Here is a 72,089-nt window from a genome sequence, read left to right as displayed (position 1 = left end):
AAATCAGATCACTTCTGACAAGGAACCCTGTAACCAAGGACAAGAGGCCTGCTGATCTGAGGACTTGCCTACCCCTTCTGCCAGTGTGCTGTTTGCTGGGGGGAATCCTGCAGTGCTTCTTTATTTTTGCCAAGGAACCAGGAGAGAGGAACTGTGTGTGTACTCTCACGCTTGCTAAGAAAATCTCCAAGGACTGGAAGAGTGCCAGTCTCCTGCTGAAGTCACAGGGCTAAAGGACTTCATCTGCTTAAAGTGCTATTTGCTGGAACCGGTGAATCCAGCACCTCTGAAAGAGCCAGCAACCTTGACGCCGACGGACGTCGCCGAATCCAGCTCGACATAGTGGGTAATGGCCCCAGTGTCCCGCTTCCTCGACGACCGGCCGCCGGGCCCGACCGACGCCAGAAGCAACGCCAGTGAGTGGGAGTACGGCTCCAGCTCCAAGGGACCTCGTGTCTGCACCGCTGCTGATCGCATCGCCCTCGTGCCCTCTCGACGACGTGAGCGCTGCTCACTCTGTGCAACTGCATCATCAACAACGACGCCTGCTGAGGCCTGATCGACACCGAAGATTCGATGCCGGATTGCTCGACGCCGCTGATCATCGTGTGCTTCACTTTCCAAAGGTACTGTGTTGTTGGGGGGTTCGTGTGACTCCAGGCTCGACGTAGCGCTCCTCGCGGTCGACGCCGAACCTTCGGATTAACTTTGCCTCGACGTCGTGTAACCCCCATGTGGGTTACCCTGTTGCTAAGAACTATATTGCCAAGAAGAAGATTTGCTTGATTCTAAAGACTTTTGTGCTAAAGAAGAACCTACCTTTGAACTATCCGATTTCACTTCCCAGAGTATTTATTAAGATTGTGTATCTTTTTGTCGTTATTTGGTCTTGTGCTAAGCCTTATATAAAAATACTTATTTTTATAATACTACGGTGTCGTGTCCCTTTGTAGTGTATTCACTTTGTTACTGTATGTGGTCATAAATGCTTAACACACAGCCTCTGAGATAAGCCTGTTCTGCTCTGCCAAGCTACCAAGGGGGTGAGCAGGGGTTATCGAAGGGTGTGATCCCCTTGCCCTGACTAGAAAAGGTGTGTCCCTATTTGTCAGAAGTGTATACCTCTGCCAACTAGAGACAGCCGGTTCTAACATTGGATGCAGCGGTGAGGATTTGGACCTTGCATTTATGACCCATGTGCAGTGATTAGTGTGCGCTACATAGTGAAAGCAGACCATAGCGCAATCACAATCTAATTGGGAAGGATCCTATTTTTGGTTCTCCGCTTTTCTGAAACTTGATTTTTTGAACACTGCCAGTTTTGACCATGAGTGACACCGGAGTCACTACCCCTGTTGTTGTTGTGGAGGAATTTGATAAAGAGAAGATGAAGGGATACGGGAAAAAGCAGCTGCAGCACTTTTGCAAGCAGTTTAAGGTTCCTACCGCAGGTATCTCAAGAAAGGATGTATTTTTCAAAGCACTGGAGGCCTGGTTGGAGTCCAGAGATCCCACTGATCCGGTGGTGGTACCGCCAGTGGAAGGGGATGAGGAGGCGGCAGCGAATGGGCCCGAGTCCTCTCCCGGAAGCAGTGTTTCCTCCAAAGGTCTTTCCCCTGAAGAACGAGAAGAAAGGGTGAAGGAGCGTGCATACAACATGGAAATGGCAAGGCTAAAGATAAATGGGCAGTTGGAGTTAGAAAATGCAAGAGGTAGAAGAGAAGCTGATTTGGAGATCAAAAAGTTAGAGTTTGAAAGAGAGAAGTTAGCTTTGGAGCGTGAAACCAAGTTGAGGGAGTTGGACATCCAAGCTAAGAAGTTAGAATTGAATCCCTCTGGTGGCAGCATTCCATCTGGGCCTGCAGAAAGTAAGTTTTACTTCCCCAAAGATGTGATAAAGGATTATCATAGGAACGAAGATATTGGTCAGTGGTTTAAAGCATATGAGTTGGCATTGTTGGCCCACCAGGTCCCTGAGAAGAATTGGGGAGCGGGGTTGTGGGGTCGCTTTGTGAATGAGGGGAGAGATACCCTGTTAGACCTGCCTGTTGCAGATAGGATGTCGTATACTCATATGAAGGATGCTTTAATGTTGCGGTATGGCCTAACCCCCGAGAAGTACAGACAAGCTTTTAGAGAATGTAAGAAGTTGCCTGGTACGACGTGGGTTGAATAGGTGTCTTATTTTTGCAGAGCCATGGATGGTTGGGTAAAGGGCAGCAAAGTGGAAAGTTATGAAGCTCTTTATGATTTGTTTGCTTGGGAGCATTTGTCTAATAACTGTTTTCCAGAGCTGCGCCAGCACCTTATTGATAGCAAGATATCTAACCCTAGAAAACTTGCTGAGGAGTCGGACCGCTGGGTCAGTACCAGGGTCCACAAGGGTCCAGTGGGAGACTCAGCCAAAGGTGGGCAGGGTCCCCAGCAGAAGAGTGGGGGGGACAAGGGTAAACAGAAGGAGTCTCAGAAAGGGCCCAAAGTAATCCCCAAGGAAACCAAGGGAAAGGTTCCCTGCCTCCCCCTGAGAAGAAGCCAGGGGCCCGATGGGTAAACCTGTTCATAGGGGCCCCCTAACCTGCTACACTTGTGGGCAGGTGGGACACCAGTATTACGATCCCCAGTGTCCCATGAAGAAATCGAGTGCACTGCCGAGTGCACCCCCCGTCAGTTGGCGAGTGTAGCCCTGGGAGGGGAGGAGATGGTTGTCCAAGGTGGGAGGGGTCCCGCAGAGATGTCCCTGGTCTCGCTAGGAGACATGCAAATGGTCCCTCCACCCCCTCTGCCTAGTAACACTAGTAAATATAGGCAGTGGGTGACCATTAATGGCCATAGAGTGGAAGCTCTCAGAGACACCGGAGCGAGTGTGACAGCTGTCAAGTGTCACTTAGTGTCCAGAGAGCAGGTGGTTCCCCACGCATTCTACCCTGTGATAGCTGCTGACAACTCCCAGAAAGAGTGTGAGGTAGCTCAGGTTTCCTTTGAATGGGGGGGAGTTTCAGGTACTCTTCAGGTCGCTGTGAGGCCCGCCATGCCTGTCGATTGTCTCCTGGGCAATGATTTAGAAGACTCCCCTTGGGCTAAGGTGGAGAGAGAGGTGCACTTGAAAATGTTGGGTGTGCCAGAGTGGGTGTGTGCAACCACTCGATCGATGACAGCGAGTAAGGGTGTTGATGGGGTCCCGGAGCCTGAAAATACGGCCCAGGACCGAGCTGTGAAGAGAAGAGGCAGGAGGCGCGGGAAACCGGCCCCCGTAGTTCCCGTGGTCCAGGAGGAGGTAGACCCCGAGGGGGATGCCCTGGAGCCCACAGGGGAACAAATTGCCGAACTGGGAGACCTGCCCGAGCTGACCCATTGGCAGCAGGATGGTGGTCCCTCCAGGGAGGAATTCTGTGCCGAACAGAAGGTGTGCCCTTCTCTTGTGGGCATGAGGCAGCAGGCCTCAGCCCAATCCACAGGTGATCAGTCAGGGTCACATTTTGTGTACTGGGAGAACGACCTCCTGTATAGCGAGCCTAAGGCTGCTGAGTTTGGGTCAGCCCGTGTGCTGGTGGTACCCCAGCGCTTTAGAGCCTTCTTACTGGGTTTGGCTCATGACATTCCGTTAGCTGGACATCTGGGGCAGGACAAGACCTATGACAGGCTTGTCACCCATTTTTATTGGCCTCAGATGCGAAGGGATGTAGACATCCATTGCAAGACTTGTCACACTTGCCAGGCAAGTGGGAAAAGCGGAAGGAAGCAGAAGGCTCCCCTCCAACCTTTTCCAGTGGTCAGTACCCCCTTTGACTGGGTGGGTATTGACATTGTTGGGCCCCTGGACCCCAAGACAGCCTTGGGCAACAGGTTCATCCTGGTCTTGGTGGACCATGCCACACGGTACCCGGAAGCCATCCCTCTCTGAACAGTGACGGCCCCCGTGGTGGGACGGGCACTGATGGGTGTTTTCTCCCGGATGGGGTTCCCCAGAGAGGTGGTGTCAGACCGAGGCACCAACTTCATTTCAAACTATATGAAGTCTCTGTGGAAGGAGTGTGGGGTAACCTACAAGTTCACCACTCCTTACCACCCTCAAGGAAATGGGCTGGTTGAGAGATTCAACCGGACCCTTAAAGGCATGATCATGGGTCTTGAAGAACCAATGAGGCGGAAATGGGACGTCCTCTTGCCATGCCTGTTGTTTGCTTACCGAGAGGTGCCGCAAAAGTCTCTAGGGTTCAGCCCCTTTGAGCTTTTGTACGGTCACCCGGTAAGAGGGCCTTTGAGTCTGGTCAAGGAAGGCTGGGAGCAATCTCCCATGAAACCTCCCCAGGATGTATACAGCTACATGCTGGCCTTTCGGAACCAGACTCGGCGCTTCAGAGAACTTGCTCAGGCAAATCTGGAGGCCAGCCAGGAGGAGATGAAGCGATGGTACGACCGGAATGCCACTCTGGTAGAGCTTCAGCCTGGTCAGGAAGTGTGGGTCATGTCCCCTGTGGAACCTTGTGCGCTCAAGGACAGGTGGACTGGACCATTTAAGGTTGTGGAGAAGAAGAGCGATGTCACCTACTTGGTGGACTTGAAATCTCCCAGGAACCCCTTGCGGGTCCTGCATGTCAACCGTTTGAAGCCCCACTTAGAGAGGTCCGAAGTGGGCATGCTCCTAGCTACAGATGCTGGAATGGAGGAGGAGAGTGAGCCTCTTCCTGACCTCCTGTGTGCTAAAGAGCAAGATGGGTCAGTGGATGGTGTGGTCCTCTCTGACACACTGACCCTTGAGCAGAAACAGGATTGTCGCCACCTGTTGGGACAATTCCCGGATCTGTTTTCCTTGGTTCCGGGTGTCACTCATTGGTGTGTCCATGACGTTGACACCGGATACAGCCCTCCTGTGAAGCACAAGGCTTACAGGGTGACTGACAAGGTTAGAGCATACATTAAGGAGGAGGTCTCCAAAATGTTTGCGTTAGGGGTGATTGAGTCCTCTAGCAGTCCTTGGGCCAGCCCAGTGGTCTTGGTCCCGAAGACTGCAGCGCCTGGTGCTTCACCAGAACTCCGGTTCTGCGTGGATTACCGAGGACTCAATTCGGTCACGAAGACTGACGCGCACCCCATTCCCAGAGCTGATGAGCTCATCGATCGGTTGGGGGCTGCCCGGTACCTCAGTACGTTTGATCTAACGTCTGGGTACTGGCAGATCGCCTTGACTGATGGGGCAAAGGAGAGGTCCGCATTCTCCACACCAGATGGGCTATACCAGTTCCGGGTGATGCCCTTTGGGATGAAGAATGCCCCTGCCACCTTCCAGAGGTTGGTCAACCAGGTCTTGGCTGGACTGGAGGATTTCAGTGCCACCTACCTGGACGACATCGCAGTGTTCAGCGCCAGCTGGGAGGAACACTTGCGCCACCTTCAGGAAGTGTTGTTGGCCCTGCGCGGAGCAGGCCTCACAATCAAAGCCAGTAAGTGCCAGATTGGGCAGGGCTCGGTGGTGTACTTGGGGCACCAAGTAGGGAGCGGCAAGGTTGCCCCCCTGCAACCCAAGATTGATACCATCCTGGCTTGGGCGCCGCCCAAAACCCAAACGCAGGTGAGAGCCTTCTTAGGACTCACGGGTTTCTACAGGAGGTTTGTCAAGGATTACGGTAACATTGTGCACCCCTTGACTTCGCTGACTTCCAGGAAGCAGCCACGAAACGTGATCTGGACTGATGCCTGTCAAACGGCCTTTGACACCCTGAAAACTGCAATGTGCACAGCACCTATACTCCAGGCACCGGACTTTTCGAAAGAATTCATTGTCCAGACGGACGCTTCAGAGCATGGCGTGGGGGCTGTTCTAGCTCAGGTGAATGAAGAGGGCCGAGACTTGCCTGTAGCCTTCATCAGTAGGAGGTTACTTCCCAGGGAAACGAGGTGGAGTGCGATAGAGAGAGAAGCATTTGCTGTGGTCTGGGCGCTGAAGAAGCTAAGACCCTACCTGTTTGGGACTCACTTCCGGGTTCAGACAGACCACAGGCCCCTCAGATGGTTGATGCAGATGAGGTGTGAGAATCCGAAACTGTTGAGGTGGTCCATTTCCCTACAGGGGATGGATATTACGGTGGAACACCGCCCTGGTACAGATCACGCCAATGCTGATGGTCTGTCCAGATTTTTCCGCCTTAGTGATGAGGACTCCCTAGGTCAAGGGTAGTTCTCCCCACATTTCGGCTGGAGGGGACACGTGTTAGACCTGACATCATGGGCTTGAGTCTCTCCTCCATTTTTTCTGTTTGCCTCCACTGTTTTACGATGTTTTGCTGGTATATGCTTTGGGCGCGGTGTCGCTGCTGATCAGTGCCACAGCGCAAGTGCTCCCTATGTTAAATTGTTGTATCTAGTGTATCCATGTTTGGCTTATTTGGTTTACTGTCAGTCCCTAGTCTAGTGCACCAGGAGTGCCGGGGCTTGTAAATACAAATGCCGCTCGTGGGCTTGCAGCATGTGTTGTGCCACCCACAGGAGCGGCCTCGTAAAAGAATGTCTACGGGTCGGTCATTGCGAGACCCACGTACAGCCTAGTGCTGTCACGCAGGCTGCGCAAGTATACCTACTTGCCAGCCCCTCAAACCTTCCCTTGACTTCATGTTAGTCACCCCTATGGTAGGCCCACGGGCAGGGTGCATTGTAAGTATAAGGTAGGACACGCCTGACCAAGTTGGCATGTCCTGATAGTGAATTACAGCCATCTTCGTTCTTCACTATTGCAAGGTAACCTGCTCTCCATTAGTTAGAATGGGCCGCTGGGATTATTAATGCTATGATCCTAGCTGGCTCGAGGAGCATGGTGCAATGTCGAGTTTGGTATCCCTGAACTCGGGGTTTAATTACGCATCCGTTGGTGTGGATGGTTTTTGGACTCTGGGTTCGAAAATAGCACTTTTAGAAAGTGTCTATTTTCTTGTCTAACCATATCTGGTTTCTGCTGGTCTTGCGTGTGTGTGACAGGAGCTGGGTGGCTCCACAGGTCTGGATGAGTCAGTGTGGGATGAGTGGGACATTTGCGTTGAGAGTAGGGGGAGAGTAGTTGTTGATAGCCTGCCCTGCCTGATACAATGCTGGCTCCACCTCCTGCCAAGCGGCTGATGGCTCTGTGCCTGCCATGGACGATCCTAGCCCCACCTCCTGCCAGGAGGCCGATAGCTCTGCTCCTGCCAGTATCAATGCTGGCTCCACCTCCTGCTGGGCGTCTGAGGACCCAGCCCTGCTCAGTGAATACGCCAGGTGCTTCTGCCTGGCTCCGCCCACAACAGACCCAGGCTGTTGGGAAAGCCCCCGGCATGGACAAAGGGATCAAAGCCGAAAAGGGGTATAAGAGAAGGACCGCTGAACTAAGAAATCAGATCACTTCTGACAAGGAACCCTGTAACCAAGGACAAGAGGCCTGCTGATCTGAGGACTTGCCTACCCCTTCTGCCAGTGTGCTGTTTGCTGGGGGGAATCCTGCAGTGCTTCTTTATTTTTGCCAAGGAACCAGGAGAGAGGAACTGTGTGTGTACTCTCACGCTTGCTAAGAAAATCTCCAAGGACTGGAAGAGTGCCAGTCTCCTGCTGAAGTCACAGGGCTAAAGTACTTCATCTGCTTAAAGTGCTATTTGCTGGAACCGGTGAATCCAGCACCTCTGAAAGAGCCAGCAACCTCGACGCCGACGGACGTCGCCGAATCCAGCTCGACATAGTGGGTAACGGCCCCAGTGTCCCGCTTCCTCGACGACCGGCCGCCGGGCCCGACCGACGCCAGCAGCAACGCCAGTGAGTGGGAGTACGGCTCCAGCTCCAAGGGACCTCGTGTCTGCACCTCTGCTGATCGCATCGCCCTCGTGCCCTCTCGACGCCGTGAGCGCTGCTCACTCTGTGCAACTGCATCATCAACAACGACGCCTGCTGAGGCCTGATCGACACCGAAGACGCGACGCCGGATTGCTCGACGCCGCTGATCATCGTGTGCTTCACTTTCCAAAGGTATTGTGTTGTTGGGGGGTTCGTGTGACTCCAGGCTCAACGTAGCGCTCCTCGCGGTCGACGCCGAACCTTCGGATTAACTTTGCCTCGACGTCGTGTAACCCCCGTGTGGGTTACCCTGTTGCTAAGAACTATATTGCCAAGAAGAAGATTTGCTTGATACTAAAGACTTTTGTGCTAAAGAAGAACCTACCTTTGAACTATCCGATTTCACTTCCCAGAGTATTTATTAAGATTGTGTACCTTTTTGTCGTTATTTGGTCTTGTGCTAAGCCTTATATAAAAATACTTATTTTTATAATACTACGGTGTCGTGTCCCTTTGTAGTGTATTCACTTTGTTACTGTATGTGGTCATAAATGCTTAACACACAGCCTCTGAGATAAGCCTGTTCTGCTCTGCCAAGCTACCAAGGGGGTGAGCAGGGGTTATCGAAGGGTGTGATCCCCTTGCCCTGACTAGAAAAGGTGTGTCCCTATTGTCAGAAGTGTATACCTCTGCCAACTAGAGACAGCCGGTTCTAACACAATTGTAGGAAATTGGGATATTAGTTGAATGTAGTGAGAACTCACCTCAAATAACAACCAAAATCACAATCCTTGTAATGGTAAGCCACAAAAGTCCTTAAATATACCAGTGCTTAACCCTCTGGTAGCTTGGCACAAAGCAGTCATGTTTAACTTAGAAGCACTGTGTAATTATTTATACAGCACTCAAACCGTAATAAAGTGAAAACACAACACAAGAAAAAGAGAGAATATTCTAATCTAAATTTAATCCAAAATGACAAAAATCTAATAGGTGGGTAGGAATTTTAAAGTTTGAATTAAAAATAGTACCTAACAACACAAAGTACCAACCACAGTTATTTGGTTGCATCAGAACGGGTGAAAGTCAAAAACAAAGGCCAATCATGATATAGAGTGGGTTGTACATAGGAACACAGTTTGTCCCAATGAAAAGTGTACCTTTAGACTTAGGACTCACTCCAACAGAGTTCAGCAGCAGGTTTCAGGGCAGGTCCAGTTAGTACGAGGCAGCTGGGTAGTTGCAGGAAAAGGCTTGTGGGATCTTGTTGTTTCCCTGTAGTTCAAAGAGGTCAGCCAACTGATCCTTGGAGTCACATCTGGGGTCCCGGGCAAGGAGGTTCAGTATTCCCTAATGTTCTTCAAGCAGCCGGGCAATAATTCTTCATATTCTTCAAAGGTCCAGCCCATGTTCTGAGAGTACAGGGGATTTGCAATCATAAACCACATTTTTAGTATTCTGATTCACTAATGCAGGCCAATTCTATTTTGGTGCCCAGACCTATTTTCTGTTCCATTCCAACCGTTGATACAGGGTTATTGCATCCCGTCTGAGTGTTAATCAAAGACCCACACCCCCTAGGCACCAGTGAAGCTCAGTGGGTGAGAGAAACATCTGGCCAATCTCTAGCCATTGGGGCAAAATTTCCCGGGGATAGCCCTACTTATTTTCTCGTCAGTTTGTGTTTGTTTTTCCATACACTATCTCATAGTATTCCCCTCTAACTAACTCCAACATGACAAAACCTTTCTTATGCTGGTCAGAGCTTCTTGTGCCAACCCATAGGTGTGGCTATGGTAAAGGGCAAATCCATTATTGTGGTTGCACCAACCTGTCCTGGGGCTGCTTGCTCCTCCAATTTGATTTGGAGCCTAGCTCAGTACAAAACAAAAAGTGTGAGCTACAGATGCCAGTGACTAAGTTTGTATCCTTTGAACCCCAGGAAGGAGCTGGTTACAGCCCCACAGGCCATACTGCTCAAGGGAGAAAAACACTTCTCCACACTCAGCTTTTACTGCCATGTCGACCTGGCAAGTGCACCCACTTGTCAGGCCCTAACCTTCCCTTATCTTATAAGTAAGGCACTCCTCAGGTAGGCCCAAGGTACCCCCATGGACAGGGTACAGTGTATGTGAAAGGTAGGACCTGTACTGCTGTGTGTGACATGTCCTGATAGTGAAATACTGTGCATTTCATTTTCACTATGGAAAGATCATCTGTCCCATAGGCTCACATGGGAGTTATTTTGTAACATTACAAGTAAAACCTTCCATTGGGACAAGATGGAGAAAGAAAGATTATGCTTTCTGGAATTTAATAACACATGTCTTTAGGGAGACTCCTTTTAAATTGTGTGTTTGAAAATGCCACTTTTTAGAAATAAGGCATCTTCTTATTTAACCATTCTGTGTGCCTCTGTATTGACTCGCTGCACTTGGAGTGACAGGGGCTGGGGATGCACATTCACTATAGAAGGCTACAAGGAGGGAGGGTTGTGGTGCATCCTGCCTTTCCTGGGTGACTCAGAGCTAAGCTGGATAGACCTTGGCTGCATTTAGAGTGGTGGGAGGAGTTTTACTTACAACTGAATAGACAATGTCTCCTCTGAGCAATGCTGTCTCCACCTCCTCTAGTCATGCTGCAGTAGCGAGGACAGAACTGGTTTGGACTGGGCTCAGAGACCCTTTCCACAAAGATAACAAAGACAAGATGGGGAATAAGTAGTGGACCCCAGAGAATTGTATCACTTCTGGACTCAAGAGGAACTTTGCCAAGGAGAAGAGCTGGAAAGATATGAGCAGGAGTACTACCCCTTAGCTGTGTGCTTTGCTGGGTTGGCCTGCTGTTGCTGCTTTTGCCAAGGAAATGATAAAGACCAGAACTTTGCTATGAACCTGCTTGAAGAAGAATCTCCAAGGGCTTGTGTGTGATGGCGTCCTGTTCTGAAGTCTCGGGGACACAATGACGTCACCTGCAACCCACTCAACCCACTCAACTGCAACACATTCAAAAGGGCTCCAATTCCAAATCTTTGACCTGAGAATTGTGTGGTTGTTGCATCAAGGCAAGAAAAACAACTCTGACGTCATCAGCCAGGCAGCCAGTTATGCTGCATCCTGCACAGAGGCTGAGGGCCCCGCTTGTGAAGTGCACGATGTACTGCTCCACCTGTACCGCTGACTGATAAGACGCCTTTTGACACCTGCCAACACCTGCAGTTATCGGCCTTCTTGAAGCCAGCGCTCACACCGACATCCCCAGCATCCTGTTATCGTAGCTCCAATGACCAATGAAGGATACTTCACAAACTCTTCGATTTTGCATTGCCTCATTGGAACCAATACCTCACCGTGGATGCCGCTGACTTCCCCTGTCCTGAACTTGACGCATCGCCTCCTCACGGACAGGACGCCTTGCCTCCCCAGTGGCAACCAGGGAACTGACCTCAATCTTTGTGCTGATGCCTCACCTCCACAATGCCATGCATCATCCATAGACTTTGTTTCCAAGGTACTGTTGTTTGGGGGTTTGTGTATCTGCATGGCTGACGCTGTGCTCCTTGCGGTCCACACCATACTTTGGATTTATGCCTGTCACAACGTCGTAATAGCCCCACGTGGAGCTGTTTTGTTTCTACGAGTTCAGTTTTTGCAACAACTGTTCTAAAGTGACATTTTGATTGTATTGTAGATTTTTTACATGTTAATCTTGTTTGGTTTAGATAAAGATACTTCATTTTTCTAAACTGGTGTGGCGTCCATTTATAGTGTTTTCACTGTGTTACTGCATGTTTGGAGTACAAATTCTTTACACAATGCCTTTGCGATAAGCCTGTCTGTTCATGCCAAGCTACTAAGGGGGTGAGCAGGGGTTATCTAAAGTGTGTATCCCCCTTACCCTGACATGAAGCAAGGGTCCCTACTTGGACAAAGGAACATACCTCTGCCAACTAAAGACCCCATCTTCAACACCCGACTTGACCCTTTAGTGGGATTTTAAATTACTGTTAAAATGGATCAATTTTCTATCTGCTCTCAAACTGAATCTAAGCACTCAGAACATGTACAACAGCAACATGCCCCATTTAAGCTAGGTCCAAAAGGTTGATAGGGCAGGGAGCAATGTATTTAAAAAGAAGGAGATACATACTTAAGTTTTACAACTCCAGCAGTGAAAAATTCCTAAAGTCGTTTTCACTGTTGTAAGGCTTATCTCTCCCATTTACAAATAACTAGGTTGCCTTATTACATTTAATAAGTGTTTTGTCTTGCTGCACCTGTGCTGTGTATGCTGCCTAATGTCCCCTGTCATCCCTGATGCAGTCCACCCTCTTCCTCCTATGGTCCCACCTCCCCTTACTACATGGCCCCACACTGCCATTGACCATTAAATATTGGCCTCCTTGCTACAGCCATTGCCCTTTTAATATTGGCCTCCTTTCTACAGCCCCTGGAAGCCCTGGCTACTATCAAAGGTGGCGTCTTGTATAAAGCTGTGCCACTGCATAGGCCAACTGCTTGGCTTTCAAACTTCCCAATAAGACCTGTCTGTTTGCCCTGAGGTCCTGTTTGTTTTTTCAAGATTGATCACCACTTAACTGACTCCACGGCCTGAATTCTATTGTAGCATCCACCTTCTATCTTTACATTGGGAATCAAGGTTTTCTGCTCAAGGCGATCACTTGCAAGGAAAACAAAAGAGACAGTCATTACTTGCATGGTAAGGCAAATTACTACATACTTGTGTTAGCCAAGAAAATAGACCAGTGACTTAAAAAAGCTTTTTTGGATGTGTTGGAAATGGAGGTCCTTATCGCTTACCCCTGCCACCAAATGCTGGAGGTTGGAGTCCCTGACCCCTCGCTTCAACGTTAGGCTAAGTAAGGACACCGTCTGAGATAGCCCTGCTCACCACCATGGTTGGTTGTTGTGTTTCTATCTAGGACCCTAGTTCGATATTCCCGATTTATGCCCTTATGTGGTTATAATAACTAGTATTGTTGCGTGTTTATCTAGGTTCCTGATCGATACTGCGACCTTATGCCCCTATTCGGCTATAAATCCATTTATTTCCTATATTGGCATAACGGTTCAAGTGCGATATTCAGAAAGTCATCTCTGGCCTCACACGAACAGAGCCACATTCCAGAATAGTTCTCTGCCACTTCCTTTGCAACCAATTAGTGCAATGACAGAGCAGAAGTCACTATCTGATATTGCTAGATTAACACTCCGAGTTCTTCAACAAGATAAAAACTCAGCAAACCTGGAAATCCCCGCTTGCTGTGTTTTGATTAGTAATGGAACTCTAATGAGCAACTGATAGCTATCACTTCCTAGTGACATCTTTAATTGACGTCTTATGTCCAGCAAACTTGCGTCAAACCCGGCACCTGTCAGGTATAAATACTACCAACGTTGCCTTAAGCAATTGCTGGTGTACCATTGCTGTTGTATGCTGTATGCAGTACGCTGATGCTGCTGCTGTCCCCGTGGTGGTGAAGCTACTGATACCATTATCGCTGCTAAAGCGCGAACGATGGTGTGGTAAGCTTAGGAGCTGAACAGCCGTCCCTCTGCGAAGAGCCCAGCAGATTCCAGCTGCCGCGGACGCTGTCCCCCGCCTCCTCCTCCCGACGCGCTGAGAAGAGAGCCGCTGCCTTTCTCGTGCAGAGAAATCCAGCTCCAGCGTTTCCGGTCTGCCCTCGCGGTGACTGGGATATTGAGTGCCCCCTGAAGGAAATACCAGACTTCCATCATTCTATTCAGAGGTATGGTGTTGACTAAACCCTTAGACCAGAATTCTTGAAGCAAACCTTGGCAAAACCAACTTAACTTAAAGCTACTTACTTACTCCCCTTCCACGTGTTAGGCTTAGGTCAGGCGTAGTTAGAAGCACCAGTTGAGTATTTTAGCCTAATGTATATATGACTGTATATATGTTTTATTACTTTTAAACCATTGTATGGCTAAGAAACCATATCAATGCTTTTACAGTATTATTTCGCAATACTTATCTTACTGTACGTACTTTTTATAATAACAAGTCTTGCAATTGTGGCAATACATTTCTCTTGTACGAGAAGAAAGACTGTTCAATAAATGTTAACCCTTTATTGACAAACGCCCGTCTCTCTATTCTCTACATCTCGCGAAAGTAAACTGCATTAATCTGACTGTGTGAAATACATGTCTATTGTTTCACACGACCCTAGAGATTGACTCTTGATCTGAGGAGCAAAGTTGTCATGTTGCACGGTTGTTGGAAAGCTGAATCCCTTCTTGTCTGTGCCAGGGAAGCTGATCACTTCCCATGAAGAGAAGAAAGTTTCCAGTGACCTCTGAGCTAGTTGGTAACAAACCCAATTAAGTTTAGCATAGTCAGTGGAGGCCTGGAATATCCGCAGTTCCACGTCGATACTACTGTTTATGTTATTCCAATGCGCAGGGCCTAGTGGGAAACTAGGAACTACACTACATGGCGCCCAACGTTTGGTAAGGCGATAAACTAACACAAGACGTTAGAGTAACTCAGCCGTGCATATTTCACACAGACCCCTTTCTCCCGTAAATACTCCAATAGACGTCTGGAGTGGGTGAAAGGTTAAAATCCGCCCGACCTAGGAAGAGATTCCTATGTAAAGCTCTGGTTTGTTCAACGTTGAAGGATACAGTGTTCCAAAATATTGTGCACCTAATCTTTGTCTCCTTGGAGACCAACTCTGCAAACCTTGCATTTATACAATGCCAGGAGAAAACTGAACCACTGGGGCCGCAGCAGATGCGACTCAGCAAGGTCCAGAATACACAGACCCGGGTGCTATTATCATCCCGGTCCACTTAAGAAAATCTATAACGTTAAAACGTATAGAAAATGGACTGACACCTCAAGGTGGTACAGTAATTTTCGTGATAGAGGCTCACGAGTATCGGCAGACAGAGGTATTCTATTCATGGATAAACTTTCCAGCGGCAAACGCTACAACAAAAGAGTTTCATTATTGCAAAATAAAGGAACCTCCGGAAGAGTACGCTCCTTTCGAGGAGATTGAAATTCCACTTAAATTTCAAGAGCACCTGCTCTGGTTTAATGGCGCCCTAAAACATAAAGATCACATAACCAGGCTCGGTCCACTAGGTAGACCAGGAGCAACGTGGCAGGTTCTAGCCAGCTACACACCACATCCGGACATTGTAAAAATGTCTAAAGAAGAGCTGTTAGTACAGCTAAAAACATTAATAAAAATACATAGGCAATTAGTCCAATATGTAATGCGGACTGCAACAGTCCAGCCAGCTGTTAATGTACCACAGCTGACCCCTCATCAGGGGAACACTAATAAAATTACACCACAGAACATACAGTCATGTCTTGGTAAAACACCCGTAAAACGGGAACAAATTCCTTTCTGGTTAGCACAGAAAATCACTCAAATAGAGGCAGTATTTCCTGATACTACCCCTATAGAGAAACACAGAATCTTGACAATCTGCCTTCCTATGGGAGTCGCACCACACGTGGAGGACTGCGACACTTGGGGTACAGTCTTTGCTTCCATTTACACAAAAACACACAGTGTTCCGTCTATGGCGGTAATACCAGAAGTGCTAAAACAGATTCAGAATGAATACGGTCCAGAGCCCGCTTTAAATCTAGGTATGAAATTACTGAAAGACTTCAAGCAGGTCTCGGCTATATTATTAGCCAACATAAAAGGAGAAGCAGCATCTGTGGCGATCCGCCAGAAGTTGAAGGAAACAGTTATAGAAGATCCTGTTGAGCTTGCAAAAATCATAGAAAAATGCTATGAAGAATTAGGTAGAGACAGCTTGGGTGGAAAACCGGTAAAGCCCCAACTGCTCGAGAATCCTGAAAAATTATTTATTAAAAATAATTTAAACACTCCTAAAAAGAGCTGGGATGGAAATAAACAATCCACTCCCAAGGAAAAAGTTTTCCAGTCCAGAGGAAGGTCTCCTCGACGGAGGGAAAGAACTCCGACTCGAGAACACCAGTCTCCCCAGAGGGAGCCCTCTGAGAAAAGATATAACCTTAGAAATATGGATAATCTAAAAAAACCTGATAGATATTAAAGTATTGATACACGTCCCTCTCGATCTTTTCCACAGAATTCGGAAAGAAGAGGACGGTCAGACCCAGGAGAGCACACCAAGTCCAAAGACAAGGAACATGCTCAGAGTAAAAAATCTCAATTTCAGAAAAAGAAGGTAGCCAGTATTAGAGTAATCAACCATGCCGAGAATACAGAGGACACAGTTGAAAAACGGGGAGTGGGCATTGACAATGTTGGACAGTGCAGCAGAAATCAGTATAGAGCGCAAGATCTTGATGAGTCATCTGGAGACAGTGGACACAAATGAATACATTCAGGTTGAAACTGCAGACACCAGACTTAGCGAGCCCCATAAAATATACGAAATAACATTGCGTATAGAGGGTGATAAGACTAGGAAAATTAGGGGTCTATTTTGGGATAAACTCTCAAAAGGCTATGATATTCTGTTAGCTGAAAAAGATTGGCCCCCGGAGTTTGTCAGGGAGTGCCCTCGTGGCCAAGAAGTGATTATGCCTGCCTTCTCGAATCACATTCCGATTCACAAAAAATATACATATGCAAGGAAATGGGCAGTGGCCCAGGCACCTGCATTATATAAAAATCATGTAGGATGGGATGAGGACTCTCCTCCCCACAAAATACAATTAAAAAGTGAACCAACTGCCCAACGGCAGTATCCCATTAAGCAAGAAGCTAAAAAACAAGTCAGGGAGATCTTAGATCAACTTGAATACCAGGGGGTGATTGAAACATGCACCTCTCAAATGAACAATCCTTTGTTTCCTGTCTCCAAGCCAGACGATTCATATTGTCTAGTTTTGGACTACAGACACCTTAATACATGTTGCAAAACTTTTGCAGTACAAAACTCGCATAGTGCAGCCCTAATGAATAACATAGTTAGGAAAAAATATAAAACGACATTAGACATATCTAATGGTTTCTTTTGTCAAAACATTGCACCAGAAAGCAGATATTTGACCGCTTTCTCTGCATTTGGGTCACAGAAAAAATTCTGTCGACTCCCACAGGGGTTCAAGAACAGCCCAGGACTATTCTCAGCTAGAGTAACAGAGTTACTACAAATATATGATGATGAGGCATTATCTTACGTAGATGATATCTATCTCACAGACGACGACTTGGATACTCACTTGAAAAGAGTGAACACCATTATACTTGGGTTCGCAGCAGAGGGTTACAAATTCAACTTTAAAAAGTCTCGAATTGCCCATCTGACAGTACTGTTCTTAGGGTACGAATTATCAAGTGAAGGGAAAAGCCTAGCGGACAACTTCTTAGAGAAGTGCGCTGTACTCCAAGCTCCAAAAACGCTGAAGAATTTACAATCCATTCTAGGTTTTCTGAATTTCGGAAGAACTTACATTCTAAATTACGCAGAGAGAGTTAAACCTCTCTACGAAGTAATAAAACCTGATTTTAAACAAATCAATTGGACTCAAAAACACACAGAAATTTTGAGATCACTGCAAACAGACATGTTAGCAAAAACAAAATTAAACACACGTGATCTTGTAATCCGAGTCATCCCAGGAAGATGCGGATTCACATACCTGACCTCTAATGAGGGAGAAAAGGTACCAATTTCAATTAAATCTCACTTGTACACACAAGCAGAAAAAACATTCAGTCACACAGAAAGAACTGTGAAAGCAGTGTAAATCGCATTAGCAAATGAACGAGAACTAGCACACGGCAAACGGATTAATATCCTTACAGCGGAATCCACCTTCGAAGCGCTATTCAGCCCAGTAAACCTGCCTACAGTGTCACTGGATCCGAAATGGATACAGTGTGTAGATTCTCTAGGAGCGGGAGACGTGAAATACTATTTCGCCCCGCAATTCGAAGAACTGAATGATTTAGAATATGAAGAAGAATATCCTCTGCCAATCGAACTTCTGCCTCTCCCACAATACGCCTGTATAATCTATAAAGATAGTTTTGTACAGCATTTCAACGTAGAGAGAAAATCCTACGATGCAGCATGTGCGATCATTAAAGGTCGTTGGCTGTGCGGTAAATTCAGACCGAAAGTAACAAAAACTGAATCTGTAAGAAACTGTTCGGTTCAGAGAACTGAAATCAGATCTTTAAAGATGGCGCTCGAAAATGCAGAACGTGAATTCCCGACACTTATCGTGTGCGATTCTCATTTTTGCGTCAACTCTTACAATAACAAACTGCAGAGGTGGATTGAAAACGACTACAAAGATGACACAGGTGCCACAATAAAGCATAAATTGCTCTGGAAACAGGTAGCTCTTTTACACAAAGAACTACAAAAGACTCACGTGATTCACGCACAGAGTCTTCAACGTGATGGCGTTCACGTTGCAGGGAATTCATTGGCTAATACAGCCATAGCGGAAGCAACTAAACCGGCTTCCGTAGCCACAAAAAAGCGTACAGATAAATACCTAGACGGGGAAACCATGCTGGCAGTAAAAACGACCGTAAAAGGCGACTGCGCAGCACTACCCGTGAACTATCCACTCAATTATGCATACGTAATCGATGCAAACTCCGTTCCTTTTGCTCAAATCCCTGGAGTGGGGGACAGAGTAATTCCAAACACGAACAGGAGAATATTTTTAATAGCAGACGCACATATGGGTTTGGGTCCTAGGCACAGAGAGATCAAGGAATCACTGACTGAATTACAATCAGTATACTGGTGGCCGGGAATGAGTGTAGAACACCAAATATATGCAAACAACTGTGAAAACTGCAATAGGGATCGCAGTAGTGAACCTTGCTATCGGCTACCAATCAGAAAAAGCGTAACGCTGCCTACACCCCATCCTGCGTCCTATTAATCAGTTAAGGCTAAACACACTTAAAAAATGAGGCTTCCAGCGCTTGGCTGACGCTAGAACGGTTATAAAAGATTTGCGAGTCTTTATCGGCACATACGCAATTACCACGTTCCATTCTGACCAGGGTCCTGTTTTTGGCTCTCGAGCTTATAAGGAGGCCATGGCTAGCATGGGAATTGGGTTGCGGTATTCTTGTCCGTCGCACCCCGAAGGGAATAGTGTGGTAGAAAGAAAAAAACCGTGACATAAAGCAATCTATAACAGCGAAGGAATTAGGTTCAGGCGCTGGGTGGGTCAAACATTTAATAAGCGTCCAAACTAGTCTTAACAACTTGCCAAGAAATTCTCTAAAAGGTTTCAGCCCATACAAACTATTGTTCGGAATTAGAATGCGTATTCAGGACCTCGATAGTCAGATGTCAGTGGTACAAGAAGAAACAACGCACTTTGATGTAAAGGATGGTTTGGCTGTTTTACAGGAACTGAATGAAACAAGAAAATCCTTAAGCAACATAAAGTTAAAGCAACAGCCAGATACCACTGACGAGCCACCACCAGCAACAGCCCCAGCAAGGCCTGTCTGGATTCCAAAGATTGGGGATCTAGTCAGAGAAAAGATCGCGGTTAAGAAGGAATTTGGGCCTTCTTACAGAAAAGCAGTACCTGTCTTGGCAGTCACCGGAACAAGATCAGTTGTGCTACCACCCCTTGCTGGTAAAAAGGAGAACAGAGTCGTGTCTATCGATCTGGTAAAACCACAAGCATGTGGCCTATAATCAACAGTAGGCCCAGTGGACTCCCAAGAAACAACAGAATACCCAAACTTGCAACAATCCAAGAGGTTCAAACTGAAAGACTAATCACATTCGATCAGCCTGCAGTGCACAAAGAAGGACTATGCAATAATGCCATGGAACTCGTCCCTCTTGGAACACAGATTGAAACAGTTCGTCAAGAAACACCAGTCTACAATGATGTGGCATCAGAAAATGCTACCGAAAGACAGATTGAAAGAACAATCTCATCAATTGATAGAACTGCCTCTGGTTATTTCGACAACTTCTCTGAAGATCAAAACGACCCCGAAGTGATGCCAGAAACAAAAAAGTATTCTAAAGAAAATACAACAGGACTCCTTCAACAAATAAAAGAACTATATCTGGATTCACCGTTGATTGAGCATTGGATTATTTCAGGGGTATTCATACTCCTACTATGCCTAATTTTAGTTTTTTTTTAGGAAAGTTTATTACAATTGAATGGACACAGCAAGTCAGAACATCAACCTAGTCCTGAAACCACACAGATCATCCCACGTAATGAAAAGAAAACTGTCAACAGTAAATGTCACAGCAATTCCAATACCTGGTGGGGTAGTATGGGAGAAAACAGACTATGAGATATATGGTCCGGTCGAAATCCTGAAGTATCCTCATCAACTGAAGGTTTCCTTAAGTGACTTTGTAAAACACAGTACATTCTCTGATGATTGGGACTTTAACAGTATTAATGACATGATGTCTGATTTAGTAATGTCAGCTAGATTCACAGATCATGATTATTTACAAGGTTCATCTAGTTATGAGCAGTTATTCTGTTACACACACTATGGTTATCATTACTTGCATAAATCTGCACAGCCTAGAAATGTTTTTATGTATAATCAATGGGAACATTGTGCTACACCACCTAAAAGCAGTTCTAAAGCATTTTTTGAGAAATTCAAATACTTTTCAGGGTTTAACACCAGTGATGCAGAAACGTTTTATTACAAACTGTTAGATAAAACAGGATTGAAAACAATGCTGACAAATTCTAAATTGATATATTCAGAAGCATTTTATGACAAAATGATGACATTTGGTTTTGATTATTGGAAAAATAACATTGAAACGAAAACAATTTGGGGTACAAAAGATTGGCAGGTACAGGGCATTGAAGCCCTATTCAGAACCTGCATGATACCAGAACAAATGTTGTTTTTAAATGACACAATACACCAAACATCCTGTCTTGGCCTAGCTAAGATCAAAGACCTTAAAAAAACATCTATTCCTAAGCCAATACCTGAAAATGCAACCACAGATATTGAGTTAGACGTGTCACAAATTTTACATTTTAACAGAACACATCCTGATTGGAAGAAGTGGTTAATCTGGCCTATTGACACAAACAACTGTCAAGATAGATTCCTGAACAAAACACAGGGGTTAAAAATGACCAGACTAGACCCTAGATACTCCCAGAGACAACATCCAGGGATAATAACAACATACAGTGTAGGGAAACTCTGCCTTGAATGGCTAACATCATCCACACTGGCTGAAATTAAGCAACACTTGTCTTTACTAAAAGATGGTGCTGATTTGCGCAATTTCATTCTTGGACCACGCAAACAGCGTCAAAAGCGTTTCATAGCGACCAGTATCTATGCTGCGTACAACGAGGCTTGGAAAGTCAAACAAATTGAAACAGCTGAAAAAATACGAGAAATTGATCGTATTAATTTGGAGAAATCACTTTCTGTAGTAGACAATGGGTTAATGACTCTGTCTTCCAGAATATATTCATTGGACAATATTGTATCCTCTGCCTTTGATGTGATAGACAGAGACTTGCTAATGTTACAACATGGCCAGCCGCAATTACGTTCTATTATAGAATTAGGCTGGACGCTGCAAAATCTTTGTTCAGGCTATGTGCCTTGGCGTTTACTCAACACAACGTCATTATTTTCCATCTTTAACCTTACTGATAAACAGATCAGTTTGGCACAGAAAGGAGCAGACTATACAATCCTGAGCATCGAAAAACTTGAGAGATTACCATTGACAATGTCAGAAAGTCCTGTCATTGAATGGATAATACACGGAATTATCACAATTCCGATAACAACTTTCTGATTTAAAAAGTGCCTTGAGTACATACCTGCTGGCCAGTATGAACAATTGGGTAAAGGATATGTAAAATCAGAATGGAAATTACCATACACACATTCTTGCTATAGTGACAGCGACAAAAATGTATTTCTTAGTGGTGACAACTGTAAACATTCACTAAGCGGTATACTTTTGTGTCAGGGTATTAATTTACACGGAGCATGTGATGGAAATTCTAACAACCTTTCATGCCACCAGCTAGTTACACCTGCAACACAGATAGAGCCCTTCTCTATGCAACTCGCAAACGGGAGTTACATTCTTAGAACGGATCACAGATGTTGTGGCCTTGTGCCAGGGAAAAGTTATCTAGTAAGAGTAACATCCATGGTCAAATGCTGTATGCAGGCATTGTTCCCGAGTGGGCCTGCAGACACAGTGACTCCCATCTGGCCTCGTCTGAATCTCTATTCTATACGAATTGATACTTTAAGCAAAATGAAATCTGTACTTTTACAGACAACAGTGCCTATAACGTCATCAAAAGAGACGTATGATCTTCTAGTTGCAAGGACAGCTACTGAAGTTCATGAACTTTTATCAACAAATTGCCCCGTGCATTTCATAGAAATGCTTAGCCAACTCCTTAACATGTCTAGTGCCACAAGCATCCCAGGCATATTTAAGACAGTCTTTACGGGACTGCTAACACCTTTTCAGGCAATTTTGGGAATCGTTCCTAATTTTGTACACTCTGTTTTTGGCGGCACACCATTATTTTTGGGACTCGTCGTAGGGATTTTATTTTTGACCCTCCTGCTTCGTTATGGCAAGCCTCAGCTCAGACATAGCTCCCATGGGAGTGGAAGAGACAATCCTAGCAATGCGCTATCGGGACAGGATAACTAACGTCCTTGGATTGGCCAGGCTGGGAGATCTAAACATGACCTGGTTCTTTTCATTCAGACCTATATGGCAAAATTGCATTTTACCTGTGCTACGGTGTATGCTTTGCGGCGATGAATGCGTGTTAGACATCTGTCTTTCACTTCCATCAGCAGTACCAATGGACGTCGATACTTTGCTCAGTCCGATAAAGGCTCACGCATTGTGTTGTCCCCAGCGGCTACCAATCCTGATGACGGCATTCGTGGAGACTCCTGTGCTACAACCAAGTGGTAACAGTGGAGCGAGTGACAAAAGCAACATCATCCAGGTACAACGTTCTGTGAGCATTGCTGGTCCTGCCCTTGATGACAGCAATCATTCTCACACCTGCCAAGTTACAGCGCTATCTAATTTGGTATAACTATCACCTGAATTTGTAGACCAATTCTTTGAGAGCCTGTCTGATATGATGTTCTCACCCGAACAGAAACAATAACTTTTTGAGAAGCTTTCCGACACACAGCGTTCCCATGAACTCTGAATTCGGCCTTCAGTTTTGAACAACAAAAACTGCTAAAAGCGTTGGAACTCTATTTTTTCCCCGTTCAAGCAATAATTCTTTTGAATTGAACATTTTTAATATTGACCCTTTTTTGGCACGAACAATTCTTTGCTTAAGGTAAAATCTATTCTTGAAGAACAGAAGTTCAAACTTCTATTTCTACACACATCTAGAGACATAATAACTTACATCAGCCTCTAGCACATGTTATTGCAATGCATTTATATGTGATGATTTATCTCGCCCTTCTTCTGTCAGAGATACTTCATGTGTAATTTTTTTGCATAATCGTTCATTGATTTCATATGCAATAATTTTTTAATGATTCTATGCTTCAAAAAACGTACAGTACCTAAATTTCACGTATTACAATATACGCCTATTTCAAATGCATTTATGTATTTTGGGGTGGGCAATGTTACACATGCATCTTATTGCTCTAGTTTTAGTAATTTGATGGACATGAAAACGTGGAGTGGGTGTTGCGTGTTTATCTAGGTTCCTGATCGATACTGCGACCTTATGCCCCTATTCGTCTATAAATCCATTTATTCCCTATATTGGCATAACCGTTCAAGTGCGATATTCAGAAAGTCATCTCTGGCCTCACACAAACAGAGCCACATTCCAGAATAGTTCTCTGCCACTTCCTTTGCAACCAATTAGTGCAATGACAGAGCAGAAGTCACTATCTGATATTCCTAGATTAACACTCCGAGTTCTTCAACAAGATAAAAACTCAGCAAACCTGGAAATCCCCGCTTGCTGTGTTTTGATTAGTAATGGAACTCTAATGAGCAACTGATAGCTATCACTTCCTAGTGACATCTTTAATTGACGTCTTATGTCCAGTAAACTTGCGTCAAACCCGGCACCTGTCAGGTATAAATACTACCAACGTTGCCTTAAGCAATTGCTGGTGTACCATTGCTGTTGTATGCTGTATGCAGTACGCTGATGCTGCTGCTGTCCCTGTTGTAGAAAATTAGAAATATTAATGTACATAAGCAACGTTCATTTCCCTTTCCCCACTCCTCTCCCTGCGCGCACCATGAATAGCGTAAAGCATTGACCGTATCACTCTGCCAGCAAGAGCCCGTACCCATATGCATATGTACAGCCATTCTAGGCACCATGGCCTTTTACCCATTGGAATCCCCGGCTTCCCTCCTGCGCGTATCTTAAACCCCCTCTCACATGCATAGACCATGAAACCCTCTCCCTCTGCGCGACCCTGCTGTGAAAGGCAACCCTTCTGCTTGACCCGCACAAACCCCCCCATTCCCTCTTGAAGAGGCATCCTTCGCCTTAGCTGACATAGCCCTCCCCAGCTGCACCTGACTGCCCCCGCTCTCTCATGTACGGGTCATAAGATCTCTCTCTCTCTATGTGACTCTGTCCCTGTGTCCACCCTGGCTCCCCCTCCCTTCTCCTCACATGGGCAAGTCATAAACCTTCTTCTTTTGCAAGACCCTGTCCTTGGGAGTCATGGCCGCGCCTGACCAGCACCTCTTCTCCTTTTCATAAATAACCCCTCTGTTAGTAAACCCTCCCTCCTCGATTGCCTGTCCACACATGTCTGAGGTCATCGCCTAAGCCAGGAGATGCTGTTTACTGCTTATTATATGGAGTCATTCCTCTTCAAAGGACCCACTATTGATCCTGGCCACCCCTCCCCCTGGGCTATGATCAGGCGCACACATCCTAAACAGTTGACGGAACACTCAGCTGCGTGATTGCCCTCCCCTCTTATCAGCAGGTCAAGGGTCCCTATTGTGAACACATGTGGGGTAGGATTGACACGAGGATTATGGGGATGTATTTTCCTTGTTTCACAGTATCATGATTGTAATGCCAAGTGTCTTGTAAAGTATAAAAGACGGAGTATCAGCTCACTTGTTAGAGCACCTCCTGAAAGACACTGTGTTTCGTGTCCGAAATGACTGGCTCTCCTCATGAGAATTAAACTCTGTTCTTGTGATTCCTGCTCCCAGCGCCCGTCTCTTTATTTGGTAACTATTCAAATGGGAACTAAGAGGCGGTTTGCGCCAGCGGCCTGGGCATCGATGGTAATATGGGCTCCTGTTCCACAATTGGCGTCCCAACGCGGGGTCCATCAGTGACATAAGGTTCGGTAAGAGAGATCCAGACGAAGAAGTGAACGTCTAAAATGATCGGAGTATACCTGCCTTGAGAGGGCCCTCGCCCGGCTGCCGATCACCAATTCTGAACGGACCTCTCTCGAGCGACCTATTGTCCTGACTGGAATCCCACAGGAATGCTGCATGGAGAAAGAGAACAATCGGGCGCTGGAGGAGGAAGACGAAGAACCGTCCGTGTGGTCCGGTCCGGGTAAGATTAAGTAGGGCGTTTTGCGCCTGATTGGTAGGATGGTTTTATCCATCTGATTGATTGATTGATTGTATTGGAATCGGTATTTGTATACTGATATTGTTGGTATTGGTTCATTTAGCTTTGAATGCTACTTGACATATTGGTTCTCTTCTTGAGAACGAGACATTCTCTGTTTGCAAACAGCGGTGAATAGGAACGTCGTCCCTCTTTGCAGATAGAGAAGGGTAGGTAATGCAGACTTTTGTCCCCGTTGTAATCCGTCATGCCTACTTTTCTCCCCACTGATTGTTTGAAATCGATTAATAATCGATTGTTGCTCTTTGAGATCTTCCCTGTCCACAAACAGAGACGAATAGGAATATTCTGTTTCCTTTATGGATAGCGAAGGGCAGGTAATGCAGACATTTGTCCCCGTTGTAATCCTTCATGCCTGTTTTTCTCCCCACTGATTGATTGGTTGCCTGGACATTGTTGTTCCAGGAATTGTTTCGTTTGAGGTATTTTCTGCCTGCAAACAACGTGGAGTAGAAATATTCTATCTAGTCTTTGCAAGTAGTAAAGGGTAGGTTATGCCCCTTTGTGAATTCGTCAGTCCTACCCACTCCCCACTGATTGGTTATTTGGGGGGTAGCTCGCATGGTCCGCCCAGGAGACTACCCTTATGGAGGACATATACTCCCCGCTCATGGGCCATTTAGTGGAAGTAGATCATCTGGTCCGTCCAGGAGGCTACCCTAGTAAGTGGAAGTACATCGCTTGGTCTGTCCAGGATGATACCCTAATGAAGGAATATATGTCCCCCTTTTGATCGATAATCTAGTTCCAACCCGGACCATTTATTGGAGGGAACCCGTCTGGTCCGGCCAGAAGTTCCCCCTAGTGAAAAGGACACATAAAAAAAAATATGAAGTGATCACCGTCCCCTACTAACAGAAAACTTTAGCTCGAAACACGCTAAGGAAAAGAAGGAAAAATAAAAAGAACTCGGGCTAAGTCAGTAACCCCCCTGATGAGCTTTCGACTTCACTAAAAATAAGAAACATTAGAAACAGTTCGTAATAAGAAATATAAAATGGCGAAAAGTTTGACAGCAAAAATAGCCACGAGGTAGCTAGGCTCCACTGCCTATTCCTGCTCCCAACATGTCTGCCTCATTGCCCACCACGCCCAAATAACGGTCACATGAAATAGAAACAATTCAATAGGTACCTACCCCCATTCCAGAAGCTCCCGAAGTGCAACGGGTCCGCGGTTACGCCCATCCGGAAGGCGAGGCCTCGAGGCATGCGAGGCTCGCCTGGCCGCGGTCAGAAGGAGACGCTGTTGGGCAGGCGGCCCAAAGAATAATAAGGACCTCTCCACCTTTCCCTCTCCTGCCGCCCTGCAGGCCGCGGGGAGAGAGGGGGCTGTCTTGCCTCGGCCACCGACCACCCCTCTCTCTCACCCGATCCGGCTTTCGTCGAAGGCCGAAGCCAAAGCGAGGATGACGGCATTTCTTTGAGCTATAATGGCTGCAACTACACCCAACGCCTGACAGTTGCAGATAGTCCCGCCACATGCCAACGCCTGGATAGTTACAGGTAGTCCCGCCACATGTCAAGGGGGGGATGTCTTGCCTCAGCCACCGACCCCCCCCCCCCATCTTCATCGCCTGACACGACCTTACCGAAACACTGGAGCCGGAGAACGGCGCAGGGTCGCTGGAAGGGGGAGGCGGCGCGAACGAGCCTCCCCCACCTCCCTCCAGGTGGAGGCTTCCAGCGACACCCCAATGCTCTTACTTAAAGAGGGTCAACATCGAAAAGCGGTCTTTTGCCCAGGACGGGCACACGCCCCATGCCTTCTCTCCTCAACTTTGAAGATTCTATGAGAGCCGGGGGGCGCCCCGACCCCTCCGCATGGGTGCCCCCGTCCCCCTCACTGGAACCGCGACATCGGCGCACTCCTGCCGGCGCCAGCCTCAGTTTGGAAATGGCTAAAAACACCGCCAAGGTACAGACTTGTTCAGTTCCGGTGGAACACCAGAGTGACCCGGTAGGAAAATTGTTGCCGCCCTCCCCACTCTTTGACTGTTGTTAGACTGTTACCACATTGTGCAAAACTTTTTGAACTACCAACGGAAGGTTCTGGTCCAACCACGGGTCATTGGAGACATTCTGACTATGCTGGAACCAGCCTGACCTCGCCCAAAATGGTGCCGACACAAAATGAGACTTTTTGAATAAACTTTGTTGCACCCTGACCGCGCAGCTTTTTGTCCCGAGATATGTATGCAGTCTTTGGATAATGAAAGTAGATATGAAGGATATTGAGTATGTGCTCGAACAATGAACTGACTTAGGGTGGGTACTGATTATGATTTGGAAAATGAATTGGTGTAATTTAGATAAAGAATGAGCATTGGATAATGAATTTATGAATGAATTAAAACTGAATTACTGACATGCATCATGCTTGCTCTGTAGGGAAGTTTAATACGATTTTATTGCACTGCTGCACTTTATGCAATGAACTGCCACCAACTTCGTTCTTCTTATGTACAGTTTCAATCTGCTCCGTGGCCGGTCCACTGGGTTGTAGGCCTGTATTTATACATCAACACTTTTTATTAAAAGTATTTTGAAAAAGAAAGCATAGTTGTAGCGGTTGCATTAATGAGTTTTGGATGTTTTGCTACTATGAGCGAAGAATAAGTATGATGAAAGCTGAAGGTTAAAAAGGACCAGATATTTAGCAGCTACATTATGTGTCACAGGCAGCCGGAAAGGTGTTTTAGACGCCCTTAAAACAACACCACAGAAAGGCCACCTGATCGCCACCCTTGCACTCAGCAAAAGGGGTTGCGACCAAGTAACTCATGTAGATACGCAGATCGTCAATTATTATCTATCTGACATTACTGGTCCCGCTGGGCTTAAACGCCGAGATGGTAAAGAAATACAGTACGTGGAGATAGGTCGAGTATGTGGTAGGTAAAAACATTTTCGGACTACTGCATGCTGATGTGCTTTGAATGCTGCCCCCCCCACCCCCTTCTTTCTCCTCCCTTCTGCAGGTCACGTCAGAACGTCGGCTGAAGTGTGGGAGAACGATGGTCAAACCACCGACGAAAAAGGGAAAGAGGGAATATGTGTGTAGTCGTTATGACGATAAGTTTTCAAAAAGACGTAGACTTAAACATGACTGTTCCTCCTTAGAACATAGCGACTGGGAGGATGGACTGACATAGAAACTGGACGGGTACTGTATGACGACAATTGACTAGAAATGACACGTTAAATAATGTAACTAGGTAGGGAAAGGACAAAGAAAAATGTGTGGGTAAGGGTTACCACGGCACCACCCGTCTGGGAAGTTAGAAATGTTGCTGATGTTCAAAATGCACTGCCCCCCTTTCTCACACTCTTATAGATATAGCCAAGCTGTCCGACTGTTCTCCTGATCAATACTTGCCATTGCCTCAACCTGGAGAACTTCCCACCAAAGGAAGAAACGGAAAAATGGTTTAAAATCCAACCATGGGTAAATAGCGCGACCAGGTTAATTTCTGATCGACTAACCGAGGTGTAAGTATTGGCAATTGAGAACACTCACAGAGATAACAGGCGAGAAAGAAAAGGAGGGAAGGGTAAAAAGAGCTAAGCACATAGATAAATAGGATAGTAAAGATACGTAGGATATAAAACAGATCTTGTTGGCTAACAATTGTTTTCTGTCTTGTCGTGAATGTCTTATATATATGTAATGCATGTGCTGTCTTCCTTGTCTGAGTTTGTGTGTATGTAATGTACGGATTTATGTCTTTCCTCTGTCTGTATTTGCGTGTTACCTGACCTCTGCTGTTCTGTGTTGTGAGCGCACTAAATGACCTATTTTCGTACACGTCTGTCTCTCTCTCCCTCTCTCTCTCTCTCTCCCCTCTCTCTCTCTCTACATGTCATACGTGTACCGAATGGCTCGTTTAGATTGCGGACGACTCTCACTCTCTATGAGAGTCTCCCTATTTTCTCTCCCTCTTTGTGGTAAAATTGTGCCCCACCGGCACCAGTCTGATTGGATACTTATTGAACACGAAGGTGTTCAGCGAAATTGACCGAAACCAAAATGATTGTATCTCGCCATATTACTGCCTCTCCTTTCTGCAAAATGAATGAACTCGAATTGGCTGAGAAGGAAAGGACAGGTAAGACGACTAAGGTCCCCCAATCTGGCCATTTATAGGGGAACAGTATGTCAATGGCACCTTATTTCTGTTCATCAGAGACGAACGCCAACGTCTAGATTGACCCCCAATGCCCAGATTGCCCCACCCCCCTTTTTGCACCCAAGCCCGAGCACCCGAAGCATCCCCGCCCCATTTGATAGACCCCAGCTGCTGTCCCGCATATAAAACATGATGACCATGAGTAACTGTCGTCCCTCGAGAAAACCCTGTTTTACTTGACTCTCGATGATGGCACCCCTGCCCTGCTTTGAAAAGGTTAGCCGGCCTTGAAGGAAAATGTTAGAACTGTTAAGGCTAAGGTTAGAAAGATGAGACTCCCTGGAAGTTCCGAAATGTTGAATTTGATGAAATGCACAGTTGATAAGAGTCTGACTTTTCTCTATATGTGGCATATATAGATGATGAATAAACTTGACATGAACTCAGTAGGAATGCTGACATATGCACTGCTTAGTAATAGACCTCTGACTGTGACCGATGAGCGTATCTCCCAAATGCGTAGAATTGAGGGAGGAATTCACATACGTAGATATCTTCTTCTGCCAGTTCTCTAAAACCTTGTTTTGTACCTATTCAAAGATTCACGATCACCAGGAGAAGGGTCAGACGTGACGTACAGCCTGGCTGCAGATCTTGAGACACGTGTGACCTCGAACAAAGGTGGAGCTGCAGAGCAACAAGATACGGGACGAGACCGCAATTTCAACGTGGAAAATGAAAAATGATGGGCCGCCTTGAAGCCCTGCGTCTGCTAACCCACGTGTGCCTGGAGTCTCCGTTCCCCTTCTTTGGGCCCGATTGATGGGCCTGCCTGCTTGTTATCCTTTGCTCCCTTGGTCCCTTTTGTGTGTCCCAGGAACTCTGACCCAACTCCGCCCTCCCTCCTATAGACTATTTGAACCACACTCACCCTCTTTTCCACGTGACTTTTTGCCAAAAGGAAGAACTGCATTCAAATGGGAATAGGGTGTTGCCACGGAAATATAGGTGCCGAGCATAAGGCGCCGCCAAACGGATTGTTTAGGGAACAGGACTGTGGTCTAACAGCAGAGGACTGACCGCACCCTGCAACGCGTAAGGATAGAACCGAGCTGGACCTATAGCTCCACCGCCGGTGCTCAACAGCGCCAACAAAGATACACGGACTAGAGCCTACCAGTGATGGCTCACTACAAAAAGACACTGTGACGAAGAGATCTTGTGTATTGAACTGAACTCCACCCTCAACTACTTGGTCAAAATGTTCATTGGTCACATTTTTTAAGTCAGAAACATTTATGCTATGTAGTGCTTCGAAATGGTAAGAACTCGACAAATGCAATCTCCTATGTGCCGTATTCTGCCAAACACATCAACTGTCCATGATTATATGCCATATGTTAGTATTGACAAATGCTAATTCTTCGACCGCACCTGTTTATATGTACCATCATCGATTGCGAAAATGAACTTTGCTATGTAAAAAGGGGCGACTGTAGAAAATTAGAAATATTAATGTACATAAGCAACGTTCATTTCCCTTTCCCCACTCCTCTCCCTGCGCGCACCATGAATACCGTAAAGCATTGACCGTATCACTCTGCCAGCAAGAGCCCGTACCCATATGCATATGTACAGCCATTCTAGGCACCATGGCCTTTTACCCATTGGAATCCCCGGCTTCCCTCCTGCGCGTATCTTAAACCCCCTCTCTCATGCATAGACCATGAAACCCTCTCCCTCTGCGCGACCCTGCTGTGAAAGGCAACCCTTCTGCTTGACCCGCACAAACCCCCCCATTCCCTCTTGAAGAGGCATCCTTCGCCTTAGCTGACATAGCCCTCCCCAGCTGCACCTGACTGCCCCCGCTCTCTCATGTACGGGTCATAAGATCTCTCTCTCTCTATGTGACTCTGTCCCTGTGTCCACCCTGGCTCCCCCTCCCTTCTCCTCACATGGGCAAGTCATAAACCTTCTTCTTTTGCAAGACCCTGTCCTTGGGAGTCATGGCCGCGCCTGACCAGCACCTCTTCTCCTTTTCATAAATAACCCCTCTGTTAGTAAACCCTCCCTCCTCGATTGCCTGTCCACACATGTCTGAGGTCATCGCCTAAGCCAGGAGATGCTGTTTACTGCTTATTATATGGAGTCACTCCTCTTCAAAGGACCCACTATTGATCCTGGCCACCCCTCCCCCTGGGCTATGATCAGGCGCACACATCCTAAACAGTTGACGGAACACTCAGCTGCGTGATTGCCCTCCCCTCTTATCAGCAGGTCAAGGGTCCCTATTGTGAACACATGTGGGGTAGGATTGACATGAGGATTATGGGGATGTATTTTCCTTGTTTCACAGTATCATGATTGTAATGCCAAGTGTCTTGTAAAGTATAAAAGACGGAGTCTCAGCTCACTTGTTAGAGCACCTCCTGAAAGACACTGTGTTTCGTGTCCGAAATGACTGGCTCTCCTCATGAGAAATAAACTCTGTTCTTGTGATTCCTGCTCCCAGCGCCCGTCTCTTTATTTGGTAACTATTCAAATGGGAACTAAGAGGCGGTTTGCGCCAGCGGCCTGGGCATCGATGGTAATATGGGCTCACATTTTACACTGTGGTGGTGAAGCTACTGATACCATTATCGCTGCTAAAGCGCGAACGATGGTGTGGTAAGCTTAGGAGCTGAACAGCCATCCCACTGCGAAGAGCCTAGCAGATTCCAGCTGCCGCGGACGCTGTCCCCCGCCTCCTCCTCCCGACGCGCTGAGAAGAGAGCCGCTGCCTTTCTCATGCAGAGAAATCCAGCTCCAGCGTTTCCTGTCTGCCCTCGCGGGTGACTGGGATATTGAGTGCCCCCTAAAGGAAATACCAGACTTCCATCATTCTATTCAGAGGTATGGTGTTGACTAAACCCTTAGACGAGAATTCTTGAAGCAAACCTTGGCAAAACCAACTTAACTTAAATCTACTTACTTACTCCCCTCCCACGTGTTAGGCTTAGGTCAGGCACACTGGGGTAGGCGTAGTTAGAAGCACCAGTTGAGTATTTTAGCCTAATGTATATATGACTGTATATATGTTTTATTACTTTTAAACCATTGTATGGCTAAGAAACCATATCAATGCTTTTACAGTATTATTTCGCAATACTTATCTTACTGTACGTACTTTTTATAATAACAAGTCTTTCAATTGTGGCAATACATTTCTCTTGTACGAGAAGAAAGACTGTTCAATAAATGTTAACCCTTTATTGACAAACGCCCGTCTCTCTATTCTCTACATCTCGTGAAAGTAAACTGCACTAATCTGACTGAGTGAAATACATGTCTATTGTTTCACACGACCCTAGAGATTGACTCTTGATCTGAGGAGCAAAGTTGTCATGTTGCACGGTTGTTGGAAAGCTGAATCCCTTCTTGTCTGTGCGAGGGAAGCTGATCACTTCCCATGCAGCGAAGAAAGTTTCCAGTGACCTACGAGCTAGTTGGTTACAAACCCAATTAAGTTTAGCATAGTCAGTGGAGGCCTGGAATATCCGCAGTTCCACGTCGATACTACTGTTTATGTTATTCCAATGCGCAGGGCCTAGTGGGAAACTAGGAACTACACTACAGTATCCTTATAAAGGCATAAGAATCATATCCATATTTAGTAATAGCCCATGCAGTCCAAAGCACGGCAAGGCTACTCCCATAGACTCCTAGAAAGTACAACGCGTTCTTTAAACAAACCAAGCCTTCAGCAGCCCGGGAATCTCCCCTGCTCTTGTTTTGATTTGCACAAGAATGCCTGGATTCCAGAAAGAACTGTTAGTTCTTAGTGACGTCTTATGTCCAACCTTACGTCAAACCCGGCACCTTTCAGGTATAAATATACCAACGTTGCCTTAAGAAAACACACAGTGGTGTGGAGCAGAGCGGCTATCTACTTATCCGGAGCCCAGTTGATGTGAGAGCCAGAGGAAGCCGCCCCTCCCCTTTGACGAGCTGGAGAAGCTGCCTTTTCTCACGCCGAGAAAATCCAGCTCCGGTGTTCCCAAGGGTACACAGACAAAATATCGAGATTTAAATTTCGATATACAATTATATCGAAGTTTAAATATCGAAGGGACATAATATAGAAGTAAGTAATATCGACACTCCTAATATCGATATTAGTAATATCGAAGTTTTAAATATCGATGTCAGTAATATCGAAGTAAATAATTTCGATGTTACTAATATCGATTTTAAAATAAATTTTGTGTATAATATATTGTATTTATTATGTTTTTTTAATGTAATTTAATTAAATGTTGTATTTTAATACTGTAGCGTTTTGTGGGTTTATAGGGGAATAGGGTGGGAAGTAATTTAATTATGGTAAATTAATTATTAATTAGTAGGAATTATTAATTAATTTAATTAATTGGTAAATATTTTTAATTTATTTTAATTAATTGATTAATTGAAAAATATGTTCTGTAGCGGGTTATGGGTGTATAGGGGAATAAGGTGGGAAGTAATTTAATAATGTTGAATTAACTATTAATTAGTAGGAATCATACATTAATTTTAATTAATTGGTAATTACATTTAATTAATTTGGTAATTAATTTTATTTAATTGATTAATTGATAAATATGTTCTGTAGCGGGTTGTGGGTTTATAGGGGAATTGGGTGGGAAGTAATTTAATTATGTAGAATTAATTAATAATTAGTAGGAATTATTAATTAATTTAAATAATTGGTAATTATTTTTAATTAATTTTAATTAATTGATTGATTGATAAATATGGGTTTATAGGGGAATAGGGTGGGAAGTAATTTAATTATGTTGAATTAATTATTAATTAGTAGGAAGCATACATTAATTTTAATTAATTGGTAATTAATTTTAAATAATTGGCAATTCATTTTAAATAATTCATTAATTGATAAATGTGTTCTGTTGCAGGTTTTGTGTTTATAGGGGAATATGGTGTGAACTAATTTAAATGTAATTAAGTAATAATGATTTAAAATTCATTGTTAAGTTAATTTTATAATTGTTAATTATTTATTAATTGGTAATTAAATATTATAAAATGGTATTTTTTAATATTATTTTTTGGTTACATATATTTTGCTAATCATGTTTTTAATAATTACGTATATGTATTGTGGATGGTTTATATTTATTTAATAGTTCATATTTTTATTATTAAAAAAAGCATTTTTTATAAGTATGTCATTTTAACCCCTACGCTATCCAACACTTTCCCTACTGTTGCACTCTCTGGAGTGGGAATAGTAATTGTTACCCCTGCGCTATCCAACACTTTCCCTACTGTTGCACTCTCTGGAGTGGGAATAGTAATTTTTACCCCTACGCTATCCAACACTTTTCCTACTGTTGCACTCTCTGGAGTGGGAATAGTAATTGTTACCCCTACGCTATCCAACACTTCCCCTACTGTTGCACTCTCTGGAGTGGGAATAGTAATTGTTACCTCTACGCTATCCAACACTTTCCCTACTGTTGCACTCTCTGGAGTGGGAATAGTAATTGTTACCCCTGCGCTATCCAACACTTTCCCTACTGTTGCACTCTCTGGAGTGGGAAAAGTAATTTTTACCCCTAAGCTGTCCAACACTTTCCCTACTGTTGCACACTCTGGAGTGGGAATAGTAATTGTGACCCCTACGCTATCCAACACTTTCCCTACTGTTGCATTCTCTGGAATGGGAATAGTAATTTTTACCCCTACCCTATCCAACACTTTCCCTACTGTTGCACTCTCTGGAGTTGGAAAAGTAATTTTCACCCCTACGCTATCCAACACTTTTCCTACTGTTGCACTGTCTGGAGTTGGAATAGTAATTTTTACCCATACGCTATCCAAGACTTTCCCTACTGTTGCACTCTCTGGAGTGGGAATAGTAATTGTTACACCTACGCTATCCAACACTTTCCCTACTGTTGCACTCTCTGGAGTGGGAATATTATTGTTACCCCTACGCTATCCAACACTTTCCCTACTGTTGCACTCTCTGGAGTGGGAATAGTAATTGTTACCCCTACGCTATCCAACACTTTCCCTACTGTTGCACTCTCTGGAGTGGGAATAGTAATTGTTACCTCTACGCTATCCAACACTTTCCCTACTGTTGCACTCTCTGGAGTTGGAATAGTAATTTTTACCCCTACGCTATTTAACACTTTCCCTACTGTTGCACACTCTGGAGTGGGAATAGTAATTGTGACCCCTACGCTATCCAATACTTTCCCTACTGTTGCATTCTTTGGAGTGGGAATAGTAATTTTCACCCCTACGCTATCCAACACTTACCCTACTGTTGCACTCTCTGGAGTTGGAAAAGTAATTTTTACCCCTACGCTATCCAACACTTTTCCTACTGTTGCACTGTCTGGAGTTGGAATAGTAATTTTTACCCATACTCTATCCAACACTTTCCCTACTGTTGCGCTCTCTGGAGTGGGAATAGTAATTGTTACACCTACGCTATCCAACACTTTCCCTACTGTTGCACTCTCTGGAGCGGGAATAGTAATTTTTACCCCTACGCTATCCAACACTTTCCCTACTGTTGCACTCTCTGGAGTGGGAATAGTAATTGTTACCTATACGCTATCCAACACTTTCCCTACTGTTGCACTCTCTGGAGTTGGAATAGTAATTTTTACCCCTACGCTAGCCAACACTTTCCCTACTGTTGCACACTCTGGAGTGGGAATAGTAACTGTGACCCCTACGCTATCCAACACTTTCCCTACTGTTGCACTCTCTGGAGTTGGAATAGTAATTTTTACCCCTACGCTAGCCAACACTTTCCCTACTGTTGCACACTCTGGAGTGGGAATAGTAACTGTGACCCCTACGCTATCCAACACTTTCCCTACTGTTGCACTCTCTGGAGTTGGAATAGTAATTTTTACCCCTACGCTATCCAACACTTTTCCTACTGTTGCACTCTCTGGAGTGGGAATAGTAATTTTTACTCATACGCTATCTGAAATGTATTTAGCTTTTTTTATTAGTTTTATGTTGTTATTAATTGTTATTTATATTATTATTTTATGCATATAAATGTATTAGTAATTTATTATATTTTTATTTGTTTATAAGTTATGAAAATAATTAATTTAGAGTTATTATTAATGAAAAATATATTATATATTTATTATTATAAATTTGTATTACATTATGTAATAATTTAAAATATTATAGTATATTTTTAAATATGTTTATTACATTTATAAGTATTATTTTGTTAATATTAGATTTTTGTTTTATTAAAATAAAACGATATTTTACAAAAAACGATATTTTTGTCATTCTATATATTTTTTTCCGATATATTTGTACTTACCTTGTTAGGGATAGGATTCCGATATTTTTGCCATCGATATTTTTGTTGCAATATTTTTGTATCTCAATATTTGTGTATTTGATATTTTGTCATAGATTCGTTCCCAAGTCACCCTCGCGGGTTGCTGGGAGATCGAGTCCTGAGAAGCGAGATACAAGACCTCCTTCATTCTAGAACCAAGGTATGGAGCTGATTAAAACCTTAGAGAGAATTCTTGATTCCGATACTTGGCAAAACTTAACTTAACTTAAAAACTGCAAACTCACTTACTCCTTCCCACGTATTAGGCTTAGGTCCGGTACACTGGGGTAGGCGTATCTAGAAACACCAGTTGAGTTTGTTAGTCAATGTTTCGATATATGTATATATTTTATCCATTTTAAAGTATCATATGGCTAAGAAACCATATCAATGCTTTTACAGTATTATTTCATAATACTACTTTTACTGTACGCACTTTACTTTATGATAAGTATTACAATTGTGGCAATTCATTTCTCTTGCATGAGAAAGAAGACTGCTCAATAAAATAACACCTTTTATTGAAAACGCCCGTCTCTCTATTTCTCTGCACTCTGGTGAAATGAAGCATGCACAATTGGCTGAAATAGCCATCTATTGTTTTCACACAACTCTAGAGATACAGTCTTTTATCTGAGGGAGCAAAGTTGTCATGCTTATGCGGTTGTCAGAAGCTGAATCCCTTCTTGTCTAAATCAGGGAAGTTAACCCCTCCCTATTCATTCGAGAAAGTTTCTAGTGACCTCTGAGCTAGCTGGCAAACCAAAATTAAGTCTAACATAGTCAGTAGAGACCTAGATGACCTCAGTCCTACGTCTACACTGCTGTTTATGTTATTCCAATACGCAGAGCTATTGGGAAAATAGGAACTGAACTACATTGTCACAAGCAGCCAGGCATCTACAAGGCCTAGACGTGGGTCCCTTGCTCACTTTGCCACTGGATTCAAGCTAACCTGCCTGATGAGGGCTGTTAGCCCGAAACCGGTTGCAGGATGCTTGTTTCCGGTTCAGGGAAGACCTAGCATGGCAGTTTGGGCTGGGCCGTTCCTATGAGGCACAGGGTCAAGACTGATTTGCATATAGCTGGGTCTGAACTGAGGTGGCAAAGTGAGCTAAAGATCGATGATGGACTCAACCCAGATCTGTGACTGGGGGTGAGTGTCTGAAAACGTTTCAACGCTCCGTCCATCATCTATTTGTGTTTCCTTTGTTCGCCCTAAGTTGGCAGGGTAGGCCCAGACCTGGGTCCCTGGCTCCCTTTGCCACTGGATTCAAGCTATGAGGATGAGGGCTGTTAGCCCATAACCGCTCCCAGGATGCTTGTTTCCGTTTCAGGGAAGACCTGTTTTGGCAGTTTGGGCTAGACTGTTCCAATGAGACACAGGGTCAAGACTGATTTGCCTATAGCTGGGTCTGAACTGAGGTGGCAAAGTGAGCTAAAGAAAGATGATGGATTCAACCCAGATCTGTGACTGGGGGTGAGTGTCTAAAAAGTTTCAATGCTTCGTCCATCATCTCCTTGTGTTTGCTTTGTTTGCCCTAAGTTTGCATGGTATGCCCAGACCTGGTTTCCTTGCTCACTTTGCCACTGGATTTAAGCTAGCCTGGCTGATGAGGGCTGTTAGCCTGAAACCAGTCCCAAGATGCTTGTTTCTGGTTCAGGGAACACCTGACTTGGTAGTTTGCCCATGAGGCACAGGGTCAAGACTGATTTGCATATAGCTGCGTCTCAATGGAGGAGGAAAAGTGAGCTAAAGAATGATGATGGATTCAACCCAGATCTGTACCTGGGTGTGAGTGTCTGAAATGTTTCATTGCTCCGTCCATTCTCTTGTTTTGTTCGCCCTAAGTTGGCAGGGTATGCCCAGATATGGGTCCCTTCCTCACTCTGCCACTGAATTCAAGCTAGCCTGGCTGATGAGGGCTGTTAGCCTGAAACCGGTCCCAGGATGCTTGTTTCCAGTTCAGGAAAGACCTGGCTTAGCAGTTTGGGCTCGACTGTTCCCATGAGGCACAGGGTCAAGCCTGATTTGCATGAAGTTGGGTCTGAACTGAGGTGGCAAAGTGAGCTAAACAACGATGATGGATTCAACGCAGATCTGTGACTGGGGGTGAGTGTCTGAAAAGTTTCAGTGCTCCGTCCATCATCTCCTTGTGTTTACGAGTGTTCAGTATGTGCAACCAAGCTCACAGTAACCCCATGATGTCACCATAAATAGACTCCACATGAGTTTTGATAAAATGAGTATAATCTTTATATGAGCAACTGGCAGCCGTCTCGACGTTGTCCGGGTATGAAATGCTGCCAGCCAGTAGTAGATTGTTTTGTAGGATTTCGTTTTGATAGCATTTCTTATCTGTGACAGGCCTGTGAAACGCTCCGATTCACAGTGCACTGCGGATGCACTAAAGAGTGCGCGTTCAGTATTGTGTGAACTCGAGTTTCCCTACTTTTTTCCCCTTGCAATATAATATTGCCTGAACTCGACAACATGGTATGAGCACAATTTACATTACAGAAAAACACATTCATTTGTGGTAGGCACGGGAGACAAATCGATTTGCCTGGAATCACAGGATGTTGAGCTGATGCCGAGATTCGAACGTAGCTCCCCAGCTTTAAAGTTCGCAATTCTAGAACTTGTGGCGGGAGGTATGTCTAAGAGTGTATGTCGGTGCTGGCCATCAATGAGAGAGACCTGTGCATTTTTCAAATCGGTGGTGAAAAAATATGTGTATGTTGCTGGAGATGTGGGCCGCCGTGCCACCAATGTACTTACCGGGGGAGGGTAAACACCCATTATTCCGCAACTTTCTTTCCGCACACCATCACTCCGCATACTTTCATTACGAAAGTACCATGACTCGGCAATGCCATTATAACGCATGGCATTACATTTTATATGCTTTTACCACGCAAACATTTACAACGCAATTTGTTGTAAATGCATGAATGGTAAAAGCATGTTTTTTTAATGTTTGGATAAGTAAGTATGGGTATAGGGGTATATGTTTTGGGGTACTGAGGTATATGTTTTGGGGTGTTTGGGTATTTTAAGGGTTCAGATATAGTTTTGGGTTATGGGGTACATCTGTAGTTTTAGTGTTTAGGGATAGGTATGGGTTTTGGGGTAAAAGGGTATTTTTAGGGTTCAGGGCTAGGTTTGGGTTTTGGGGTATAGGGGTATTTTTAGGGTTCAGGGGTAGATTTGGGTTTAGGTGTACGGGGGTATTTTAGGGTTTCGGGCAAGGTTTGGGTTTTGGGGATCAGGGGTATTTTTAGGGTTCAGGGCTAAGTTTGGGTTTTGGGGTACAGGGGTATTTTAGGGTTCAGGGCTAGGTTGGGGTTTTGGGGTACAGGGGTATTTTTAGGGTTCAGGCTAGGTTTGGGCTTTCGGGTACAGGTGTATTTTAGGGTTCAGGGGTAGGTTTGGGTTTTGGGATGCAGGGGTATTTTTAGGGTTAAGGGCAATGTTTGGGTTTTGGGGTACAGGGGTATTTTTAGGGTTCAGGGTAAGGGTTGGGTTGAGGTACAGGGGTATTTATAGGGTTCAGGGCTAGGTTTGGGTTTTGGGGTACAGAGTATTTTTAGGGTTTAGGGATAGGTTTGGGTTTTGGGGTACAGGGTATATTTATACGGTTAAGATGGGTTCGAGTTTAAGGGTGTTGGGGTATTTTAAGGAGTAAGAGTGGGTTATGATTATGGGGTGCAGGGGTATTTCAAGGGAGCAGGGTGGACACCTGGAGCTGGAATGTACAGAACCTGGGAAGAAAAAACAATGAAATATTGGGCACAAGGCTCGCTTTTTTTTCCCATAATACCACGTCCCGCACATGCCCACGCCCCCAGCACACGCCCACAGCACACGATATGAGACATGGCATGAAGGGCGGAATGTACCACACGCCCCCAGCGTTTGTCACGCCCCCCAGCACACGCCCACAGCACAATGCAGACACACCCACATGGGACTACTTTGCCGGCACGTTTCTTTCACCTTTTAAATGTATATGGTGGGCGTCTGCATAGCCTATGTCCATCTGCTGCAACTGCCCTTTCCAACGCTGTATTGGGTGTTGTGATTGGTGCTGTGGTTCCTGAGATTACCCACCTCAATGTTTTGGGCTCTCTCTTTAATATATTAGTACAGATTATACGATACGACCACATGATACAAAATCAACATAAAAGTATGGGTAGTATTCTTTCCTGTGGGTTGGTAGGTTCTAATCCCAACCACCGCTTCTATCCAACAGTTAAACTCACTGCTAACCATTTACAAATGGTTAGGCCGGTCGTATTGGTAGAATTACACACTTTGCAAAAGGAAACAAAAACCACAATGCATAACAATATTCTCTTATACTGTGCAACCGAGGAACAATGCCATACTTAGCGCCACAGTCATGTACTTTGCAATTGAAGGAATAATGCAATGCGTTTCCCCACCAGCATGCCATGTAGCAGGAAGTGCCAAAGCAATGCGTCATGCTAAAATCCTGTACGATGTAATGAAGAAATAATACACTGCACCACGTTCTAATCAAATACTGTGCAATGAAGAAATATTGCAATGTGCCACATTACAATCAGGTAATATGTAAGGAAAAAATAACGCAGTGCTTAGAGCACCAATCATGGATTTCGTTAGGCACAAACGAGGTCCGGGTCATACAACAATTCGATTGTTCGTTAGCAGCAATAATGCAAAGTGTAATATGACAGTTTTACGTGCCCCGTTACCAGTGCCCCCAATATGGATCAAATTATGACACAAAAGTACAGCTTTCCACTCCGGCCCCAGCACTGCCCACCTTCGATCAGCATGGGCTGGAATCCGAGCCAAAGCAACGGATCGCGCAGCTGACTGAAACGGGAGGCTGGGAGAGTGTCCCTACGGACCTCCACCCAGGGTTTGATCCACGTTACTTCGACCCCACTCTCCTCCTCGACATCAGCGACTTGGACCTAGATCCAGAACTCCATCACGGGGTGCGGTGGACTCGGGTTGGCGGCTCAGGTCTTCCGTGGCTGCCAGTTTGGGCTGATGCTGGTGACTCCAAGTGCCCAATGACTTGGCCCTCCTGCCGGTGGTCTCAGTCTCAGTCCACACGAGACCCGCCCTCACCACTGTGGAGACTTTACTTTCAATTCAGTGCACTTCTCACCAGCGCCTCAGGTTGCACTTCGACATGCACACCACCCGTCTTAGACTCGCCTCTTCTCTGGTGCTCACGATGATCCGGCGCTCTTCACCAATGCTCCGCTCACACCTCAACACGCACCCTGCTCGTTCGAGTCTCTCCTTTTCTCCCGGTGCACACAATGTTCCAGGTGCTCTTCACCAAAAAGTTTTCCAAAGAGGGGAAACGAAGGGCTTTTATTTTATAGATCCAACATGCATGCCCAAAGACTAGTGTGACCAACAAGGTATGTAGTTCCTAATAAGAACTGCCGGTAGAGGTCAGTGATATTGTCAGTGTACCCTAGTGTGCGGGTAAACTCTAGGTCAGGAGAAGGGATTCCTCCTTATTGGAAAGAGATCCAGTCTGGTAGCAGCACAGGAGTAGGATACGTATGATCCTTTTTACCGCTAACTGACACTACAATTTAGTATCTGCTTCTATCAGCACAGGACGCCATACACTCTTGACTCGACTAGGGTTGGGGTTAGATCTACCAGTGCCATTTTTTAGGGTGCTGTACGGGTAGTCATACTTATACTTCAATGAGGTCCTGACCACCACCAAAAAGTGTAGGTAGATCCCCTTGTTTGGTCCTGAAGAATTGCCATAATTGTGGGTGTACTTGTAAAGCGCACTGTGACTCCAAGGAGTATCCTGGTGCTGAAGACTGCTGGGGAACCCGTCCTGGTTTTCCCTGTGAGATGGTCCCTTTCTGGGTATCTCCAAGGTGAAACCAGGCATCCCCGGCGTCCGTGGGGGGCCGTTGTAGAGATGAGGCAAGCTTAATGCCCAGAGTTGCCAAGTGTGTTTCCTGGTTAGAGTAGACACTGAGGCGAGAATTATCAAGTCTGTTTGACCCTGGTCCACAACCCTGCCGTGTCGGGGATTGAATCCTGGTCCCGGGCCTTTCTCTGCTTACGGGTCTGCCGCCTCTAACCATATCCCACATACCTGAGAGTGGGAGGGTGCGTTTTTCAGTTTTAACCACGATAGTGACCACATCTCAATAAAATTGTTCTGAGTGGACCACTATTCCCAGTTTTAATTCATGCATACACTATATCACCACCTACACTCATATTACACATCAGGGCCCTCACACACACTACACCCAACAGTTTGCAGAAAAATGATCTCTGCCAAGTAGGCCCCATCACGGGCACCTGATCAGTTATTGCAGAGCCGACCCGAGTAGGAGCAGACAGTGTGTGAGGGTCTTTTTCCAATAAGGAGTAATCCCTTCTCCTGACCTTGCATTTACCCGCACACTAAAGTACACTGACAATATCACTGACCTCTACCTGCATTTCTCATTAGGAACTACATACCTTGTTGGTTATGCTCTTTACCAACACCCTGGCTGCACCACGACATGCACTCTGCGTATTCGAGTCTCACCTCTTCTCTTGGTGCCCACGATGTCCAGGCACTTCTCACCAACGCCCTGGCTGCACCACGACATGCACTCAGTGCGTCAGAGACTCACTTCTTCTTTTGGTTCCTACGAGGACCAGGCGCTCTTCACCAACACCTGGGCTGCACCCCGACACGTACCCAGTGCGTCCGAGTCTCTCTCCTTCCTTTGGTGCACACAAGGGCCAGGCGCTCTTCACCAACACCCGGGCTGTACCACAACACGCACACTGCGCGTCCGAGCCCCACCTTGTCTTCCCATGCACACCACGACCAGGCGCTCCTCACCAAAGCCTTGGCCTGCACTTCGACACGCTCCCAGCGCGTTCGAGATTTAGCATGCTTCTGCCTGCCCACGATCACACGGCGCAACTTCAAAGGGTCTCAAGCTGCTAAGAATGTACACACCGCTCTGCTTGGGACTTCTAGTGAAACATTTATGATTCTGTATTCCCAAACAGGGAGCCAGCTAACCTCGGGTCCTTGGGGGTTCAAGACACAGCACAAAGCACCTTCTTCTTCAAGCAGGGGGACCCAGCGCCTCCAAGCATACTCCCAACAGCCTCTCCATTAGTTAGAACTGCAGACCAGCCCCAGATCACGAAGCAAGGATTGGTCTTTCCACTGCAGTCTGTTCAGTTGCTCCTTCTTTAGCAGAGGTTCCTCTTGACCACAGAATGGGTCCAAGCCTTTACAGTCTCAATCCATATTTGTTTGATTCCCACTTTCATGGGTTTCAACTCTCCTAGTTATACCCCTTAATGTCTTTGAGAGTTTTTATGTGCTCAGGGGTCCCTGACCCCTCCCTCAATCAGTTCTGGGTGTCTCCTTCCCAGTGTCACCTCTCTCCCTTTGATACTGGGGGTCTGGATCCTTAATCACTCAGCAGGAGATGAGTTTATAGCACCAGCCCAGGCCTTTTCACCTTCTGGGCTTCTCCTCCCCCTACTCTCCAGGTGCAGGGCAGACTAGTGCCATCTCAACTCCTCCCTGGGTCAAGACCTCTCCCAGCTCCTCTCACCTTTCGGTTCCAGACAGGCAATTCACATTTTAGATACACACAGAAATGCTCAGAGCACAAAACTCAGCCACTTTCTAAAAGAGTGGTGTATAAACACACAGTGACAAAACCACATTCACAGAAAGATGTGTTATAACACTGTGAGTTCATACATACTAAGCTTTACCTCTCCAATATAAACTGACAGGAAACTAGGCTAACAAACACAACACACAGCCTCTCCCATTCTGTCCTATGGGCAGGAAGGCCTTTCAGCAGTGAAAAACAAAATGGAGAGTTGTTCACTGTCAGAACATAGCACACACCTCAGTATAGGTTCTGCCTTTTACCTACACTGTACCCTGCCCATGGGTTACCTGGTATCTACCACAGAGGTGCCCAATGTGTATGTAAGAGGGAAATTCAGGCCTGACAAGTGGTTTCACTTGCCAGGACAACATGCTAAGAAAGCACTCTGCATGCAGTCCCTACACTAAAGGCCTAAGGGCCCGATGTAGGTAAAATTGATTTACCGATTTTAAATTACCGAATTTTACCGATTCGGTAATTTAAAATCGGTAAATCAATGGGTCCGATATGTAGGTATTCCAGATGTGCTGGAATACCGAATCGGATGAATTCGGTATTTACCGATTCGGTAAATACCGAATCGGTAATGCCCATTCATTCCTATGGGCTTTGAAGCCCATAGGAATGAATGGACATTACCGATTCGGTATTTACCGAATCGGTAAATACCGAATTTCTCAAGGGTGCAGGGGGTGTCACTTTGACACCCTCTGGCACCCCCAAAACAGGCACGGGTGCCATGTGGCAGGCATACCTGCCCTAAGGGCAGGTCTGCCTGTCACATGGCATAGGTGTGCATGCACACATGTGCATGCACACCGGAATCGTTATTTTACCATCAAATAGGATTTGATGGTAAAATACCGATTCGTTAAGGCTCCTGGGACTCTGAAGAGTCCCACCTACATATGGGTGGCTCCGAATCGGTAAAACTACCGAATCGGTATTTTACCGATTCGGTAACTTTACCGAATCGGTAAAGTTACCGATTCTGTATTTTACAGAATCGGTAACTTTACCGAATCGGTAAAGTTACCGATTCGGTAAAATAGTGCACCTACATGTCAAATCATGTATACCGATCGGTAACGGCCGAAAATACCGATTTTCGGCCGTTACCGACCGACCTACATCGGGCCCTCAGTTCCCTTCTCTGCGCACCCTTGCATTACTAGCCCTTGCACACACAGAGCACATCACTAGGGACTTTTACTAGTAAGGCAAACATACCAATCATGGGCAACCAATTACCATTACATTTTAAACAGGGAACTCTTGTACTTTGACACTGATCAGGAGTGGCAAAGTACCCAAAGCATCTTAGAAGCAAAGGTGGTAGAGGCAAAAAGTATGGGGTAATCATGCCAAGATATGCCAGTTATAACAGGATTATTGTATGTTGAGTTTTTTAGGTATTTAGGTTAGAGCAACAGTCAAAGACATTCACAAAGAAGAACTAAGAGGTCCCTGAAGGGGTATGCACCTGTTACAACGCAATTTTTACTCCGCACTACCACTACAACGCAGGCATTACAACGCATACCGTTACAACGCATTGCGCTGGGGGGCGCTCTAGGATAAGAGGTAAGTTTAATTTACTATCCAACACCTTCCCTAGGGTCCACGGGGACTGGAGTTAGAATAGTAAATTATACTTACCACTATCCAGCACCCCAAAGCGCTATGCGTTGTAGCGGTATGCGTTGTAAATACAGCGTTGTAATGGTATGCGGAGTAAAAGTATGCGTTGTAACGACATACATCCCCCTGAAGGCAACACCCCTCTGAACTTTAAGAACTGGCAAGACACTGTGAGCTGAAAAAAAGAGGTAAATTATTATGAGGGAACAAACACTAGTATGGTTTTGTGTAACTAACGCTGAGGCTAAGTCACTCCTTGTGTCTTTGGAGAATAACAACACCACACACCCTCATTTGGGAGGGAGATGTATGATTATCAGCTACCTATTGACACACTGCTAAAGAAGAAGTCATTAGGAGCCCCAACAATCCATCCCTCATGGAGACAAGGTACACAATGGGAAGTAGGGATTGGGTGGAACCTGGTGGCACAGGATAATAGTTAGGGAGTATAACATTTCCTCTAATTCTTTGTAACAGAAGGGATTGTCAGCTCCACTAAAGGTGCAACCTTGGAGATCGGTGACCTATGAAGTCAGACAACACCCACCCAATAATTTATAGAAGGTGGATGGCTCTCTTCTTTTTCTCTTTCCCAAACCCCTTTCCCTTGGGGGCTGCTCCCTCTCCACAGTTGTCAGTGCAGTGTGCATGGTGGCACCCTTTAGGGCAATTCCTGGTCTCGGCTGTGCTCCTGCAGAACCCTGGAGCAATTCAGGTTAGTCCTTTCCTGGATCTGGCAACAAATGCTAACTTTATATTGGTAGCATATAGAAAAATATTGTTCCTTGCCAAATGAATTGTAATTTCAAAATCTCTTTAATTGTCGTCATATTTTAAAATGGGAATCTGCAAATGCACATTTAGAAAGTTGGCGGTTACGTATCCTAACCAACTGTGCCTTTCTGCTAGTGCCTTGGGTCACATGACTGTAAATGGCTCTGCTGTTGTGGGTTGTCTATTATTTCCAGACAGTGAGACAAAGGGGTATTAGGTATGCACAGGACTTACACCTTAAAGGGCTTTGCCGACGGCACATAAAGAAAATGGACACCATGCCTGCCCCTAGACAGTTTGGCTCCTTGCTCAAGGTAAAAACTTTCCAGTACCAGTTTTTGGGGGCGGACAGAGAGTCCCCTGACAAAAAAGCTGGCCTCAGGCATAAATATTGGATCTCCGGATCCACTGATTAGAACAATACTGGAGCTGTTGAAGATTCAGAAGAAGGACTGCCCTGCTGCCGGGAATACTGCCTTTTTGCTTAAAGGTCTGCCTTGCTGTCTGAAAGAGGAACAATGGACCCAATTCCTTGACCCCATGCTACCCACAGTATATCCAATGGTTACTTGGCTAATCTCCTGTTTTGGATACAGCGACGTAACACATTTCCAGAGGCCTACCCTGCAACTGCCAGTAGACCAGAACAAACTAGACCTGCCTGGACATGCCTGAGCCCTCCTGCTTGCTGCTATTTGAGTCCTGTTTCCCAAGAGGTGCCCCACAGGTCCTAGATCCTTGGCTCGCATCAGCGAGAACTCCTTTTTGCCTAACTGAGTGTTCCATCAAAACCAGTGGCAAATGACGAAGGGCCCAGCAAAGCCACATAGCTTGGAACCAAATGGCTCACTGGAACTGACAACAAGAGACACAAAGCCTTGCAGGGCAGTGCCGAGTAGATCTCATCTGAAAACTGCATTGAATCCAACAGCTTGAAAAAACCTGCAAACCCTCACCACGCAGCTGAGAGATTCATTGGAACCAACGTCAGTGATGCAAAGCCATGTACAGCAACGCCATGCAGACCTCACATCAAGGACATAGAGTATAACTCCCAGTGGGCTTAACTCGACCCTCTGACTGACCTGCACTCCATCTCAGTCAGCCTGAACTTGTGACTTTGTTCCTGTCCAACGTGATCAGATACTTACAGTTGGTGATACGCACCTATTGGCACTAATTTTACCTAATACCTTAAAATTTAATACCTATGGTTCTAAGATTAGATTTTGCTGTTTTTATTTATTAAGATATACTCAACCTTTTGAATTGGTTTGGGAGTTTTTCCTTCGTTATGTTTTTACTTTATTGCTGTTTGTCTGCTGCATAAATACTTTAAACAATGCCTCCAAGTAAAGTGTGACTTCTTTGTGCAAAGCTACCAGAGTATTAACCACAGGTTAGTTTAGTCACTTTTGTGGTTCACCCTGACAAGGATTGTGGTTGTTGCCTGAGTGGGGTTTCCACTCCCTCAGCCAATAACTCAATTTCTTACTACCACTGTTTTGTATTTTTAAACAATTGGCGATAAATGATTTGCAGGTCAGTTCATTTTGAAAGATGTTTATTTCTTGCTCCTCCTCAGATCATGTTTGTACAAGTTTGTGTAGCTGCATTGGCTCCACTACTTCAGTCTGCAGCTTTTTCATTTAGCATGCACGTCATTTATATGTACCTTTTGCTATTTTACAATGAGCTGACCAATCAATAACACCCTTGAGAGAGTTTCCTCTTTATCTAACACCAGGCTCCAGGTCATAAGATAGCCTTTCTGGGGCTTCAGACTTTGGATACTGGGGATCTGGGCTACCAAAGTCAGCATCTCTTGTGGGTTTCAATTGAAACAGTTTCCGGTGCAATACAGCATATTAGATTGGAATATGGAATACCTGCACAAAGGATTATAACAAATACCCATGCACCAGCGCAGAATAGGAGACCTACACTTCAATCTTCCCCAGATTGCTAAACAAACATGACCCGAAGAAAGACTCAAGGTGCTCAGCTGTGCTAGCTATAGGAGTCAGCACTGAATGGAAAGCATTCTTTGCTGCATTTGTAGTGGTACCTGGGCTCCACTACGAATGAATGGAGCACTAACGGCCACATGCATCATTGGGACATTTTGTGATTCCTTATTTGCGAAAAATACGGAATCGCAAATAATGAATCGCAAAATGGGGTGCATTAATTTATTCGCATAATTTTTGCGATTCGGTGAAAATCGCAATTTTTACCGAATAGCAAGGATTATGCGAATTCTAAATTGCGATTTTGCAATTCCTATTGATTCCTATGGGCCAAGAGGCCCATAGGAATCAATGGGAAGGCATTGACATTTTGCGAATTTCTATTTGCGATTCGCAAAATGTTAATGCATTACATGGGTGCAGGGGGGGTCCAAATGACCCCCCCAGCACCCCTGAAATGCATTTTTAAGTTTATGTTTCACACACACATGTCCTAAGGACATGTGTGTCTGTAACATTACAGTGTTTAAAATGCAATTTTGATCATTTTTAAACTTTTTCACTAATTACCACGAGGTTCAACCTTGTGGTAATTTACACCCCTTAATTGCGAATTCGCAATTTAAAATGCAATCATGCATTGCTTTTAAGGAATCGCAAATTTGCGATTCCTTAAAAACAATCGCATTTTTGGAATTCGCTAAAAATAGCGATTTTCCCAAAAATGTTTGATGCATCCGAAAGAGTTATTTAGGAATCGCAAACGGCCGAATTTACCGATTCACACCGTTTGCGACTCCTAAATACCTTGATGCATGTGGGCCTAAGAGAATAACATTCCCACTACTAGAATAACTTTTCTCACACTCCATGCTCCTTTCATTTTAAATAGGTATTTCTGGGCCTCTGCTTAGATGACTGGACAGGAGTATGGAAATTTAAAGGCCGGTAGTATGTTTTTATTTGTGTGATCTATTCTCAGCCAGGGATTTGGGTTGGAACAAGCGTCAATAACTCCCGGTACTATATTAGGGAATTGTTGAGGCCCTGGATGACCTCTTTCTTGAAATTGCTATCCATCTTGCAAACAGTAGCTTTTTTTTCTTCCGTTAAATGTCCTTTCGAGGTGCGAGCCGATAGAGCAACTTTACCCATGGCTTTCTAGGTGGCCAGAGTGCGAACTATGATGAAAACTACAATACATGTTTTAAATTCTAAGCAATTAGGTCTCGCCTTTGGTACTTATTGACTTTGCCGCCAATGCTTTTTAGTAATGGTGTAGCTCTTTAGTTATCCTCAGGTTTTCACAATGGTTTTAGAATACTTGCACCAGGCCTACAGGGTCCCAGATAATGTTAAAACCAGTACTCCCTAGTACTCAGCAGGGAGGTGGGGAAGAAAAAGATTGATAAGGAGTTAAAATTGGGATGGGTGACTGAGCCATTCACATGCCCCTCTTGCCTGGGTAAGTATGCTCCCCATTGGGTCTAGTCCCAAAAAGGAAAAGGGGAAATACAGATTAATTCACAAACTCTCAGCACCTAGAGGGGACTCAGTGAATGATGCCATTGACACATTTCTATGCTCTGTAAGGTATGCATCCTTGGACAGTTCTCTTGCCGTGTTAAGACAGCTTGGTCCAGTGGCTCTCTTTTTACAGGGAGATATCAAGTCAACATTTCGGCTTCTCCTTGGTTGATGATTATCATTTCCTGGGTTTCCAATTTCAAGGGCAGTTCTATTATGACAGATGTATGCCCATTGGATGCTCAATCTCCTGCGCAAATTTCGAACAGTTTAGTACCTTTTTGGAGTGGGTTTTCATGAAACTATCAGTGTTCAACTTCATCCTCCATTATTTGGATGACTTCCTTTTCTTGGGAATGGGTGGTATGGATTCCTGAGCCGCATACCTTGCTATCTTCTAATGCCTGATGTCAGACTTCAGGATTCCCCTAGCTCATCAGAAGATGGCAGATCACCCACAACCTTAGTATTTTTGGGGATTGAGATTGATTCAGTGAATGGGGAGTAGAGGCTCCCTGTAGACAAGGTGGAAGCATTTCGGTCCTCCCTAAAGGATGGCCTCAGAGCGCGGAAGGGCACCCCACAGCCACTGCAAACCTTAGTAGGTCAACTCATTTTCACCTTGCAGATAATATTGCTGTGTTTCGCATTCTCCCACTCCATGGCCCAAGCCATGTCTGGCCTAAGGGAGAAGCACCATAGGAATCGCCTCTCTGGATTAGAATCAGGATTAGGCTACCATTTTTGAATGCATTTAATGTGACAACTGGGTGGTGGAATCTTTGAGGTCAAGCCAGGAGTTTGGTTTGAACACATATGCCACAGGCAGTCCGGGTTTCGGTGCCATACTGGGGAATAAGTAGTGTGCCCAAACCTGGCTCAGCCCTGGTTGAACTCTGGTTTGAGGTGCAACATCACTTTTATTTGGCACTGTTTCTCATTGTAATGCAATTGCACATTTAGACTGACCACTTCCGTAAACATTCAGTGGCAATTTGGTCAGATAATATGTCAGTGGTAGAATATATTAATTCACAACGGATAAAGTGCAAAAAACTGCTCAGCCTGCTGAAGGAGGTGTTGTTGGTGTGTCTCCAAAATAACATCTTGTTTAACCCCTTGCATGCTGATGACGGCCGGGAGCTGTCATGGCACACAGTGCTCGTGTGCTGATGACGGCTCCCGGCCGTCATGACCGCACCCGCAATTGGAATGTGTCACACAGGCGCAGAATCGCGGCAGCATGCAAGGGGTTAAAGCAAAGTACAAGCATGGTGTACTTAATAACACAGCCGATGCATTGTCGCATTTCAAGTTGCAGGATTTCTGACACTTCCACCGAATGGCAGAGGTGGAGCCCTCACACTTCCCCGGTCATGTATAGAACTTTGCCCACTCTGAAAATATTACAGATTTCCTTGCACCATAAACTTTGCAAGCATACGAGAGGGCGTTTTCCGCATACACAGCATGCACCCAAGGCAACACTTAGGGCCACCTTTTCTCACTCACTACGTTGCGAGTTTTTTGGGCCTATGCGCTCACACAGTAGATCTGGAACATTTGGCAAGCAACAGGTGTCAGCACTGGCCTTTTGTGAGAAATTGGAAGGGGGACCCAACCATTAATGCTTCTTCCTTGTTAAGCTCCTTCCTTGCTAAGCAAGCTGTTCAGGAATGGGAATGGCCAAATGGTTAAAAAATTGATCTAAGGCGTCCCATAGTTTTGGATAAGCTGGGAAGGATAATCAGAGTCTTGCGGGGAGTTTGCTCTACTCTCTTTGAGGCTGCCCTTTTCGCCGCTGCCTTCTCCCTTGCCTTTTACCGGACCTTCAGAGTATCCAAAATTGTAGCGAGGTCCAAGCAAGACACCCGTGGGGGTGTGAATCCAGCTCAGCCCCTTAGCTTGGGTGAAGAGAGATCTGGTGGTGACCATACCATGCTCTAAGACAGACCAAGTGGGAAAAGGTGAACAGGTCATCCAGAGAAAGTTAACAGGGATCATGGGGTGTCCGGCAACAGCAGTGTTCAATTACCTTTTAATACGCTCCTAGAAGGCTGTCACCGCCTTGCTCATTCATACCTTCAATGTCCTTCTGATACAATTCCAGTCCACTCAGGTCATGCGCAGCAGGAATCCCCTGAAAACTGTTTGCATTACTTTTGAGTAGGTGTAGCGACATCTGCGGTGGGAGCAGGGCTTGACAGGTAAGTGGTTATGAGGATGGTCAGATGGAAGTCGGATTGCTACAATCATTATGTTCAGCTCAACATGATGTAGGTTTGGACACATTTCTTTTCAACTTGAAGTAATGTCATTTATTTTCTCTTGCCAGTTTTGCATTAGACAACAGGGGGTGGTGATGGACAGAGTTTCTGAATTAAGCAGAATACTCTCACCCAGTCAAGAGATCAGGGCTTAATCCAACACCGTTTTTTAGCTCACTGCACCATCCCAGCTCAGAACCAGCCTATATGCAAATTAGTCTGTCCCTGGCCCAGTGCATCATGGGAACAGGGTAAACCAAACTACCAAGCCAATTCTTTCTCTGGGAAGGAAACAAGCTTCCGGGGACTGGTTTCTGGCATTTCAGCCGTCTTCAGCCCGGCGTGCTTGAATCCTGATGGTGCAATGAGCAAGGGACTCACGTCTGAGTATACCCTTCCACGCTTATGGTGGACAAAATAATTAAACAACAGGGGGTGGTGATGAACGGAGTTTCTGAATTAAGCAGAATACTCTCACCCAGTCAAGAGATCAGGGCTTAATCCAACACCACCCCCAGTTGTTTAATTATTTTGTCCACCATAAGCGTGGAAGGGTATACTCAGACGTGAGTCCCTTGCTCATTGCACCATCAGGATTCAAGCAAGCCGGGCCGAAGATGGCTGAAATGCCAGAAACCGGTCCCCGGAAGCTTGTTTCCTTCCCAGTGAAAGAATTGGCTTGGTAGTTTGGTTTGCCCTGTTCCCATGATGCACTGGGCCAGGGGCAGACTAATTTGCATATAGCCAGGTTCTGAGCTGGGATGGTGCAATGAGCTAAAAAACGGTGTTGGATTAAGCCCTGATCTCTTGACTGGGTGAGAGTATTCTGCTTAATTCAGAAACTCTGTCCATCACCACCCCCTGTTGTTTAATTAGTTTTGTATTAGGGCACCTGGCTCCTTCCAATGTGTGGCTTAATATTCATTAATTTGTGCTTTGGGCACAGGCGACGTTTTTGCAGGGTCATTTACATGGGCACACAGCAGAAGCTAGTCTTCGTCTCCATTGGACTAGGAGGGGCTGTCTACATTTGCATGGTGTGCAGTAACTGATGGAGTAATCAATGTCTGGGAGGCTTCTGCAACTGGCACTTATCACTCTCCACATCTGTGGCAACGATTTGGCAACCCTAGACAGGAGAAATCTATTGGAGAGCTTGTCAAAACATCTTGGCTGGCCAGGAAATACTCAGAAGCAATCAATCAATCAATCATAACACTTGTATAGCGCGCTACTCACCTGGAAGGGTCTCAAGGCGCTTGGGGGAAGGGGTTCACTACTGCTCGAACAGCCAGGTCTTGAGTTGTCTCCTGAAGGCGAGGTGGTCCTGGGTCAGCCGAAGGTGGATGGGGAGGGAGTTCCATGTCTTGGCCGCCAGGTAGGAGAAGGATCTGCCTCCGGCGGTGGCTCTTCGGATGCGTGGTACGCTGGCGAGGGCGAGGCTGGTAGACCGTAGCTGGTGGGTGGGCGTGTAGAAGGTCAGGCGGTCGTTGAGGCACTTGGGGCCCAGGTCATGGAGAGATTTGTGTGCATGGGTGAGGAGCCTGAACGTGATCCTCTTGTTGACAGGGAGCCAGTGCAGGTCCCTTAGGTGGCCGGAGATGTGGCTGCGTCGGGGGATTTCTAGGATGAGTCGGGCGGAGGCGTTCTGGATGCGTTGGAGTCTTTTCTGTAGCTTGTCTGTGGTTCCGGCGTAGAGGGTGTTTCCGTAGTCCAGTCGGCTGGTGACGAGGGCCTGTGTGACCGTCTTCCTGGTTTCGGTCGGGATCCATCGGGAGATCTTGCGAAGCATGCGAAGGGTGATAAAGCATTATGAGGAGACGGCGTTGACTTGTCTGGTCATCGAGAGGGAGGAGTCCAGGATGAAGCCCAGGTTGCGTGCGTGGTCTGTTGGCTTGAGGGCAGTGCCCAGGGCTGGGGGCCACCAGGAGTCGTCCCAGGCGGAGGGTGTTGGTCCCAGGATGAGGACTTCCGTCTTGTCTGAGTTCAGTTTCAGGCGGCTGTTCTTCATCCACTCGGCTACATCTTTCATCCCTTCGTGGAGGCTGGTTCTGGCGGTGTCGGGGTCTCTGGTGAGGGAGAGGATCAGCTGGGTGTCGTCGGCGTAGGAGATGATGTTGAGGTTGTGTTGGCGTGCGATGGCAGCGAGAGGTCTCATGTAGACATTGAAGAGGTTGGGGCTGAGTGAGGATGCTTAATGGCGCAGGGCCCAGCCTTTCAAGGGGCGAAGCCCCTGCTCACCTTCCACAAGCATGCCGAAGAACCATTTACCAGCAGAGTTGCTGTTCAACCAGTTAACAGTACCCCTTCTAATTCTGGCCTCTCTGTTGAGACTACTCTCCCGGTATGTAATACATTAAATACTCATGGTGGGCCCATCTTGTCTGATTTTAGCAATTGTCTCGCCTCGTGCTACTCTTCCTTATTTGTCCAGTTCTTACTATGGACCCTCTGATTCAATTGTTGCGGATTTCTAAGCTGATTCCCAACCTCATCCCGCTTTTTAATTCGGTCTGTCTGGTGGTTCGGGCTCCTTGTTCTGAGATCAATGTAGAGTCCATGACGCACAGTCTAGTGTCAGGGGGTGCTGTAAAACCACAGAATAGTTGTAGGTACCTTGGATCCTGATATCAGGTGTGAGACTGCCGCCCACATCACTTTTGCCTCATTAATCATTTTAGGTTTGACATCTAGTGGAATGTCAGGTGAGCCAGATATTTTTTGCTCAACGTGTTTAAATTTACAGAAGGTGAAAAAGACGTGTGCCGTAATGTTTCCCCAACTCTCAGCAATGGGTCTTAAAATCATTAGAAACATAAACAAAATGTTGCTGTTTATTTCTCTCAAATACAAATTTGGTAGATGTGGTGCTCAAGTGCAAGAATTTACTTTTAATCAAGGACATGACGAACCTGAATCTTGCATACCTATAGGCAATCACATGAAAAGCACACTTAATAAATAGAGCACGAGAAAAAAAAACTTTAAATAAATGTGTTGATAAAGTAGTGAGGAACGGCCACTCCTTGGATGTGTCCTTAAATGTGATACTCTGTCCTGAATTTTGACACTTTGTCATGATTTTTTTACAGGCCTGCACTGAATTTGCCTCCATGCTGCGTGGCCACCATACAGCCGCTTGACCCCAGAGAGACTCTGAGGTAGTCAGCCTGCCCTGTCATTCTCCTTGCCTCACCACACCACCCACCATCCCACTTGAAACTGGATATCCACCTTACAGGAAACAGCACAGCCCCATGAACTCCACTAATGTCTGATCACCATAAGGGCCAAGAAGGGTCATAGATTCCAATTGGGCAGCAGGTGCAGTGGCATCGGGATACAGGGAATAAATCTGAGTTTTAAAGGATTTACCTGTGCTATTTGGTTATCTGGTGCTCCGATATGACCACTGGGGTATGCATTGCAGTATAAAACCTTGAAATGTGCAGATAAACTGCATGGTAAAATGCAAAAGACCTTTTTTTTCTCTAATTCCAAGAGCTAAGGCGGCTCACCCTGACCTGCACCGCTTAAAACGTCCGTCTACAGAGTCACGTGTAGACACACCTGTTGGCACCTACACCTGACCCTACCTAACCAGGCCCATCACAGGCTGCCTACCCTCACTGGACCACTCATTCCCAAATACTGCTGCTCACCCCACAGCACACCGTGTGATCGTAGGCATGGACCTTGGTGCCGTGAAGTGAAGAGCTTGCACAGCACTGCCTTTCACACGACCAGGCCACCCTGGCACAACACATCACTAACTCTGAAACGAGACTCCTTGTCCTCTGCGAGGACCACCATGCAGAGCTGGGATCCCAGCCCAGGGCCACATGGCCCCGTCGCTGACTCACGTCCCACTCAACCAACACTTCAAGGGCAAGCGACGGTCTTGATCTTCAAATATGCAATTAAAAACTAGAGGGGGGTGGGAGACAACCCCGATCAAAAGGAAAGAACAAATAAACCTGCCCCTTCGGCATTAAAGACATGCACGCTCGGCTTAGTGCAGTCTGCTGTGGCGAAGACACACTAATGCCTGGCATGTGTCTGAACGGCTGGCCTGACTTGACTGTCTCTGCCCCTGCCCCACCACCCGACGGGACGTGCGATTAGGTGGTCTAGCCGACCTGTAAAAAAGTCTGCCGGAGTCTGTCAGAAGGCACCGGAAGTGACTGTCTCAGCCCCCGCCGCACCGACGGGGCATCAGTCCATAATTTTTAAGGGGGACCTGAGGATGACACCACCTAGCATGTAACTGGTGCTCGTGGAAAGCACAAAGAAAATTAAACCAAAAGAATGCACAGTGAGCTGCTGCTCCTGTGTGGCTTTAGGCAAACAAAGGGAGACTCCAACACGAATGCCCAGAGTGAGAAAAGATGGCGTAGCAGTTACCGCTACGGACTTTAGAGCTGGGGATCGGTGTTCGAGGATCAACGAAAGATAAAAGAAACTTCCTCCTGGACTAGCTAGTTGAAATATAATATTATTGGAGAGAGTACAGTACAGTGTGGTAACATGCAGCACAGTGTGATAGCCAAAAATACAAATAAGTACAAACTCGCGCATTACCATTGGGACAAGGTACCTAGAGCCACTACAGAGACCGAGTTTGAAGTCAATCTCTCGTTGCTCAATCTGCAACAGCTAGTGGTAGGTCCAACTCATGTGAAAGGCCATACATTGGACCTTGTCTGGTCCTCCCTGCCTTATATAGAAATAACGGAGATCAGTCCTTGTATTTGGTCAGATCATTTTCTCATAAAATGCTGGATTCCAGGTGATCTGGTGAGGGCTGCCTTCAATAAAGCCCGGAGAAAAATTTGATCCTGGAGTAAGGTGGAAGCCTGCCTCCTAATTACGACCCTGCTCTCTTCTACCCCTCCTAACATGAACGGCATAGACCTAGACAATGATGTCAGGATGTTAGAAACCTGGTTGCTCACCGCACTGGACACACTTGTCCCTGAGCAGATGGAGAGCACCAGAACTAAAGGGAAAGGAGCGCCATGGCTTGACGCCTCCTTGAAACAGAAGAAACAAGCCCTCCGTAAGGCAGAGAGAAGGTGGAAACTCCATTATAGTCAATCAGAGGCCGAAACTTTCAAAACTCTGCTTTCAAAATATAAGGCAGACATCCTAGAAAAAAAGGCTGCCTTCTATGAGGGAAGAATAAGAGAGGCAACCAATATTCAGCAAGAAACCTTTACGATTCTTAGGGAACTCACACAACGAGAAGGGAAAATTTCGGCGGAAGATCAACCTGATTGTGACTCCTTTCAAACTTTCTTCCTTCAGAAGGTACAGGACATCATCTCAGACATCAAAGCACGGCCAACTATAACTTTGCCGCCCAGTCAAACTGCTCAGGTGCCATCCATGACTCTGAACAGCTTCCCTCCTATCGATGATAAGTGCCTATTGGAGCTGGTCGGTCAAATTAAATCAGGTTCCAATATAGACCCATGCCCCCCTAAAAAAAATTAAATGGCCCTGCCAGGCATTCAGCCTCAGGTATTGAATTTATTGAACAACTCCCTTAAATCAGGTTATTTGCCTACCCAGATGAAAGAAGCCAGGGTCTCCCCACTCTTAAAGAAAGCAGGAACGGACACAACAGCCTTAAAAAATTACAGGCCCATTTTGCAGTTGCCTTTTCTCAGTAAGATCTTAGAAAAGCACGTTCTCAGCACTCTAGCCGGCCATCTGGAAGAATATCATCTTCTCCACACCAGGCAGGCTGGGTTCCGGCCCCAACATAGCACAGAACTGGTCATGGCCTCGGTCGCCGATGAGCTGCGAGTCAGGGCAGATAACAAGCAGCCGTGCGCCCTGATTCTATTAGACTTATCGGCGGCCTTCGACACGGTCTGCCATACTATTCTGCTGGACCGTGTCGCGAAGTTGGGGATCACAGGCCAGGTGCTAAAGTGGCTAGAATCCTTCCTGTCAGGCCGTACCCAGAGAGTGCAGCTAGGACACCAACTGTCTGAGACCTGCGAAGTGACCTGGGGGGTGCCTCAGGGGTCGGCCTTATCCCCCCTGCTTTTCAATATCTATCTACAACCTCTAGTGGAGGAGCTTATGAGTATGAACTGCGAGATTTTTAATTACGCAGATGATACACAGCTCTTAGTCCGGCTAGACAACACCTTTGAGGCCCAGGAATCAGTGAGGAACTTGCTCTCATTCACATTCAACTGGATGACTAACAATCTGTTGAAAGTGAATGCTGACAAAATAGAGGTGCTGGTGATCAGCAACAAAGAGGATCCCTGGAGTGACCTGTATTGGCCCCCTGAGCTGGGAACCACCCCGTCTCCTGGCACCGTAGTAAAAAGCTTGGGGCTAAGGATTGATGCAGACCTCTCAATGGCCCCTCAAGTCTCTGCTGTCGTCGGCTCCTGCATTGGTGTGTTGAGGCAATTGCGCAAGCTAGTTCCCATCTTATCTGCCTCCACCCTGCAATCGATCGTATCCGCCACAGTCATCTCGAGACTCGATTATGGCAACGCCTTATACCTGGGCCTACCACACAAGCTGTTGAGGAAGCTGCAGGTAATACAGAATGACGCAGCTAGGCTCATCCATTCTGTGCCTAGAAACTCGCACGCATCCCCCCTTCTTCAGAAGCTGCACTGGCTTCCAGTGAAATTCCGATTCCAGTTCAAATGTCTCTGTGTGGCCCATGAGGCACTTTTTGGGAAAGCCCCAGAGTACATTAAACAACGTCTGAAGAGGTACATTCCTGGGAGACCTTTGCGCTCAGGAACAACCTCCAACCTGATTCAACCTAGGTTCAAATTAAAGACCAAAGGGGGCAGGGCTCTGTCTGTGCTTCTCCCACAGTTGTGGAATGAGCTCCCGCCCACCTTGAAAGAGGAGTCGCAGCTTCTACACTTCAGAAAGAAATTAAAAACGTATCTTTTCAGAAGGGCTTTCATGACATTATAGGAGGTGGAACAACTGAGGTTCTAGGAGCATTAGTGTGTTATGTTTTTTGTTCTGGTAAGCGCTTAGAGACCGGCGGTGATAGGCCCTATATAAATACTCCCTAACATAACATAACATAACATAACAGGAGGGGTGAGAGGAAGGGGCCTGCGCGATTCCCTCGCGGGAGCTAGCAGCAAGGTGTGTTAATTGATAACATGGCGCCAGCTGCTCGCTCCTGCGAGCCAATCGCCAAACATGCAAGCGTTGCCATTGAAGGTAATGGAACACGTGCATGTAATTGTGCGAAAAATATAACCCATGGCTAAAGTCTCTTTCCTACGCAGCGCATGCGCGCTGCGTAGGTCGAGACCTAAAAAACCAAGGGAACAAAATGACCTCAAAGTGATTATCAGTGTTTTAGAATTGTTCAAAATTTGCATCTATTGCTTGTATGCTTGACTAAGCCCTCCTAACAGAAATCATAGCACATTATTTAAAAAAGGATGAGATATTTCAAAGAGGATTGTCTTCTGCATTCCAGCGAGATTGCCATAGAAATGTAATAGAAATCTAATTTGATAATTTTGTCCAAACCTTAGCAAATGTGTACTTTTGATGTTTTGTTTCACATGCAAGATTGTTTCAGGAAAATAGGCTAGCATGATTGATTGAAATAAATATGAGCACATCTTAAAGTTCCTGGAAGATGTATTTATTTACATGGCGTTGGAAAATGAACGTAGCATTACGTGCATTATATTTCTAGCTTCTCAAAAATGTACATATTCAGCCACTGTTTTCCCTCTCATCGACTTTAAATGTCTGCCTTGTAAAACAAATCATTAGCAGGAGTCTGTACGTAAATGTGAATGACATTTGCAATAATAAATGACTGACAGGTACATACCCCTTTCCTTTCTGTGGGGTATTGTGTATCAGTTTGTGTTTAGAACACCTAAAGCTGAGCTAGGCCTAAAATGAGGAATTCGAATCAGAGCGAAGGGCCTCAAAGAACGAAGGAAGGTGACGAACTGAGCACGATGACTAGCATCTTAACGTCCATATTTATGCATATAACTCTGCTATGCACTATTATAACCCCGCCCCATACCTTCCAAGGACAGCACTTGTCAGCAGATATGAGAGGTTGATGTAATATTGGTCGAATTGAAGTGGTGTTTTGCCCATTTCTTGTGATGAAACACTGCCATGCCTTTGTGCTGTGGCGGATGTTTTAATCCAGCACATCATAAAGAGGCCATTTTCAAGGATTCACTACATTTCTACGTCATAAATATACATGGGTGAATTCTCATTCACAGGTGTAAAAACAAAGTCGGATGTCTGCAAGGAGCAGCAGACCTCTCTCAGAATGTGTTCCTGCAGGTTGGTGGCAATGGGACTACAGTCCATTAGATTGGTCGGATTTACCATGTAAACAATAGTGCCACATCATGAAAGAAGAGTTTGTGGGTGCATGAGGTTGTCGTGGGGGCCTCTGTCTTCTCCCTTCGATGGCTACAGATGTCACTTTCATCGTGGACGCTGTCCTTCAGAGACAGCTTCATTTCACACAACCAAAGGCAGATGGTAACACCTGATACTTTGCAATAGCTAGAGCCATTGCAAGCCATCGAAACACATCAGTGCGCGGGTGCATGCCTTTTCGGTCCACTTTGCTGTCAGGATTGCAAGGACAGCCAGTGTGTGCAATGCAAGCCATATGGAAAGGGGCGACCACTCGGTCCCCCCGAACGTATGGCGGAGTGCCTCGATCCCCCCGGGAAGCCATTTTTGGGCGGGAGGCGCGTCTCGGCTGGTATGCCCGAAGCGGCGTAGCCGGGGCGCGTTTTTTCCCGCCCTAGAGTGGGCTGGCCTAGACACCGACGCAGCCAGCCACGCCCTCGGGGCGGGCAGGGGCGGGTTTTCGCCCGCCCTGAAGACGGATAAAAAGAGACGCAAGACCAGAAGACGTCCTCTTGTTCTTGTGCTCCGAAGCTGCACCTCCTCGCTACACGTGAGCTCGGGACGGAACGAAGAGCCAATTTTGAGCGTTTTGATCTTTTTTCTTTGTCTTTTAGATACTTCCTCGGAGATATGCCCAAGAAAGGCCCAAAGAGAATGACGACCGACCAGATGGTGCGGGCCCTTTGCAAAGAGGTGTCCGATATAAAGAAACGGTTGGCGGAGCGAGACGGGGAGGAGGGTTCGGGCCCTGCGCCGGCTGGAGGGAGACCTAAGAGGCCGAGAAGGGTTCCAGCCGGTGGAGACGTCCCGGTCCCCTCTGCCCCGCTCGAGGCACCGACCCCAGTACCGATGGAGGGGAATCCAATCCCCGTTGTCGTCACCCCGACTTCCAAGGAAGACATGCCTCCCGAGCTGGCAGCACAGCTAGCAGCATGGTTGGGGGATAGTAGTGATGGCGCCACGGCTGCCGAGGCACAGGCGCTGATAAAAGGGCTTCGTGAGAAGAGAGATGCAGCTAAAGTGACTACGCCGTTGGCGGGAATAGACAAGCCGCAAGCGGCAGATGCTGCGTCCGGTTCAGGTAAGCGGCCATTGCCGATTGCAAGGGACGAGTCAGCACCCTCTCGTAGAGAGAGATTGGGACAACATGTGCCTTTAGCTATAAAGGAAAAGATCTGGGCGGGGGAGTACGTGAATATTTTCTCCTTGCTTGTTGATCATTATGAGGTGGAGCATGTTAAAAGTCAGAAGGACCTAATGCATCCGAGTGTTTGGCGCGCAAAAATGGCCGCCTTTAAGGTAAATGAGAATATTGGCAACTGGGGCAATGCGTGGGGTATTTTTACATCGATTTTGGGGGAACGTAGGCCCGAGTTGCTTCCAGAGTTTCCCATTTATCAATCACGAATAATGGGTTACTCGACAGCATATCAAGGTAACCATTGGTTTTGTTATGACAATCTGTTCAGGAAAGAAAAGGAGCATAACAAGAGTTTGACTTGGGATTGTTACGATTCTGTAACATGGGATAAAATGAAAGAATCGGGGATGTTAAGAATGCCATTGGTTGGGAGCACTGTTGTTGATTACTCCCGCCAAAATGGGGGGACGCCCTTTCGACCAAGTACGAGCACCGACGATCAGTCGAGGCCCGCAGGCAATACAGGAAGAAAGGGTTTCTGTTTTAACTACAACAAAGGGAAATGTACCAGGCCTCCGGGATTGTGTAAATTCAAACATGAGTGTAGTACGTGTGGGTCGTCCCATCCTGAGTCATCGTGCAGAGCCAGAACGGGTGAGAATGGGGGTAAGGGAGGCGCTAAACAGGTCTAATCTAGTCCGAGGGGCGCCTTTACCAACCCCGATTGATACCTTGGCAATGATTCCCTGGCTCAGCGAATACCCGGATCGTACTTCTGCCGGGGTGCTGCGGAACGGTTTTACACATGGTTTCCGCATCCCGGTGGGGGACTTTCAGGGTGTAGGGATATGCAAAAATCAGCTTTCCGTTTTACAACATACAACTGTAGTGCAAGAGAAAATTCAGAAAGAGGTTAGCCGGGGACGGGTCGCGGGCCCGTTTAGTGTACCCCCGGTGCCGGATTTTGTTTGTTCTCCGTTAGGGGTGGTCCCCAAGAAGGACCCAGGTGAGTTTCGCTTGATCCATAACCTGTCTGCTCCGCATGGTCTTTCGGTGAACGAAGCAATCGATCCAGAGGTTTGTTCGGTGCGATACGCATCGTTTGATGAGGCAGTAGCCATCTTGAATCGCCTGGGGCCCGGGACGTTGATGGCGAAGTCAGATATCGAGTCAGCGTTCCGGTTGCTCCCGGTACACCCAGACGATCAACGTCTTCTGGGATTCGGGTTCCAGGGGTCATTTTACATGGATAGGTGTATGCCAATGGGATGCTCTATATCATGTGCTTATTTTGAGCAATTCAGTACTTTCCTGCAATGGGTGTTCACTAAGAAAACGGGTTTCCGAAATGTTATGCATTACCTTGACGATTTTTTGTTCCTTGGCCCCGCCGGAAATCCCGAATGTGCCCAGGCCTTAGCTGAATTCTGTGTGTTGATGGGTCATTTTGGCGTGCCATTGGCACCAGGTAAAACTATGGGTCCCACGACTTGCCTCGAGTTTTTGGGGATCGAGTTGGACTCAAGGGAGGGGTGTTTCCGTTTACCAGCTAGCAAAGTGTTGAAATTTAGGGCAGCCCTCCAAGTATGTTTAAATGCATCTAAGGTTACACTGCATCAGTTGCAACAATTAGTTGGAAAGTTGAATTTTGCCTTGAGGGTGATCCCAATGGCTCGCCCCTTTTCCCGCTCAATTGCCCAGGCGATGGTTGGCCTAAAAGATGGTCATCATCGCACGAGGTTATCGGCCGAGGTCCGCCAGGACATGCGGATTTGGTTAGCATTTTTGGCGGACTTCAATGGCCGAGTCGTCTGGAACAAGCCAGCAGTGTCCTCCGAAGAGCTTGGGCTATGGACAGATTCAGCAGGAAGCATAGGCTTTGGCGCCATCTTCGGCACAAAATGGTCTGCACAAAAATGGCCCCTATGGTGGCACGAGAAAGGGCTGACGAGTAATATTGCTTTCCTCGAACTATTTCCCATTCTGGTGGCCCTGAGAACCTGGCCTGAAGGGTTCAGAGATCATTCTGTCGTGTTCTGGTCCGACAATATGACCGTGGTAGAATGCATCAATAGTCAGGCAGCCCGTTGTAAATTGATTTTGAGGCTGCTTAAGGAAATTGTCTTACTGTGTATGCAACTGAACGTGATATTCAGAGCAAAACATGTCCCAGGGGTGATGAATCAGGCTGCTGATGCACTGTCTCGTTTTCACATGCAGGCTTTCTCGGGTTTCCTTCCTTCAGCGGACCCAGAGCCGGCACCCTTCCCCGAAGCTCTCTGGTCTCTCGGTGCCCCGAACTTCGTCACCTCGTGGGAGAGAGTCTAGCACCCAGGACAAGGAAGGCATATGAAGGGGCGTTTCAGGCCTATTTAGCCTTTTTAGGGGCAGAGAGAGGGGGTCTTTGGGGTCAGGAAGAGTGGGTAGTACTTTTCCTGATGTCCTTACGTAGGGCTGGGAAATCGGTGGCTACGGCCCAAAGGCATCGTGCCGCCATTTCCTTTGTTGCCAGGGCCCATGGCATCCAGGACCCGACAGCGTCTTTTACAGTACAAAAGGCGCTGCGTGGTTGGCAACGCCTAGAGGGTCGCAGAGTAGACGTAAGACGACCGATAGGTCTAGATAGGTTGTCCCAGTTACTGGCCACTCTCCCTAGCACATGCTCGTCCCCTTTCGAGACCTGTTTGTTCCGGACTGCATTTACGCTAGCATTTCACGGGGCTATGAGAGTTAGTGAGCTGGTTGCAAGGAACAAACAGGACGTGGCGGGGGGCTTGTGCAGGGAACATGTTCAGATCAGGGGCGATGCGATGGTTGTCTCCTTTCTCAGGTCCAAGACCGACCAAGATGGGAAGGGGGACTGCACGATCATTCGCAGGATCCCCGGGTCATCCATGTGTCCGGTACAGTGCTTAGAAGATTACCTAGCACGAAGGGTGGCATCATGGGGGGGGACATTGTTGAGGCATGCAGACGCCACCCCGCTGACGAGGTTTCAGTTTCAGCGGGTGCTTGCAATGGCCATTGCCGCAGCGGGCTTGGACCCGGGCGAATTTGGGACCCATTCCTTTCGAATAGGGGCTGCCACTGAAGCTACAGCCAGGGGTCTTAATATAGAACAAGTAAAACGTGTGGGGCGCTGGTCCTCCAATTGTTATAAGAGGTATGTGCGATTGCACATGTTGTGAAGCTGTAATCATGTACTCACGCTTCTTGTCTTTTGTTTGTTTTCAGTTGCGCAAGCCTACGCGGCAGGGCGGACTGTGCAGTCGACCCAACACCAGGCCAGCGGTCGCACATCACCGGCTGAGAGAAAGGAGGTGTGGGTCGTAGGCCACTCATACGTGAGACGGGCCGCAGACGTATTCAAAGCAGGTGACATGATTCACGTACCTGGGGAATACGGGTACAGAGTGTCCTTTTACGGAAGAGGCGGTCTCTGTATTGACCAGTTTCAAGCATTCTTTGAGGGTTTGTTAGAGCGGATGAGGTCACCGCCGTCTATAGTCATAGTGCATCTAGGGGGCAATGATTTGGCCACCACCGGTAGACGACTTCTCCTGGAGGCTATGCTTTCCACGGTAAGTTGGTTAGCAAGGAGAGTTCCGGGGTGTACAATTGCGTGGTCTCATATGATCCCACGAAAAGTGTGGCGGGGGGCTATCTCGATCCCTGCGTTGAATCATTCCGTTAAAAAATTGAATAACAAAGTGAGTAGGTTGTTCCGTTCCAAGACATTGCATTCGATCTCGCATAGTTGTATTAATGACGACAGTATGTATTTGGGGGATGGTGTGCATTTGTCGAGGGTTGGGAATGAGTTACTCATAGGAGACTTCTTAGCTTGGTTAAAATCGTTAAATCATGACCTCTAGGTAGGAGTTTTTTGTGGGGGGTCCGGATAGCCGGTCAACTATCCGGACCTGTGGCGGTAAGGTCATGATCGGTGAGCACTAATTGGTAGATCCCTATGAGTGGGCGTCACCCAACACGGATGGGAGCGCTCGGGAGAGGTGGCCATTGGCCCCTCAATGGGGAGGCGGTCCCGTCTAAGGGCGGGTCGCCGGAAGTAAAGGAAAGGCGGTCAAGGCCCCTTCCTTTGTAGGAGGGGTTACAGCCCCCTCCTGGGGAATTTCCCGGGGCCAGTGTCATCTGCGACGGCAGATGCGGTAAGTTGTGTGGGGTGGGGAGAGGTCAACGATACCTTCTAGATACCACACACAAGTGTTCGAACGACCTTTAAATGGCGTCGAGTCTTAAGTGCCCCCGTCAAGTCAAGGGAAATTGTTAGTAGTTGCACTTGAGGTAAGCCTCTGTGCTGTCGCCCCTCCCAAGTGGGAGGGGTAAGTCTGGTTAGGGATCTTGACACCGGTTATGACCTTGCCGTTGGCCCTTAAACGTTAGGATGTACAATTTCAGTGTTCTTAGAGAATGTTTTTTGTAGGATGCTAGTTCGGCTAGGAGAACCTCTGTATTAGAGATTATGTTAAGGTTAGCCAAACATCATAATGTGATAATGAAATTGTACATAACATGAAAACGTTTAATGTTTTAATTTTTTGTTTTAATAAATACGGCCGGGATGGTCACTCCATCCCACATCCAAAAACTTTAAGAACTGTTTCCGGTTTCCCTCCTTTTGGGGATTGTGTTGAGAGGGGGTGGCGGGTATCTCAGCCATATGGAAAGGGGCGACCACTCGGTCCCCCCGAACGTATGGCGGAGTGCCTCGATCCCCCCGGGAAGCCATTTTTGGGCGGGAGGCGCGTCTCGGCTGGTATGCCCGAAGCGGCGTAGCCGGGGCGCGTTTTTTCCCGCCCTAGAGTGGGCTGGCCTAGACACCGACGCAGCCAGCCACGCCCTCGGGGCGGGCAGGGGCGGGTTTTCGCCCGCCCTGAAGACGGATAAAAAGAGACGCAAGACCAGAAGACGTCCTCTTGTTCTTGTGCTCCGAAGCTGCACCTCCTCGCTACACGTGAGCTCGGGACGGAACGAAGAGCCAATTTTGACCCACCCACCAGCCCCTGAGGACAGCAAGTTGTTGTGCAATAAAGTGAATTTATAAGTTTGTTTTTTCCATTTCGTCTACAGGCTGTGACAGTATCAGTTTGTTGTTAATCTTAATAAAGTATGGTGGATATCGTCTAGGTTGTTACGATTAAAATGATTTGATGTAGTGTTGCAATTTTAGCATGTTTTTTCGGTCGTAGCGACCAATGTTTTCATAGGTTTGAGTAAGAATTGTCGTATTTATTTTTGGTAGGCGGTAAGGTCATGATCGGTGAGCACTAATTGGTAGATCCCTATGAGTGGGCGTCACCCAACACGGATGGGAGCGCTCGGGAGAGGTGGCCATTGGCCCCTCAATGGGGAGGCGGTCCCGTCTAAGGGCGGGTCGCCGGAAGTAAAGGAAAGGCGGTCAAGGCCCCTTCCTTTGTAGGAGGGGTTACAGCCCCCTCCTGGGGAATTTCCCGGGGCCAGTGTCATCTGCGACGGCAGATGCGGTAAGTTGTGTGGGGTGGGGAGAGGTCAACGATACCTTCTAGATACCACACACAAGTGTTCGAACGACCTTTAAATGGCGTCGAGTCTTAAGTGCCCCCGTCAAGTCAAGGGAAATTGTTAGTAGTTGCACTTGAGGTAAGCCTCTGTGCTGTCGCCCCTCCCAAGTGGGAGGGGTAAGTCTGGTTAGGGATCTTGACACCGGTTATGACCTTGCCGTTGGCCCTTAAACGTTAGGATGTACAATTTCAGTGTTCTTAGAGAATGTTTTTTGTAGGATGCTAGTTCGGCTAGGAGAACCTCTGTATTAGAGATTATGTTAAGGTTAGCCAAACATCATAATGTGATAATGAAATTGTACATAACATGAAAACGTTTAATGTTTTAATTTTTTGTTTTAATAAATACGGCCGGGATGGTCACTCCATCCCACATCCAAAAACTTTAAGAACTGTTTCCGGTTTCCCTCCTTTTGGGGATTGTGTTGAGAGGGGGTGGCGGGTATCTCAGCCATAGTGGTACGTGAGGCTTGCAGTGCACTTTCGGACTTTTCTTTTTACATTGTCGTCACTTGTGAAGCCTTCTGATTTGCGCAATACAGGCTTTGCATCAAAACAAACAAGCATTTTCTATGCAATAGGTATCGCATTTACGAGTTTGAACTATTGGCATTGTAAATGACAATGCTTTTTATTTATGTGTTGTTTTTAAAACAGATAAATAAAAGGCATTTTCATGTACAATGCCAATAGCTTAAACTCTAGCAAATGCGAAACCTATTGCATTGCAAATATGTTCGTGCTATTAAATTTTTTTATAGCTTTAGGAGAGAGTGTGTCCTGCCTGCAATAGCAGACAGGACAACGTTATTTGAGAAAATAGTGCTCAGAGGCTCCAATTAAAGCCTACTGAGGAACAATACACGTAATAGGGCGTGTCGCTATGGGAGGCTACACAATGAGACAAGGCAATTCTAAGGAGGGACTATTAAGCCTATTGACCAATGAACATCCACAATTTACAGTGGACAATGACACAAGCCAATGTGCTGCCCAGGCTCGACCTAAAAACGAAAACATTGATTCTATGTAACCATGATGCCTATCGAGCTTCATATATCTATCTAAAATCAACAGAAAGGAAAGCAAATGCATTCTATTCATGCTCAGAGAGGGCCCATCATGGCCCCCATGACATTACAGAATTCTGTGAACTCAGACCGCCCATAAACTAGAAACATTTCCAAAATATATGAAAAGCACATTTTACCTAAATGTTTGTTTCTGTCGCGCCAATGAGTCTACTCAGAATCTTCCCTCTATGCTGTTACTTCATGTGCAGGCTACCTTATTCAGAAACCCGCCCTAAATGCAGTTCAAAGTTAAAAATTATGACCCTATAGGAGAAAGGCTAGAAAATAAAGAAAGCTGAGGTGAGTAAGACAAACAAGATATATACATATATATAAGAAAGACAGTGGTTGACATAGTGGAATGAAATGCAGCGAAATTACCCTAAGGAACTGCATGCTTTATTACAAGAAAAATATATGCCTAAAATGTATGATAAATAGTACTGTACGGGTTGCCAAGCGAAATGCAAGGATGTATTTCATGCTTGAGGTCTTCGGTTTGACAAAATATGCCATCTAATAGAACCCCACGAGTGACGTACATTCCCAATAATTGTACCTAGGAGAATACATGGTCATGGCTGTCTCCATATTTTATAAAAAATGTTCTGGTTAGTTTTTGATATCTACATGTATATGCTCGCACGTTTGCATGTATCACATGCTGGATGCATACAGATGCTCTGGGAACAATATGATGACAGTTTATCACTTGTTATCACAGTTTTGAAGAACTCTAAGAAGAACAGGTGTTACCAGTGATACTAAAGGTATTATCCTACAGAGATGTTATATTATGTTATGTTATAACAATTTGTATAGCGCACTACTACCTATAGGTGTCTAGGCGCTTGCGGTTCGCATACTATGAGAGGGCCACTAGTTTTTAAAAACACACGTCTTAAGGTGTTTCCTGAATTCAAGCAGAGATGTGATCTTCCTTAGAGAAAGCGGACGAGCGTGTCATATCTTTTAATGGTACTATGTTTAAAACTCCTCCCCGCCAGTTCATTGTAACATCTCGGGGGGTGAGCATTAGAAAAGCATTGGCTGAACATAATGATCTGCTAGAAGAGTACTAGCTAAAAAACAGAAGAAGAAATTGTGGGCCATCTCCATAAAGTGCCTTATGTGCGATACAAAGTGCCTTGAATTTTACATGATGGCTGACTGGGAGCCAATATCAGTCACAGATCTTATGAGGGAGCACGCTTAGAGAAAACAATCTCCCCCACAAAAGTTGTCATGTGTATTAGGCCCTGGGAGAAACACTGCAGTTTTTCCATGTACATGTTTCATAAGTTGCCTTCTCTTTAGCACAATGATTTTTGACACACATTTAACATGCGCGTCAATGCAGGATTAGTTTCTCTGAAGCTACGTGGCTTATAAATTCCACTTAGTAAGAACAATATCATGACACCTTGGACATCAAGTACAAAGCCTCAACACACATTGCACAAATGTTATTTGCTTTCATCCATAAAGCGATCCAGCTAGTAATAGATCATAGCAATGTTGGCCCGACTAAGGCCTCCGCTTGAGAACAATGATCCTCTGTATCGCAGCCTCAACCTCTTTGTGCCATAAACAGCACAGTGAACAAAAAACAAAGAAGGCGGTAAGAGGATAGACTTGTGCTGTGAATTTCTGAAACTTTGCATTGCTGTTTCTCTACTCATGACTGTTTAAATAGAACTCTTGGTTTCTTTGCAACTTGTACTGTTTTCTTCCACCTGCAAAGGTTTAAATTTGTGTCCCAGTTTCTCTTGTACTGTGCTTAGGCCTGCAGAGCCAGGCCCCCTAAACCACCCCCGAGTTTTTGAGGATTCGTTTTAAAGTTAAAAAAGCAAACATACTGTTGACTGTGATGTACACTGATCATGCATCCTATAGCCTCTCGCGGCCTAACTATAGATGACACATACTACATTCCCCCGGCAAGGCAGATATAGTGCAATGTAGCATGCGGTCCAGTCAAGGGCTCCCATGCCCCCTCACATCCTCCCCCCACCTCTTTTACCCCAACCCCCTCTGGTGAGTACTTATTTGCTGCATTTTGTTTTTTACATAGAATAACTACACCTAAACTATGTATGTTTGTCAATGTTTTCTTTATTGAAAAATGCAAAATAAAAAGGCAAACATACACCCTCATAGGTTAAGCAGAGTGTGTTTAAAAGACTACTTCATCTGCTTTATGGTGTAAACTGTGTTGTGAAAACTGCATTTCACCCCCCCCCCCCCCATGAATATTTGAATGTGTGTCCTAGTTTTCCATGTACTGTGCTTAGGCCTGCTGGGGAAAGCACCCAGCCCATAACCGCACCCCTACCACCTCCCAGTGTTGTGGTTTTGTTTAAAGTTAAAAAAGCAAAATACACCCTATGAGGCTAAGGAGATTGTGCTTAAAAAACTGCTTCATCTGCTTTATGGTTTAAACTATGTTTGAAAAGTGGGTGTAGCACTGATTTTGTCTAGAAAAAAGTGATTTCTTTGAGTGCACGAAAAGCAGTATATTAAGAGGCCTAGATTTGGGCCTTACCTGCATGATTAAAACTGTGACCTGCAAAGTGTGGAATAATCCCTTGGCAGTGGCGGTAATTTCGCCGCAGCGCTGGGGGGGAGGGAAGGCGGCATGGCGCCGCCATGCTCGTGACTGAACCACTCCGTCACAAGCCATGGGCAAGTTGTGCTCGTGACGGACTGGTTCCGTCACGAGCATGCAAGGGGTTAAGCCTGTTTTTTCCACCTGTGACTGTTTGAATGTGTGTCCTAGCTTCCCCGGTACTTTGCACAGGCCTGCATGACCCCCCCTGTTTTGATTTTTAAAGTTAGAAATGTAAAGTACACCCTCAGAGGCTAAGCAGAGTTTGTTTAAAAGACTGCTTCATCTGCTTTATGGTTTAAATTGCTTTAAAAGTATATGTAGTACTCGGTTTTGGCTAGAAAAAAGTGATGTGATTAAGTGCACAAAAAACAGCATATTAAGTGGCTTGGATTTGGGCCATACCTAAAAGGTTAAAGCCTGGACCTTTAAAGTGTGGATTTAGCCTG

Source organism: Lissotriton vulgaris, chromosome 4_1, assembly GCF_964263255.1.
Source record: "Lissotriton vulgaris chromosome 4_1, aLisVul1.2, whole genome shotgun sequence".
Taxonomy (NCBI): domain Eukaryota; kingdom Metazoa; phylum Chordata; class Amphibia; order Caudata; family Salamandridae; genus Lissotriton; species Lissotriton vulgaris.
This window is presented reverse-complemented; position numbering follows the sequence as displayed.